Raw genomic sequence first — 72,089 nt, forward strand, 5'->3', positions numbered from 1 at the left:
GATATACACCACGGACCCCCAGGGTCTCAAGATGCTTAGATCTGGCTTGCTTTTTGTCCATAACTCATAGGGTATGGAAGCGACTGATTTTGAGGGTACACGGTTAAGTATGAAGGTCGTCGTTAACAAAGCATTATCCCAATACGAAATTGGCAAGTTTGCTTGAACCATCACAGACCAAACCATATCTAGAAGAGTTCTGTTTCTTCTTTCAGCAACTCCATTTTGTTGTAGAGTGCCAGGGATGGTCAGTTGTCTAATTATCCTTTCTTTTCAAGAGCTATTTGAATTGTTCAATAAATATTCACGACCTCGATCAGTGCGTAATGCCTTAATTTTAAAAGACATAACACAGAAACCAAGTTTCGTCGGATGTCAGGGGCGTAAAGTACATCATGGAGTATTCAGTTCTTCCCACCACGCAAAGTAAATTTGCAGGTGCCCAAACCTTTAACCTCAATCCTTGCATTGTTCCTAACGTAAAGCCACTTGCTTTAATACAACAACTGACGGTACTCGATAAAGGATCCTTGATCCCTGGTTACATGGTCTGTGGAGCCTGAGTCTATAATCCAAGAAGAAGAAACAGGTTCTGTTAGAAAAACAATACTAGAAACATGTGAATTCACATAATTCACTAATACCTTTTTGCTCTTAGTTTGTTTTGAACAGTCACGTGCGAAATTGCCCATTCTCTGGTAGGCGAAGCATTTGACCTTCTTCAGGTTTAGCTTCTTCTTCCCACCTTTATTTCCCTTCTTCTTGAATTACTTCTTCTCTTTTTGGGTTGAGGACCACCCTTCTTCCCTTTCTTTTGGAACTTCTTGCCTTTCTTGGAATCGGGCCTTAATTAGAAAGTGCTAGCATCCTTAGTTTGTCTAGAAGTCTTGTAAGCCTCTAAACGTTCATCCTCTAGCTCCAAGTGCTTAGAGACATCGCTAAAAGTAATGATGTTTTCATTATGGGTCAAATTAACTTTCATATGCTCCCAGCTAGCAGGAAGCGATATGATAACAACCTGCACTTGCTGTTCATCAGATAGGACATGTCTAGCTTCTTTAAGTTCTCTGATCATGTTGGCCATCTCTCTCAGATGTTGCTTCATAGGATTGTTTGGCTTGAGTTTGTAGGTTTCGAACTTAATCGTTAACCTCCTAAGTTTACTGGTAGAAGTACCACCAAACTTGTCCTTCAACGCTATCCACATAGCTTGTGCAGTTTTGTGCCTCTCAAACTCGCACATTATGTCATCAGCCATGGCACTCAGAAGCGTGATTCTTGCTATGATGTTTTTCTTCTTCCAAACTTGGTAAGCCTTTTGGTCTCTCCTATGTTAGGCCATATTCCCAGCTTCAGGTTTGACCATTGCAGTGGTTAATGGTTCAACAACATCTTGTTCCTCCAAGATGTATTGGACCTTTCGGTGCCATATGTCCCAGTTATCCCCGTTAAGCTTTTTCCCTTTATTAAGCTCAGCAATTATGTTCTTGGTTGCCATTTTCAGTTCTGTGTCAAATTTATCCCACATTATTCTATGTTCTCTCTAAAAGGAGAGACGTACCATAGAACATTTTAGTTACATAGCATGGCAAAGTATACAACGTCCTATACTTATATCGTCCTTGATCAGAAAGTAATGACATTGCAAGATCCATGATCAAGAGCATACGTTTATACCTCCCGTCACACAGATACAGGCAATAATCATTATGTCCTATCAAGAATTTATATAAGCACTTCAAAAATGTGGCTCTTAGAAGTCTTATCTTTTGAAAGCTCCCACTTATAAAAAGCATACATATATTATTCACAAAATAATCATTCAACAATAATTTAAGTAATTTCATTAAATGAAATAACACATTTAGTCTGTTTACAATGCATGAAACCAAAAGCTTAATACAACAAACGTTAATAAAGAGAATACAAATGTTACATCATTTGATATGAACATAAAGGTAATCAAGTATTGCTTTCCTCAGTTTTCTAAGTTTGCGTGTTTTGGTCATAAAAGATGATACTAAATCTATAGCCCAAATCCAATAAAATTTCCTTATGTGTTTTCCTTTAGGTCCTCCTCTTACCCTTATTACTCTTATGTATTCCATTATGACTTTAAGATAGAATTCAGTATTCTTCTTATCGGTTACATACTAGATGTAACTGGCGAGCACGCCATTGATGCCTTTTATGTTTATCAGTTTGGCTGCATCTCTTTCAGCTATACTCATAGCTAAAGCAGGGGTACAGGGTTAATTCACCTCTTCTCCTTCCCCAACTACGGTTTCACTGGGAAGATCTAGTAAATCGTTAAAGACCAAGTAAGGTTCAGCATGGAGGGATTCAATGGGGAATAAAGATTCCGACTCAGGTCCAAAATACATTAACTCCTCTGGGTCTTCTTGAGGAACCTCTTCAAGGTCCTCATCAGGATTTTCATCCTCAGGTTCATATTTTGGAACTCCATTATTCATGTATGAGTATTCCAATGAACCATGCTTGATATTTTCAGTGCTACTAGAAGCCTCTTGCTTCATTTTCATCTAAAACAAAATAATATAAATTATTTTGAATATTCTGGAATTTTTATCTATATAAAAATACCAAAAGATGCACTGAAACACTCACAAATAGATCTTTAATTGCCTCAAAAATTAGCCAATTATATATCAAAATGAAGAGCTTAATTTTAGGGATTTTTAGAAACAAACCGCACCTCAAACAGAGCTCCCACGCGCCTACACGCACCCCTAGAAGAATAAATTCTGTGAAAAATAAAAAAAATTTCAGCCCATTTGCGCTATTGGCGCATGTACTACATGCTCGCCATGCAGCCAGCCATTGGCGACACGCGCCGTTCCGGTGGCCTCCACATGCCATCCCCTTTCAAATGGGGTGGCCCACGTGTCTGACAGGCGTGCCACGTGGCGGTACGTGCCATATGGCGGTTTTGGGAAATTTTTTTTCTTTAGGCTTGGACCGAAAAATAATTTTTTTTAAGTGGGCTCGCTAGACTCTGGCCCAACCTGAAAAAAGACTTTTTTTTTAGGCTTGAGCAATTTTTTTGGGGCCTAGTTTCTCTTTGTTTTTTTTTACTTTTTTTTTGGAGAAGGGCCAAAACGATGCTGTTTTGGCCTTAGAGGTTGTTTTCAACCTCCAACCGGGTCGTCCTGACCCAGTTTCTGCAAGCAGGTCCGGTCTGATGGACCTGTCAGACCTGAAAACTTCTCTCCTCTATATCTCCTCTGTCTGACGTCCAAATTTCGCGTATTTTATATCATTTTCTTCGTTTTTTCATCCTCTACACAATGGGATAGGTTTTGGTACCTAAAAACTCAATTTTAAGCAGACTCAATAATGGAAAATAAAAGAACCGAAAATGAATATGATGTAAAATGTGTTTCATGGAGGCAGAGAAATAATCTATCATATCTACTTATAAATATAAGTCAGAAAACAATCATACTGGAAGTAAAAAGGAGGATTTGCATAATTGATTGAAGCAAATCGCATAATCGGATGATTACTTAGAAAAAAACACAGCAATAAAAATAAAAAGAAAAACACAGGCTCTATTGATAGATAAGGCAATGGAAAATGGCAATGATGAGAGGCTGTGGCTCACCATGAATGACGGTGGGATTTGGAGGAGGAGATCTGTGTGCATGTATTTTCGGCTTGTTACTCTTTTTAGGTTTAACTGCATTGTGCCTTTGGTTAAGCCTGTGACCCAACGAACCCAAATGCTTTGTCGCAGCCTTCATTGTTCCTAAACTGAACAAGACCTCAAATACAACTACCAACTCTGCCATAATCTTCATGGTTGACTTTGATAATGGAAACAAGGAATATAGGGTTAAATATGACAATGTCAACTTCATCATCGATATATTTCTTGATCAAAATAGTACCAGTTCGATTGGGAGCTCCACCATTGCAGGCTTCTACCAGGGGCACAACAAGAATGCGAAGAAGTGGAGCTCTATTGAAGCACATGCCGGAGCACTTAACCGGACGGTGAAAATGGACGGGAAAGCATAGTTCTGGGTGAATTTTATGACATCGGTGAAGTACAAGATCATGTTCTTTTACACAGCACAACACAGATTATGGGGAGGGGCTAACGTTGTCATCGCTGGCTTGGAAGATGAGAAAGATGATATCAGACTCGGACACTCCCTCCTGATAATTATGTCCGGTGCAACCCAGCTGGTAGCTGGTTGCTATCTCATGCTTCTGGTTCTGGGTCTTTTTGTCCATTTTGTACCTTTAGGTTTTTTCTCTAGCATTGTTTTTTTCCTTCTTTGTAAGGAAAAAAAAACTATGATTCTGTTTTTGTTTCAGAGAAAGTAATCATGCTTGTTAGGATATTTGACGCAGGTTTGGATTTGGATTTTGGGTTGGTTTGCAAGATTTTCTTTCAAAATGTAATTATTGTGGGAGAAGGGCCTCTCCACTTTCCATCCTCTCTATTTTCTTTCACTTCCCATCTCAATCATTAAATTGTATTTTAAATGGTTCATGTTTTATACTCCTCTAGTCCTTAATATAAGATCCATTTAACTGATTTGATTAGATTAAGAAAGTTAGATAAGTTAGTTAATTATAAGAAATATGACATGTTTTTTTTCCCTGAAATTCCATAATCATCTTTCTTAATATCCTCCCTCCTTCACCTACTTTATTATGGTAAAGAGAGTATCTATAAGGGTAATTTAGGAAAAACTGACAAAAATGAGAAATATGTCTTATATTTAAGATCAAAACTAACTTAACAATTAGGTCTTATATTAATGACTGGAGGAGTATTTTATAAAATTATGAAAAAGAAAAATATTACGTTTAAATACCAATATTAACGATTAACATGAGAAGTGAATAGAAATAGAGGAAAAGAAAGAGTGGAGAGACCCTTTTCCCAATTATTGTTCGGGCCTCTCCAAATTATATTTATATATTTTAATTGTACTTGTTATATTTCTTCCCGATTTTTTTATGAAAAATAATGACTTTTTTTTTTTAGCAAAACAGATAAGTTTTATTAATACCATAAAAAAAGTACAAACACCAATAGCCACTCGAGGCCCAAAAGAGGAAAAACACTCAGAAATAAACCTAGAGATACAACCTAACACACCAACTTACCGAAAAAGAAACAAACAATAGAAACAAGCCAACTACAAACAAAACAAAAGAAAGCAACTAGCCTATACTAGTCCTGTCACCAACATCTGAAGCTGAACCAACATGAGCCATCTGTAAATCAAGGAGTAAGACAGCAACCAGAGAGGATGGTGGCTTAAAAAGCCATCCCACAAGTACCATACCCCTCATTGCCTCAGTTACGCACTGGTTACCCTTCCTATTCACTAAAGCCAACTCCCAATTGCAACTGTGAGACAAGTAATCCCAACACTTATGAAGGATGTTTGCACAATTCCATTCTCCTCCTACAAGATCCTTTCTGCTCATCAAACTATACAGCTCCTTATCTGTCTCAAAAACTACCTTCCTCCTGTCCTTCCTTGAGACAACTTCAAGAGCTAATAGAAGAGCCAAACTTTCTGCCATGAAGGGAGATGCAGCAGAAACTTTCTTCCCCAGACCTCCTACAAAACAATCAGAATCCTTTCTACATACAACACCTACTGCAGCAAGTTTTAAACTACTCTTAAAACCAGCATCAATATTAACTTTTACTACCCCTTCAGCTGGCTTTCTCCAAGATTTACTTATTTCAACCTTCATACTAGAAGACTCTCTCCTTGCCTTTCTTGTAGTAGCTTCTTCAAATTCTCTAACAAGCCTCATTGCAGCTGCCACACAGCTGCAAGCATCCATTTCATGCCCTTCAAAGACATAGTTACACCTGCCTTTCCAAATGCCCCAACATATACCAGCAAACAAAGCCATGTCCTATTCAATGATAGCATCTGAGTTAATTAGCCAGTTTTCCAGCCACTTGTCAATTTTGAAATTGCCAATTCTGTCAAATCTTAAAGCCAATGGGGGGTCATACCAACAACACTTTGTCCAAGGACAAAGAAACAGCAGATGCTCAATAGTCTCAATATCATACTTGTAAACAGGAGAAATAGGATCAGCAGCATATTTTCTATGAAAAAGAGCTTCCTTAGGGGCTACAGCACCACTGACAGCTCTCCAAATAAAACGAAGGACTTTAGGGGACATTTTAATATTCCAGATTCTACTCCATAAATTCTTTGAAGGGAAATAGGAATTACCAGGCTTATCTACATTCTTCACCATTTTCTTCTGTAAAGCAACCTTATAACCGATCTTAACAGCATAATCACCATTCCTATTCTTTAACCAGATCAATTTGTCCCTTATATCTATCAGAGGGATTCTGTCTTTTTTAATACAAGACTTGTCTTCTTCAGATAAAAAATTCCCTGCCCCTTCTAACCACCATTCACCATTCCTTATTATGTTACAAACTCTCAGGTTCTTCATTTCCTTATCTAAACTTCTATCATTCAAATTTAAATAAACCATCTCAGGAAGCCATTTATCTTAAAAAATCTTGATATTCTCCCCTCTTTCAACCTCTAACACAAGTCATTTACTAAAAGGTCTCGGGCCTCCAAAATGCTGGACCACTCCCATGAAGCCCTGCTTCCTTTTTTGGCCTGCAAGAAACTATTTTTAGGAAAATACAGACCTTTCATAATCCTTACCCAATGATCATCAGGATTCTGAATTAGTCTCCATGCAGATTTTGCCAACAGTGCAATATTGAAGGCTTCCAACTCATGAAAACCCATACCACCTTCTCCTTTTGCCTTACTTAACCAATCCCAAGATTTCCAATGCACCCTGCCCTCCTGGTTTTTCTATCCCCACCTACACCATGGCATCCAATTCAACACAAGTCTTCTTTGGAAATTTAAAATAGGGCATAAGGAAGACTAGGATTGCATTTGCCACTGCTTTGATCAAGACCTCCCTTCCCCCAATAGTGAGAAGTTTCTACTTCCACCCTTGAAGTTTCTGACTTATCTTGCATCTAACAAAAGATAAGGCTTCACACTTTGACCTTCCCCAAAGCATTGCCATGCCAAGGTACTTCCCCGAATTATCACTTGCCTCAATCCCCAGTACCTCATACACATCCCGTTTTTGGTCTGCGCTGGCATTTTTTGAGAAGAAAATACAGGATTTATCAAAATTGATAGATTGACTGGAAGCATCACAGTAGCAGTTCAGTATGCTCTTTAGCAACTCACAGTTCCTTTTATTTGCATTGATGAAAAATAACGCATCATTAGCAAAGAAACAATAAGATAATGTGGGGAAAGTTTTAGCTAGTTTGATGCCTTTTAGCTTTCCTCTATTGACAAACCACTGAGTCATCGAAGAGAGCACTTCTGTTGCCAAAATGAATAGGTAGGGAGACAAAGGATCTCCCTGTCTATTTCCTCTCTCCATGCTAAGATCTAAAACTTTTTTGCCTACAACCATTACACTTAGGTTTGCTGAAGAGACACATTCCATTGCCCATGCAATCCATTTCTCTCCATTACCCATGACTTTTTATTTGGAGTATTAAAAAAAAGATACTTCCCCGTCAATGTAGGAGCTGGAAAATGAATTATTTTAATCTTAAATATAATATTTCATTCATTTTTATCTTCAAAATATAAAAGTTTTTTCAAATATCCCTATTAAGTACACATAGCAGAAAACTCAACTAATTTCCTACAATAATTAATTTAACTAATGTTTTTTAATATCAACAATTTAGTTATCTAGCTTTTATATTAAAAATCAAAGATAAAATCTGAGATCAATTATTAAAAGCAAGCAACTAATTATTGAATTAGAGTATTTTGTTGAAATTTTTTTTATTTTTAACATATTTATTAATCCAATTAACTTAAGGTTTTTTTTTATCAGTAAGAATTAGTTATGTGTTTGTTTTTATAAACAAAAAGGAGTGAAGGATTATCTATTTAGAATTTTGAAATACTAAAAGCACTCAATAATACACTGAGTTATCTCAAGGCTTCGTTTGCTTTCGCTCATGCCTAGCCTGGGGACCCGGAGAGGGGGGGCTGTTTCCTCCGTTGAAACCGTTAGGTTGGCTGAGCTGAGGATCGCAATTTTCAATGCCCAAAATACCCTTTTGGAGAGGAAAAAGATAAGATAGAAATGAAAATTTCTTTTGGGTCTAATTTGTTACATACAATTGAATATCATAAATTCAATTTAGTCAAAATGCTCTCTCTCTTTGTAAACAAGATGCTTTTTACGCCTCCTTTTATGCTGCACAAAATAGAGGCGTAAATAGCCTTTTGCTGGTTCACTCACCACGCCTCACTTGTACTGGATTCATTTTTCTTGATATCCATACTTGAGAGAGCAAGTAATCCATATGAATTATGAGACTATTTGGGCTACGTCTAAAGATTGGGTCCAATAATTTGTCGGCGACCACCTGCCACTGCACACCCATATGGATCACCGATTGGATTAATTCGATGGCTACAAGAGAACTGAAAGAATATAGAAGAGGATGTGTGTATGTAATAATTTCTTATACACTTTAGTGGACAATATTTAAACAAAACATGAAACAAGGAAGAGAACTACATTTCCACGGCTACAAGGTGCAATTTCCATTATTCAAAGCCTGGTCCAAGAAAATGCTTCCCAAATCACAAGCACATTACCCAGTCATAACAAAACTCAAAATAAAGGTACAGGACACAACAATCAAAATCCAGCATTACACGAAGCTGTAAATTTACAGAACTACTTGGAGGATCGAAAATACGGTTTGAGCCAATGCGAGAACGAGGAGCAGAAATGCAGCAACAGTAGCAGCAATTTGCCAAGGTGTATGACAATAATCACGTCTCAGGTTTGCCTTCCACTGGTGCCAACGACTTTTACAATACCTATTCAAATCTTTGCAAGTCTTGAAATAGTGAGTACTGATGGTTGAATGGACGACATTGTCTGAAAGACCATTAAATAATGTGGCAACCTTTTTCGTATCACCTAAATAGTTCCTAACTACTTTCTTGCGAACGAGGAGATCCACATCCTTTTCTGTGTTTATTAGCCAATCCAACAAAAGAGCATAATCAGTAATGTAAGCATTTCTAGAATAATGACATTGTTCTAATGCTATCATGTTACGAAACAAAAGTTCAGTATTATCATCCACCACAACATGGGGAATTTCAAGAATTTCTCCTGAAAATTTCACGTCCAATAAGCATTCGCTCTCACAATCCTTCAACGTTACGCCTGCTTCTTCCAGTGCATTCGCATTGTATAAAAGAATATGGCTTCCATCCTTTGGGACTCGCATCCATTCATCCTCACCCTCTGGGCTTGGCTTCCTTTCAGGCGTCTTTCTTTTCTTGTAAAACAATCTAAGGAGATCCGTAAAATGCTTTATACCAACAGTAGAATGAGGGTCTAATTCTTGTCCATTGTGATACCCAAAATAGTTATGAGTGAGCTGAAGAAATGAAGGGAGGCTACCACGACGATCACGGGGGAAAGCTTCATTGAACAGCTTTTCAATAACAAAGAATGGAAGTTGATTCTCAAGTAAAAGTAGATCTAGAAGTATAGAATCCGCTAACCATGGCTGTGACAATTTAGCATCGTTGCGTACCTCACCCAAATGGGACATGATGAAGAGTTCAATGATGAAGACAGCATCCATTAAAGTCAGTTCCACAAGTTCTTCTTCAGTAATGGTTTCTGAATAAGAAGCACGGACTTGTGGCTCTAACTTTTGTACAAATTCAACCAATTCGCAACAACTTGAGTTGGTTCTTTGAATAAATCTTTTGAACAATATATGTTTTTGCCTTTTCATGTCTTGCAGCCCCTCATTGCGATAATGAAAGGGGCCAATGGAAACAACTTTTGGAGTGTAAGCATCTTTTTTAAGATCACGGAGCTTAATAGGCACCCTGTAGATACAACAGTGTGGTGACAGATGACCATCTCCACAATCTTGAATAAGTTTTTCGATGTCTTCAGTTATCACCAGTCGTGAAGCACTCATTTGTGGAGTACTAGTGTCAATCTAAACAAAATAAGGAAGAAAGAGTGTAATAATTGAGGAATGAAACAGAAGCAACCTTAAAAATAGTAAGCAAAAAGAATTGAAGAGAGGTAAAGGATGCATATACCGGTTGTGAAGCACCACTCATTATTGGTGCAGCAGTCGTCGATGTCCACATGAGATGTCGATCAATCTTTTCAGGGATGATAATCTAAACAAAATAAGGCAAAAAGAGTGTAATAATTGAGGAATGAAACAGAAACAACCATAAAAGTAAGGAAAAAGAAACTGAAGACTGGTGGAGGAAGCATACGCTTTGTTGAGCACTCTCAGAACAGACCGTAGAGTCCATTTCACTCACGACAATAGATATCGCCGAGTGAATGTCAGAATCTTGGGCAGTCATTTGTCGAGCACAAGTGCGAATCTAAACAAAATAAGGCTAAAAGAGTGTAATAATCGAGGAATGAAACAGAAGCAACCTTAAAAACAGTAAGCAAAAAGAAATTGAACAGAATGCATACGGTTTGTGGAGGACTCCCGAAGACCTCCGAGTCTTTTGTTTCAGAATCTGTTACTTCTGCCATCTAAACTTATTAGTCAAGAAAAGACAGGAGAATGAAAGTAGATCTGCTATGCTCTGTGTTGAGCATAGATATATAGATGGGACGCGCGGCGCTGTGTCTCAGCAATCGGCTCTCATAATTACTTGGCTTCACTCTAACAATTATTTTCCCCCCTAATTGATTGGGCAGCTGCATTGATGAATGATTTCTCCCTCCAAACCTTGCTAATTTGTCTTTACTGCGAGCCCTTTTATTAGTTCCATTCCCAAAGGTAAGACAGTTGTTGCAGTGTTTTGATTGTTAAAAATATATGCCGCTATCTAAATCATTAAATGTTTTCTTTTTAAATGCTTCCCAAACTTCCCAACATAAATGAGTTAATATGCCAATATGCCCTGAAAGTTTTCGCATAGGAGTATTGGGTATCTGAAATTTTTTTTTTTTTGGGACTCAATGTTGTCTAAAAGCTTCCAAATCATAGCAATGTCGCCTTGATCGTTTTCTGGGTTAAGTTTTCACTATTAATTGACCAAACATAATGAGTTGGTAAGTCTACGTTTCATCCACATTATTTTCTTTCCTGAGTTAAGGTGCAACTTTGCCTCATAAATTTTTACTCAGGAGCACTGACCTCCGAGTATCTAAAAGTTTCCAAATTATAGCAATGTTGCCCAGCTGTCATCCATGTTAAATTGCTTGACTTGAACATTATGCAAGATATTGCTTAAAATATTGTAACTTGTAAGGGATTGAAGATCAATACCTCTGACGTAAAAACATTGGGAATATTGAATAAGACCCATACATTAGGTTATAATCCGTTATCATCCTCTCCGTTCTGATCTGTAGTTTACTAATTTTTGCTAAACTTGATTGAAGAAACCGTTGTTGTAAAGAAGAAACAATAGGATTTTCCCAGAGAGGAGGATGAAGTGAATTTCGCAGTCTAAAAGGGATAGAATTTTTGTTCAGTGTAACGAAGAGAAGGCTTCAATGAATGAATCAGTGTTTATCAGTTTTCTTAGAGCAAATTCTATCACTGCACATGCAAAACACTACCTATAAAAATATTGGTCAGAATATAATTTATACAACTCTTGCATTATTTACATCCTTTTATTATTAAATGTCAACTTCATATCCATTTTCTAACCAAGAAAAATTTCTTATCAATTCCTGATGAATACAATTAAAGAGGGCGGTAAATTCAATAGAAGTACTTGAACTAACGTCTTTATTTGTCATTAAATTGAAAATTTTAAAATTATTAATTTGTCTTTATAATCTAATTATCTACACTCTCTTTTCCTCCCCCTCTCCACTTTGAAGAACTTGGACTAATTCAGAATGCTATTGTTTAAATAAATAATTTAGAAAATATTGTATTAAAACGTATAAAGTTTATAGAAAAATAAACATGCACATATATTTTTTTCTATACAATAAACATGCATATATTATAATAATTAATTTATCCTTCGCCACAATAAAGTTCTATTTGATTAATTTTTTTTGAACGTATGCGTTTAAAATATTATTTTACTCAACTCGCGCATTTAAATTTGTAAAAAATTTAAAATATGAGTAAAACTAAATTACTTCCAAATTCTACATACTCTCCTCTACTCAATGACTATTTCTCTATTTAAAACTTGAAGTTATCATCGAAGTTTCACCCTCCAATCTCAATATGTTTATTCTCAAAATTAATTGTTTAGAACAATTATCCAAACAATCATTGTGTTGGTATCCCTGATTATTATGAATAATAATGTATTACTACAAATTTTATATTAGATATCTACAGGTTGATTTGAAAAGTTAAATGCACCCAATGTTTGATCTACAAATTAAATCCTACCTCGGTCACGTAATATAAGAATTGGATTAATAATTTATGAATATTCAAAAAAAATTAATTAAATTTATTATTTGTAATAAATGAGTATTGTCTTCCATCAAATACTTTTGTTAATCATAAGCATTAAAATGAAAACTTCTTAACATATACAATTACCATAAGGACTACTTAAAAAAATAAATAAATATGAACAAGTAAAATAAAATAAAGGAAAAAAGACAATAAGATACCCTCAAAAATGCTAAAGGACAAATTTAGAGTGGGTGAATTTTAAAATTTCAAATTTGACCCCTTGTACTATTTTAGATTTTAAAATATTATGAAATAACAATATTGTCTTTATTCTTGATGACTACTTTCATATAGCTATTGACTATTCTAGTTTAACTACTGATTAGTTTTGTTTTTAAAGTTCTGGGAAATACTTTTATATAGCCATTGACTACGCAAGAATAGTAAATAATTAAACAAAAAGCAGTCATTAGATCTCCAGTAACACTTAATGCAATTTCTGGATTTTTGAAATAAAAGTAGGCAATAGCAAAACTAAAATAGTCAATAGCTAAACAAGAGTAGTCTCCAAAATTTTAAAAATAAAAATAGTCAATCACAATAGTAGAGTAGTGAGTAGCTAAACAAGAGTAGTCATTGAAGTTCTAAAAACAAATATAGTTAATAACTAAAAAAGAATAGTCAATACATAAAAAAGAATAATAACTAAAGTTTCGACTATAGGTCATCGAGGTTTTGGTGACATGTCACCAGAGCTCCGGTGGATGGCCATCGACAGGGTCATGGAGGTCGAAGCTCAGGCAGCTAGAAACCAACTAAAGGTATTGTGGTGACAATATTTTTTTTAAAAAAATAGTAAAAGGCATTAAAAATTTCAAAATAATAAAAGGGGTCTGAATTGAGATTTTGAGATTCACGTACATTGATTGTCATTAAACAATTTTTAGGATATTTTATTATTTTTTGAAATTAAAACTTTATATTTAAAATTAAATTAAAATTTAAATTGGCTTCTGTATTTATGACAAGAAAGTAGGTTGAAATAGGTTGGGAGACTAATAATAGGTGTCTTCAATTCTCTTAAGTCATCTTATGATCTCATCCCTTCAGTCAGGAAATTTATCTTTAACCCTTTCGTTTACTGAGGGTTCGTTTGGATCAACGATTAGAAAAGTAGCTTTTGAAAAAGTAAAGCTAAGTAAAAGCTAAATTGGATAAGTTGAATTTTATTTAGATTGGAGTTCAACAAAGCTAGTTTACAAAAGTAAGATTGGTAAAAGGTTGTTTGGATTATGGTTGAGTAAAAATAAGTTTGGTTGTAAAATGACCAAAATGAGTATGAGTTTTAATAAATAATGAAGCATGATTAAAAAAATGATTTCACATAATACAATGAAATTAAAATAATTTAATACGCAAAAGTCATAAAAAGTTATTTTAAATATAAAGTGAAACATGAAAAAATAAAAATATATTTTTAGGATCATATTTAAAAATAAAAGTATATTTCTAACTTATTTATTACTTTCAACTAATTTTAACTGATTTTTTGTTATCTATAAATTAGTTATTTGAGGCTTATAATAAGAACCAAAGGAAATAATAAATTTCTTAACTTTTTCCCTCTCCATGTTTCAAAAATCAAAAGCTATTAATTTTAATTTATAGCTTATTGCAGCTTTTCGTGCAAAAGTCAGATTGTCCAATCGCTCAACCAAACAGCATCAACATTTGCAATCGAGCTTTTCTAGTTTATAAGCTGCTTATTGGCCCTGAAACACTGAGCCAAACAGGCTCTGAATGTGTGAGAACCCCTGCGCAAACAACCACCCAACTTTATGAATACACAACAGTTCTACCTACCCCTCTCATATTAAATTTGAGACTACAATAATCTGACTTTTCTTGCATTTTACTTTAATTTAATTATATTAATTTCTTTTCTAATTTGAAAACATATACTTAACTCTAAATTCTCAATTTCACTAAGAATATTTAAAAAAAGACGCATCTTTAATTAAAATTTATATTAAGATACTTTTTATTTACTAATTTACCCTTCATAACACTAAATTCATAAATTTTGACTAAAAAGTTTTGACGAATTTAAAATTTTTTATTTTTCCTTAATTTTATTTCTTATTTTTTCAAGTAGTTACGACAGATGTATGACATAAAGATAAAGATGCCTTTAATTATTAAAATAGCACAGACACTGATTTAATTTTTCATTTAATGCAGACATAAAAACCTTAAATAAAAATTTGATTAATTCTTTAAATAAATATATAATACATTAAATAAGTTATAAACGTTTCTAACAAAATTGTTATTTCAAAATTTTAAATCATAAATTTAAATGATTTCTATAGTCTCTCAAACTTAGACAATTTATATTATACGATAAAAAATATTTATTTAATATATTTTCTAGCCATTTAAAAAAATTTAAATAAATACATTTCATTATGCAGTGAAAAATTAAAATTATAAAATTTTTTAATATAATCAAAATTAATAAATTTTATTGCATATTAAAAATTTGAAAATAAATGCATTAAAATTTTTTTTATCAAAAATTATTTTTTTGGACAAATATAAATGTTTAAATAACATTTACATTAAGGAGGGGTATTTTGGTCAAAATAGAGTTCTAAAGTCAAATTTAACAATTACCTAGCGGTTGGATGGACAGAAATGAAATCTCAAGTATACAAGGAAGGTTTGTGTAACATGCATTTTAATTTCAAGGGGGTTTATATATATTTTCAGAATAGAAGAGAGGTTTTTGTAATTTAGATAAACTAGACGGGCAGTTAGAGTATTTTACTCTAAATCTAAATCACTTGTAACTAATTCATTATGCCTCAAGGATAAGAAGTTGACTAAAATTTTCTTATAAATCTAGGAATGATAGTTAAATTATTAAATGTATCATAAAATAATAAAATTGTCCTATTTAGTTTTACTCTTAAAGACCGTTGTCATAATAAAGTATTTTTTCAATAAATTTTATTATCTCTTACCTTTCTCTCCTCTTTCACATACATTTAAAACTTTCTCTGGTAATTAATAGGGCTATAAGTGTAAAAATGTCGTTAATTATCCTGACAACTTATGTTTTAGCTATAATTTCTTGCTAGATGAGTTTGACTACAAAATGCAACAGAGTGAATAATTTCTGCAATCAATGACAAGGGAAAAATTGGGAGTTGTATAGTTGCATTCTAAGAAGCAGGTTTGCATCACTACTCTAATGCTTTTTATGATACTTCATTAGATTTTTAATACTCCGTTACACCTCTATGGATTAACATTTTAAAACGAACTAAATTTTAAGGAATAAAATTATGAGTTTAAAATTTCAGAAACTAAAGCTAAAATGAGGTTAGATTTCTAAAACCAAAAGTGATATTATCCCTATATAATTTAGAAACATAGAGAAATTGCTCCTTTTTTTGGGGATGACATTCATGTTCAAGAAGATAACACACAAAAATAAAATCAAATATCATATCCAGTGTGTTATCTTCTTGAAAAAAATGCTGAAAAAATTACCGTTAAATTTCATAATTTGAAATTAGTATTGGTTACTTATATTAGTAAAAAAAATGACTACACTCAAAAAATAAATAACACAAATTTTTATTGTAATTTCTGATTTGAAATTTTAAAATTTAATAATTATTTTTTTGAGATTTTCTCTATCTTTTTTTTTTGTCATCAATTTACCAAAAATAAATCAAAATATTAATTAACTATCTCATATTGGTATCATACAATTTGTAAATCTTGTTCCATACTACTTGGATCAGGACAAAAAATTATTCATGTGGAGAATATTTATAACAACATTATACTGATGAAAACTTAATTAGCTGAATATGATAAAGTAATGGAAAACCACAGAGTTTATGATGAATTTTTCCAAGATTGTCATGGGATTTTATATTCATCTTAGGTTCCTTGACGAGCTTCTTTAGCTTTTAATTTAAAGCAATCTGAGTTAATTCTTTAAACAAGTAATCAAAAGTCTCATACAAAGATATTCCCAAATCCTCACCAGTATATTATTCCCCCGAGAATATTCTCATCAGACAGGTTTCTTCCCTTTAACTCGGATGATATCTCTATATCTAATGAGAGCATTATTAGAATATTCAAGGTTTGGTGTAAGAGTATTCCTCTTTTTTTTGGGGGGTTTAAATTTAAATAATCTAAATTTATATGTGAACATTTTATGTTTAATTTTTTTCATTTTATATTTTACTTGAAAACATTTTGAAAACAGCAATTTTAAGTTTAGAAAATATCTTTTTTTTTCTTTTGGTGAAACTTTCTCCAGTCTTCAATTTAAAATTTAATCCCACTTAACAAAAAGAAGTCATTTTCTATACATTCATTGCTCAGCTCATCAAAATTCAAAGTTGTTGAAGGAAAGGAACACGACCTAATGCACTTCATTATAATAGGTTCCTCATTGGCAGTCATTCCTTTCAATGTAGATGGAAGTCCTCGTCAATCTGAGCCAGCTGCATCCAAAACAAATCATTTTCACAATTTTCAAGAGGTGGGGGCCATGATTAGCTTAGTATCACTAATTGCTACGAATTATAATGTAATCTTATTATAAATTTTATGTGATATATATAGGCAGATTTTAAAAGCTCAATGGACCCAATAATTAAATCTACAAATTAATTAGGTTGATATCAAAAGGCATCTACGTACCCATTTACATGTAAATATGTAGGGAAACTGGCAACAGATGCACGTTCTTGTTCAGAACTCATTTCACTGTAATACAATTTAGATAATTTAAAATTTGATATGACTTGTTCAAGTTTAAAATTTTTATAATCTGAAATACTTTTCAATCATAAATTTATTTTTAACATAACCTTTATTTGAATTTTGTATCCATTAAAAATAATTCAAAAAATATATAAAGTTTAAATTAATTATGGACCCGAAAATTAATGTGGTTGGTTTAGATTAAGATGAGCATTTCGTGACTATTTTTTTGATAACGATGGACTGTGCTCATTGATAGGGTGTCTTTATTTCATTGGCTAATAATAATGTCTTGTTTTATACATGACCACGTCTCTTCTGCCAGCATTTTTGTCTTTAGTCTTCTGGTTATATTTCGCAACACATTGTTTTTTTTTTTTTTTTTGCCCTTTCAACATTAGACCAAATTAACGCGCATATATGTAATATTCATATATTTAAAAGTTGTACAATTCATGAGAATAGTATAATTTGTTTTGTGAATTTTACATGTTATATGAATTATTTTATTTTTTAAATATAACAATTATAAATTATTAAATATATTGACGATAAAAAAAGTTTTAATGTATCTATTTTTGCATTCTTTTAAATAAAAAATGAGCTCCAATGTGCAGAATCCACCCTTGACTTGTTACAAGGATTGCTCACCTTCTGGTAAAAAAAAAAAAAAAAGGATTGCTCACCCAATCGCAGCATCTTATTTATGAACATTAAATTGTGATTCTCTAGATATAATATATTTATCGTCCTATAATTTAAAATTTATTTTTCATAAGAAAAATTATATTAACTTTAATATATAAATGATTCAAGAAATAAAATAAAACGTATTAAGAATATCGGAAAAACATTTTTCCTCATAAAATTACAAATCGTTAAATACTTTCATAGTAAAAGAATGTTTAGTAAAATACAATAATCTTTCATATGATGTACTAAAATTATAGAGACTTCCCATTTGTTTTGAAAACATTCATTTTAATCTAATTTTTAACATCATTAGGAATAAATGTAAAATATTAAAGTTTGTTCTACGCTTTACACAACTTTAAACTACTTGAAAATAGGGGGGAAAAATGATTCCATAAAATATTGAATCTCAAAATTTTCATTTTTTTTGATCAAGTGATAAGGATGAATTGAGGAGAAGAAAATGATTGAGAGAAAGGATGCAGGGAACGAAAATCCATATCCGCTCCTCACTGATGGCATTCCATTCAATGTGGATCAAAGTCTTTGTCAATCCGAGCCAACTTCATCGACAAACCATTTCACAACTTTGAAGAAATGTTGGTTTCCTTGTTTTCTATGAATAATAATGTGCACCCTCTGGTTCTTATTATAGAATATCATCCAAACAGAATTTTTAATCCTAAATATAAATAATTAACTAGGGGTATTCATGGGATAGGACGGGACGGGATGGGACGAGACCGGGATGGCTTGGTCCTAGGCCTGTCCCGATAATCAAGACAGGACATAACTGGGACGAGATTGGGATGTCCTATATCTTTTTTTTTATTTTTTTATATTTGAAAACTAACTATATAGAAAGTGTAAAAACTTATAATACAAACTATATGAGGAAAATAGATAAAAATGAGGAAACAATGACAAATAAAAAATGTATTTTGCAATCATGAGAGACAAAAAAAAATCTCAAATATTAACTACAAAGAATATTATGTAATCCATACAAAAACAACTTATAAACAAATAAAGAATAATATGGATAAATATCATTGTCAAAATACTATTATAGTGATAAATAAAATAAATATATAACAACTAAAAATAAAGATAATATACTGGGACGGGACCGAGACAGGAGCTTCCCGTCCCATTTCGAAACAATTTTGTTCCGTTATGCTTTCATCCCGTCCTTAAAGCTTTCGGGACAAGATTGTCCCATCCCAAAATGACTGGAATAAGGACGGGATACTGGGACAGGACACGGTTGAATACTCCTATAATTAACTAACTCATTAATTGTAAATTTAGATAATTTTACCCTTGTTAATAATTAAGGTCTAGTATTAAAATGTTTATTGAACTTTGTTTATCTATCTACATCATATCATTTAAGCTAGGGATAATTTTGGAAAAAATTATTAATTTAGGACAAATTTAATACTTTAACCATTATTTTTAATATGTGAGAATTAGTTAAGAATGCTCTGTAATTAAGAACCGGAGGAAGTATTTCTTTGGATAAATTTTATGTGATATTTATTGGTTGATTTGATAAGCGAAATGGACCCAATACTTGATCCACAATTTAAATAGGTATTCGATACTGGAAATAGGTGCCATCAATTCGTTGGATAATTCTTTTACATCATCTTATCATGTCATCTCTTGCCTCAGCATTTTTGTCTTTGAACTTACGCTTATTGAACGCGCATGGGTCACCTGTGTCATGTCTCATGGGAGTATATAAACCTAACACTCCAATGTAAATTTAATTAATTTTTAGTATTAACCTCATAAATTAGGGAAAATTGGGAATAAATCCCTCATTGAAAATTTAATTGGCAAATAGGACCTAAAGATTTTTTGCAACTTGATTTCTTCTGTGTGCACCTTATCTTCCCTTGTGTGCAATGATCTTTCTTTATGCGATGTGCAACTTAATTTCCCTTTGTGCAAATGAAATTCTCTTAAGCGCAAGTCATCTTCCCTATGTGCAAACTAATTCCTTATATCCAAATAATATTTTGTGCAAACTATTATCATCCTTTGTGTGCAACTAATCTTCCCTTATGCAATCAATCATCCTAGGTCCCATTTGCCAATTAAATTTTCAATGAGGGGTTTATCCTTAATTTTCCCCATAAATTACATTAAGCTCTAACATTACAATATTTTTCATGTTTTCGTAAGATTTAGATAATCAAGTTAGGTTGTTTACAAAATTGATACTCCGTCCATTCCTTGGCACTTATTGTAAGAAACAATTGTGAACTGTGTCATGTTCTTTTTTATAAGAGACCCTCACAGGCTGCCTCAAATTTTATTTGTTGATTTTTCATTTTACCCTAGTTTAATTACTCATATTATTGCATTTAATTCCCACACATTATCTCTCTTTCATATAAATAAGGGTATTTTTAACAAAAAGATTACGCTTTTTACACATTTATTGTCCTAAACTAACTTTAACTAGTATTTTGAATCACAGACTAATTGTCTCTTGCAACAAAGAACGGAGGAAGTAATTTAGAAACATAGCGAATAAAATTTAAAATAAATCAATACATCATATCATATATAATTTAGAAACATGGAGATAAAATTGCTTGCTTGTTTGGCCATGATGACATTCAACCCCCCCCCAATTTGAAGAACGTGGACTAATTAAGTATGGTATTATTTAAATAAATCATTTAAAAATATTTTATTAAAGTTTATAAAGTTTATAGATATATTATAATGACTTATTTATCTTTCACTATAATAAAGCTCTATTTGATTAATTTTTTTCCACATATTTCTTTGAAATATTATTTTACTCAACTCAGGTGCTTAAACTTGTAAAAAATTACTAAACAATAACTTTTCATAAATAAAAAAATTTAAAATATGAGTAAAACTGGATGAGTTCCAAATTCTACATATTCTTTGATGATGATAATGCACGATGACGATGAAAAAGAGTAGAAAGAGAATAGGTGCAAAGCATTCCGGTCTATTTAATGTTTTTGATTATTTCTAGTCCACTCAAATATTGCCAGCATAGGAAACATTAAATCATTACTAACTACGGGAATGTTCCTTTTTTTAATATAACAATATTAATTTTGATCATAAGTGAAAATTAAAACTGAAAGGCTAGTAATTTGGATTCAAATTATAATTAATTATGAGCCAAAACCACATGAATTTTGAAAAAAAAAATTCAAACACCCTATTCAAGTTTACCACTAAAAAAAATTGACTTTCAACGCTATCACTAATTCTATGGGAGACGAGAAAACTAAATCACTGCTAAAAGTAGGCATTTGGGGATGATGACAATAGTCACCCGTTGTATCAATGATACTCAAATGATAATATTTATTATTATCTACTACAATAAATATATTTATCATTAAAATAATACAAACTTACAACTCAAATGATATTTTTCATTATTATTTATCATTCAACCTGTACAAATTTACAAGCAAAATCGCTATTGTTTATTATTAGGGGCTCTTTAGTAATAAAAATTTTCTAACTTTGATCCTTCTGAAACGTTTTCCCTTTTTTCTTTCTGTTTTTCTTCCCTGAACTTTTTTGTCTCTACAGAACTATGGGCTTGTTATTCACGCTGATAAAATCTTACACACCAAACAAGCTAAATAAAAGCATGTTGTTTAGATTTTTTAACATATTTTTACCATCGACAAATTTTTTATCATACTAAAGGCACATTTTCAACCTATTATCTTCTCTTTTCTATTCCTATTCTCATTTTATTTCCGGATCTTACTCCGTCAAGATCCTTCTAATGAACTGAATAAGATCTCTTTGATTATCATTCATTCTTCTTTTTGTTGGTTAAATTTGAATAATCTAAATTTATAATTGAACAGTTTCTATTTAATATTTTGAATAACATAAGCTAGCTACCCATTTGTTTTTACTAACTTACATAAGCCTGTATATTTTAAATTAAATTATATGTTACACAAGCTTTCCTTGTATATTTTAGAAACATGAAGAAATTAAAATGAGGCCAAATTTTTAGGATCAAAAGCTATATTAATCCTATATAATTTAGAAACAAGGAGAAATTGCTTTGTTTGTTTTTTTTTGGGATGACATACAAGTTCTTGAATTTGGAAATCAACTCTCATATCCAGTGCGTGTTCGCATGTAATTATAGCAGTTGTAAATCTTGTTCAATACTACTTGAATGAGGACAGAAAATTATTCATGTGAAGAATATTTATAACAACATTACATTGATGAGAAATTAATTAGCTGAATATGATAAGTAATGGAAAACCATAGAGTTTGTGATTAATTCTTTCAAGATTTGTCATGGGATTTTATATTCATCTTAGGTTCCTTTACGAGCTTCTGCAGCTTGTAACATAAAGCAATCTGAGTTAATTCTCTAAACGGGCAACCAAAAGTCTCATACAAAGAGATTTTTGAATCCTCATTAGTATATTATTTACCCGAGAATATTCTCAGACAGATTTCTTCCCTTTAACCTGGACTATCTATGTTATATCTAATGAGAGCATTATCAGAATATTCAAGGTTTGGTCATTGGTGTTAGAGTATCCATTCCTCTTCCTCTTTTTTTTGGGTTAAATTTAAATAATCTAAATTTGTATTTGAACATTTTATGTCTAATTTTCTTTTATATTTTACTCAAAAACATTTTGAAAACAGCAATTTTAAGTTTCGAAAATATCTTTTTTCTTTTGGTGAAACTTTCTTCAGCCTTCAATTCAAAACTTAATCCCACTTTACTAAAAGAAATCATTTTCTGTACATTCATTGCTCAGCTCATGAAAATTTAAAGTTGTTGAAAGAAAGGAACACTTAATTATAATTCGTTCCTCATTGGTAGTCATTCCTTTCAATGTAGATGGAAGTCCTCGTCAATCTGAGCCAGCTGCATCCAAAACAAGTATTTTTCACAATTTTCAAGAGGCAGGGGCCATGCTTAGGTTAGTAGCACTAATTGCTATGAATAATAATGTCATCTTATTATAAATTTTATGTGATACAAATATATGGGTTCATTTTAAAAGCTAAATGGACCTAATATTTAAATTAAGTAGGTTGGTATCGAAAGGCATCTACCCATTTACATGTGAATATATAGGGAGACTGGGAATAGAGGCACGTTCTCATTCAGTACTCATTTCATTGTAATACAATTTAGATAATTCAAAATTTGATATGACTTGTTCAAATTTAAAATTTTTATAATCTGAAATTCTTTTCAATAATAAATTTATTTTTGACATAATCTTTCTTTTGAATTTGTATCTATTAAAAAATAATTCAAATATATATATTTTAAATTAATTCTGGACCATCGAAAATTAATGTGGTTGGTTTAGATTAAGATGAGCATTCCGTGACTATTTTTTTTGATAACGATGGAATGTGCTCACTGATAGGGTGTCTTTATTATTTCATTGGCTAATAATAGTGTCTTATCTTATGACCACATTTCTTCTGCCCGTATTTTTCGTCTTTAGTCTTCTGGTTATATTTCGCCACACTGTTTTTTTCTTTGCCCTTTCAGCATTAGACCAAACTAATACGCACATATGTAATATTCATATATTTAAAAGTTGTCCAATTCATGATAATAGTATAATTTGTTTTGTGAATTTTATATATTATATGGATTTTTTTAATATAACAATTATAAATTATTAAATATATTGACCATAAAAATGTTTAACATATCTATTTTTACATTCTTTTAAATAAAAAATGAGCTTCATGTGCGGAATCCACCGTTGACTTGTTACAAGGATTGCTCACCCAACCGCAGCATCTTACTTATGAACATTAAATTGTGATTCTCTATATACAATATATTTATCGTCCTATAATTTAAAATTTATTTTTCATGAAAAAAATTATATTAATTTTAATATACAAAATGATTCAAAAAATAAAATAAAACGTATTAAGAATATCTGAAAAACGTTTTTCCTCATAAAATTATAAATTCATAGTAAAAGAATGTTTAGCAAAATACAGTAATCTTTCATATGATGTACTGAAATTATAGAGACTTCCCATTTGTTTTGAAAACATTCATTTTAATCTAATTTTTAACATCATTAGGAATAAATGTAAAATATTCAAGTTTGTTCTAGGCATGACACAACTGTTCTAGAGACTAAGGCCAGACGAGTTAAAAATCATAATTGTGCTCTTGATTAGATTAAGTGAAATAAATGTTGTAAAAGAGGCTACATGATGTGATCAGAAACAAGGATCAAAATTGAAATAAAATAAACCTAACTTTGAGATAAATAAGGGCCTAGGGTTATTTTTCACTAATATACTTCATAAAACTTGATTAATAACTTCTTAAATAGTGGTTAACAATAAGTTAAGTTAGTCTAGGATTCACAAATATTGACTAAGCATTCTCAAATCAGAACCAACTTTTGCAATCTTAATAAACTTCACAATCTTAGAACTTGGATGCCTATTATGCCTCTCAACAAATTGTTTCAGGAATGGTAAGAAGTCCTCTACAACTGGGGCTCAAGAAATTCATTTCTACTTTGAATATCCATATATTGTGCACTTGGTAATATTGATTACTCTAACAGCTCTCTAGTGTCATGTTTTACGGATAATAGAACACAGTGGCCACCAACCGTATTGATTTTTTCAGCAGCCATAACATCCAAGGCCTAGTAATGCAGATTTGGCTAATGTTTGGTGTGTTTTCTGTATTCTGTATTTTTTTTTTGGAGACTCAACAGTTGAATTTGGGTTGATCCGTGTTGTAGGGACAATTGAACTCAATCACTCATATCCATGATGCCCACTACATAACTCCACAAGGGATGAATGGGATGGAATGTTATTCTAGCATATTTTATGAGGATCAGGATTGGGATTACTTTTAATTTAACCTTTTTTAATACTGAGAACTGAAGAAAGGAGAAAATATTTATTTGAAATTCTCCAATGGCTTATCTTTTTTCAATACCTCATCAACCTTCTATTCTAAGTACGCACAATTCATTATTATTCTATGACATTACCTGGTAATATCCCTTGCATTGTGTCTTACAACTCTTGAATGTACGCAAAACTAGGGTATTGCTGGTTATTCTTGCTGTGCATCATTATCCTCGTCGGCAGGTATTTTAGTGATGACATCCTGCTACTGATTTTTATGTTTGTAGGCGGAGTTACGTTTTAGACAACAAACTAACCCAAATTGTTTTGATGTTCAAGATGGCTTGAAGAATGTAGGTAATAGAGTTAGCTCCGAAATTGTTGCTACTGTTGCTGCTGTGTACCTTTTCTATCCCCAGACTATTCATAATAGTTGTTTCTACATTGCAGGAACAGTCCCCTGAAGGATCCTCACATTTACTTGAGATTGGAGCCAAACAACTATATTCAACGAACCTTCTGCAATAGTTAGGCTAACTGATGGTGAGGTGTAGATGGTCATTTATATTTAGCGTCATATATTTTATCGAAGTCAATACTAACCCCTTTATCTGATGAGCATAGGTTCATCCCATTCTGGTATCGTAGGGCCTGATAAAAGGTACCAGCCCGTATTTTACTCTACTTTTGACAGAAAGAGAAATGTTACTAACTAGATAGTTATAGAAGATGAACTATAATATCTCCAAATGGAACCACATAAATAAAGATGAATAAGAACTGGATTCATGGAGCAAGATTTCAAATTGAAATGGAGTTAAGCACCTCAAAGCCTATTCATTGAAATTTAAATCATCAAAGGTCCTCCAATAATAATCAGTAACATTTGTAGGTGACATGGTCCCGAATAATAGCTTTTCGCATAAACAACTTTTTGTGGTTTTTTTGAGTACATGGAGTGTGGCAGTGATGCAATATTCACTCATCCTTTGAGAAGGTAAAATTAACAACACAGTCCATGGTTTCATTTCATTTACATATTGGATGAACCTAAAATGTCCAAGATATGTGAATATGTATCTTCTCTATGGATATAGAAGGCTTAATTTATGCTCTGTTTGGGGACAGAAATGAAATGAAAGGAAGAAATGATGAAAAAAGTGGTTTCGAGGATGAAAAGTAATTATCATACCCCTCCCTTGAGAAGTGAAGAAATAGAAGAAACTATTGAGTCATTAATTAGAGAGACGTGAAAGGCATTGTGAATAAAGGAAACTAATTTCTTTTCTTTCATTATAACAAAAGAGCCTAAACAACTTGGATCTAGACTTTTCATCAGAGACCACTCTCTTGTTCTCTCTTCTCAATCCCTCCATCCATCATTCTCTTCCAAAACTAGTGTTCATACCACACCTTCTGCATCTATTCGATAGGTGCATTCTTGGTCTCTGGCAGGAAACAGTACACAAACACACTCGTCACCAGCACCCAACCCCCAAAGAAGAAGAAAATCCCAAGCTTGAAGTGGCAAAGCATTGTTAGAAATGTTTGAGCAACAATGAAAGTGAAGAGGAAGCTCACTGCCATCGTGATGCTTTGCCTGACAGATCGAATCTCCAATGGAAAAATCTCACTCTGTACTAACCACCCCAATGGGCCCCATTACCATCCAAATCCAGCAACGTATATGCATATCATCACCAAAACCAAGTAAGCATACCCTTTGCTCAATCCTCCATTATCTTTCAGATAAGCTGCCGTTATCCCTCCTACTATACTTTAAGATGCTAACACCTGAATGCCTCTTATTGCAAACAAGGTTCTCCGGCCAAATTTGTCAGCAACAAGTATTGATATGAAGGTCAAGCCAGTGCCTACAATCCAGTCATGGCAGCAGACAAGAGTGAAGCACCTATACCTAACCCTAGTGTTCTGAAAAGCAAAGGGGCCTAGAAGGCTTTGACATTGATCCCTGTCACTTGCTAGAAAAATGGTATTGCTATTGCCATTACAAGTTGAGGTCTGTATTTTCATTTCAGTATAAGCTTGAATGAGTGATCAGTGTTTTTTGATGTTGAACTTGCTTTGATGAGACTATCAAGCTCAGTTTGAACATCATCGGTTCCTCGAATTCGTTGAAGTATTAACTCTGCCTTTCCACGATCTTTACTGTGTTGGATTAGGCTATTGGGAGTTTCTGGGAGGAAAAGTGCACCTAGTTTGAGGATCAAGGCTGGCACTCCTACCATGGCTAGTGAGATGCGCCAACCCCATCCCCCTTTAATCTTCTCCGTGCCATAGTTGATAAAATTAGCACACAAAGCTCCGATTCCAACGCTAAGTTGGAACCTGTTGTTGATTGCACCTCTTAGTGTTGGTGGCACCATTTCTGAGAGATTCAGAGGAACTGACTGCAGAACAAACATTACAAGAATTTCTTAGCATAGGAAAATGGTCGGAGTTAGGTGATAGCCAAGTCTACTAAATCCTGAGAAAGCATGAGAACTACAAATGACTCTTCACTGTGGTGGAGGATTGGGCAACTATGTTGTTTAAACTAAGCTGTTGAGGTCTTGTGGATGTGTAATTATCTTCTAGCAAGCATTGAGTTTGCTGCTACTTGAATTTTCTAAGTTAACATGATACGTCAAAAGAAACAGTTTAATCTTTGAGTAGGAACAAGAAGAAATCAATCACAAGGTATGGCTTGGTAGAGGGAAATGAGGATGCAGAAACTCTTAATGTAAACACGTGTCCCTCATATGCCCCAGAAAATAAAAAGGAGAGAAAATTTTATTTTATCTCCTTGAATTAAACCTGAGTATTAAATTGGGTAAATGTAAAAGTAATTTCTTGTTACATTTACTCTCTTATGGGAGTGCTCCTGCCATTGTCATAATTTTTTTTGTTTTTTTAGGAGTCTTTATCTTCCTCTTTAAAGGGCAGCATAGTAGATTTTCTTCAAAAGAAGCAGAAAAATCAAATTCAAGTTTAAATGAATTTAAAATGCAACAATACTCATCCCTTAACGACATTTCTAATTAAATAAGTAACAATAAAAGCCTACTTCATCAATCTTCACAATTTCACAATAAAACCTTGCCTGGTTTGCAAAGCCCACTCCAACTCCAAGCAAAAGGCGACCAGGAATGAGCATATAGACATTAAAAGCCGCACCACCAAAGGCTGCACTAGAAAGAAACACAGCACTACCTGTAATAATGGAAGGCTTTCTTCCAAAAGTTTTGGTGATATACGAAGCTATGCAGGTAGTAAGCAGCCCAGCCACATAGAGTGATGAAGTGAATGTTGTCAGTAGTTGATTGTCAAATATGCAGTAATTGCTCACTTCTGTATCCTCCTTCATCTTCTTGTATATCTCTAGGAAGAACTTCACCAAAAATGGCTCCATTGAAGTCACCCCACCTTGATATTCATTCCTTCTAGTTCATCAAAGCAGCCATATATTGTGACAATGGTAACAGATTCATGTGAGTTTTGTAAATCCTAATTTTCATATCTCTAATATTTAAAAAAACATTTTTATAGAATAGGTAGAGGTTATATATATAAATATATATATGCAATTAAAATAATTCTAATTTTAGGCGTGTGTGTGTGTATGGGAAAATGAATAAAATACAGATTCATGTGAGTTTTGTAACATCCTAATTTTCACATCTCTAATATTTAAACACATTTTTATAGAATAGGTAGAGGTTATATATATATAAATATATATGCAATTAAAATAATTCTAATTTTAGGTATGTGTATGTGTGTGTGTGTGTATGAGAAAATGAATAAAATAATAATGTTCAAAAGTCTCACATTGACTAAATGATAGGAAGATGGATAAAATAACAATTTTTAAAAGTTCCACATCGACTAAATAATGGAAAAAGAGAGCTTTAGGAGCTTATATACAGGTGGTAGTAGGAAAGAGTTAAAGATGAATTAAATAATTTTGCACAAAACCGAGATAGTCTTAGTAATGTGCTGTTTACGAGTTTGTGAACTGTTGAATCAGGCTGCAATTTGGTCAGCTGGTCCTAGACTTCATACTCATCAATTTCAATGTTTGGATCGTCAATTTGATCTCTGAGTTACAAGCTATTAGGTACGTTTTTTATTTATTTGTTTTAGATTTGGTAGATACAATACTAGATAGTAAATTAGCATTTTAGAACTTGTTCACCATAGGACTAACCCAAAATTTAGAGTAGACTTATGACATATAAGACATTAAATTCAACAGTTGGATTAATAATTAGAATTAACTCATTTTGAGGTTGTCAGTCTGCAACACTTAACTTTTATATATACTAATAGGATCATTTTAACGTATGTGAATAACTAACGTTAGGTTTCCGACTTGGGAAAAGACAGGGATTTTTTTTTTCCAATATTGGAATTCGTCGATCAAATTTCAAACCTTTTAGAGTAATTGAAGAGTGAAATTATAAATTAGGAAGTTAGAGAATTATCAAATGAAGTAAGAAATGTTTAATAGAGACTTAGCTGATGCTTGATAGCTAGAAGATTAAATATTGGTTTTGGATATCCTAAAGTTACTCAAGAAACAAGAAGGAAATTTGTGTTCTTAGGGTTTGCAAATGGTGAAGAGGAATTGTAATTGACTAAAGAATGTTTATAGAATCAAGTTATTATTGTTGAAAGGATTCAGAGGATTTGTGAGCTCTCTTAAATATGTATACACGTGTGCTGTCAAGTTAAATAAAGTTAAGCTAGGAATTTGCTTAAGGAAAAGCAAGCTTGTTAAGAAAGAGGTTGAGCTTCTTGATTTGAATCCAAATAATTGAGGCTAACGGTTAATGTTGGAAGGTAGTCAAGTGTTTAAATGAATTATGAATGGTTTAGAGGGGATTCAAATGATTGAGTTATTTGACTAAATTTCTAACAAGGGAGATTGAATGTGTATTTATAAATAAGTACGTGTAAGTCAAAGTCATTTGGACTTTTTACTTGACTGAAACTCAAGTTAGTGGACTTGAAAGCACATGCATGTGAGACATGACTTTGTCCTTAAAATATAATAGATAAGAATTGTATGGATTTGGAAATTACAGTATGAAGTTAATTAAGCCAAGCCAATTTTAGAAGCAAGTTAGAAGTACAAAAATAATAATTTATACTCTAGCATAGGCGCCTAAGTGTTAGGTGTTTGGCATGGGAAGTGCTACAAAGTATATATTTGTGTTTGTGTACACACTTTCGATTAGTAAGCTTGTAAGGCAAGGGGATAAGAGTAATTAAAGGCTAATAGAGATTGAAAAAGGATTGGGATTTAAAGAGAGATTTCTAATTTATGAATTTTAGTTGGATCAAGCATTAACCTACCCTTACTAAAATAATAGGTTTTGATATCTGCAAAAGCCCACCGAAGAAGCTAAGAGAAAGTAAACAAGTAAGGTTACGTTTGATTTTGAAGCAGAAGGTTCAGGTAGTAGTTCTTTCCTACCTTACACTTGTGTATGATTACTGCATGTCTGTTTATGCCATATTGCTGTTTAAAGCATGAGAACATGTAATCCTTATTTCCTTGCATGGATTTTTAGCCGTGATCATGTGTAGCTGATAGACATGGGGCAGTGATTGCCAATTATTTGCGCATTATTTATTCAGCTTGTCTATCTGTCATTGCGCATAAATGCTTAATTGCATTAGCTTGCAAGGTTATCTTCCACTTTGGCTTGTTTTGTATGCTTTATATAATCTGCACATTTGTTTGATGAAAATTACTACTACGGGGATTCTTTAGAATCTCACCCTCCCATTCATGATGAACAGCGAAGGCTAGTAACTCGAAGGATAAGGAGGATGTTTAAGAAGAAGGTGAGCTGATTGAAGAGTAGAGATACCTGTTATAATTCTGTAAATTGTATAGCAAAATATTTGGGCAAGTAACTTTACTTGCTTTATGTAAATATTATTTTGTATCCAGCATAATGAGGAGAGCACTGCCGGGTGCAAGCATGTACTATTAACCAAGATGGTTACTATATTTTCAACATAATAGAGATTGCATAGAATGAAATCATTTTAGGTGATAATAGATTAAGTTGAAAGTAGGGTTGATATTGGATCACTCATCAGTTATCTGAAGGTTTGAAATATTTGATCAACGGATTCCAATATAAAAAATAAAAAATTCCCTGTCTTTTCCTAGGACGGAAACCTGGCGTTAGTGATTCACAGATGTTAAAATGATCCTATTAGTATATAAAAGTGAGGTGTTGCACAGTCTAAATTTTTCGAAGATAGAACATAAGCTACAAATTGAGGATTCTCTATCTAGGTTTATGAATTTGGTGATTTAAATGATATGATTTGACAATTAAAGATAATATAAGTTAAGGGAACCTAGTAATTGAATCTAAATCCTCATATATATATATATGTTCTTACCCTAAACCTTGGAAAAAGCTTTTTGAGCTAGAATTTTGAGTAACAGTTGAAGGTCTTAGAGAGAGAATTAAATGCTAGAAATTTGTGAGTGGATTACTCTAATATTATAGAGATAATGTTTTAATTTCATTTGTAGATATAAACACTACTATGGCATTTTCAAGTACGAGTTTCGTTTGTATTTGACTGTTAACTAGGAGTCTAGGTAACTAAATTTCTATCTGTTATTGCATTAGTATGAGATTGGTGAGTGATTTTATAACCAAGTTTCATATACATATATTATGTTTTGTATGAACTGTCTTGTGGGATACTATTTTGAAAAGGATTGAAATCATTTGTATTTTTAGAAATTAATAATTATCACTATGAGGTGTTATTCTGGAATTCGATTGATTATGCATATAAATATATTATTTTGAACCCTGTGCATCTAGTTTGGGTGGAGGAAGGAGATGATTGGAGTTATTGAGATTTATATACTTACCATGTGGTATCAGCCTCCATACGGAGCTCTATGGTTGACCACTATTATTGTCTCACTAGTTCTTCAAGGGATTGTGACACCTCACTGGTTCTTTGAGGGGAGACCCATGATCCACCGAGTGCTCTGTGGTCTTTGGTCAGTCCATATCACTCATGTGGTGCGCTTGTCAAAATAGCCAGTTAAATGGAAAGAACTTGGCCCATAGGTCCAGTCAGTGAAAGTAAAGAGGATATAAGAATGGATTTGGGTTCATGGATTGTATATGACACAGTATCTTCATTTGATATTTATATCTTTTAAATAAAATAAAAAGTATGTTATCTCTTTTGAAATTTATCAACTGCATGAGATTGGCAAAAATATTCGACTTATATGGTTATTGTAGGTTTAACTATTAAATAAATGTCTATTGACTGTTATTAACTCTGTGTATCCCACCTGACATCTCGCTGGCCCATGCTAGTGTGTGTGATAGGTAGGGATTTGATTACTAAGACGTTCTCTCATCCCTATTGTTTAACATTTTTCAGGTGAAAGCTTTAGATGAGGGTGGTCAAGGAAGGCTGAGGAGGAGTAAAGCTACATTAGCGACTTGTAGTATCTTCTCGATTTATGGGCTATGTTGTATCCTGTATATTATGACTTAGGATAAATTGTTTTCAATTGATTCATGCATTATTATATCTTATGTCTTTCGAGTTGTACTATTGTGGTATGTGTGCTGGTAGTTGGCCAGAGGCCTAGGATTGCATGTGATTTATTTATGAATTTATTATAAAATATGAATTAAGATTTAATTCTTAATATTTTGATTTATGAGTTATATTATATGTTGTTTTATAATCATATTAGATGAGATTGATCCTTTCTTATATAGTTTGTGTTTGAATGAATTAGGAAAAGTTCTTTTATCCGTAATAGGATGTATGATTAGGTGCTGCTCTTTTCTATCATGGATAACAATATTATATAATTAGTTAATGTAGATGATTGTGATATAATTTGAGTTTATATTTGGCATGGTTTGGTCATAAAAAGTTATTTCTTACAGTTACTATGAAAAAGCTAAGTTTATCGGTTTATTTAGGAAGGTTGTTTCAAGTTTGACTTACTCAACCAGGGACTCACTAAGGTTAAGACAATTTCAGTGATACCTCACGTTAGCACGAAGACTTGAACCAACACTTGCGGAGGGTATGGGTTAAGTCTTTATTGGATTAACTTTTTTTTATATGCCCATGAAGGATTCAATACTATTAGGTTAGATATAAACAATATTATGTCCACTTAGGGTTAGCCCTCATAACTTGATTTTTTACACACGAGTCAAATATTGGATCTTGTTTGAGGAGAACCGAACCCTTTTCCTTCAAAGTCACTATTAGTCTTATCGACCAACCTTTGTTGAAGAGATTTAAGGTTTCTATTTATAGCAAGAAACTCACCTGATATGCCAATGTCATAGCCGAAGATGACACCTCCCACGGCAGCCATCATGCAAGACAAGACAACGAACAAGGTTATCTTGCCATTGTTGTGTTCACTTCCGTTTGATACAGCAAAGCTCAGAGCCATCAGACTTTTTCCCTTGAGCTTAACACAGTAAGTAGAAAGTGAGGAAGATAGAGCAGCAGGCTACTATCACAGAACAGCAGGATTAGTCTTTGCTGGATCTGACGATAAGGTCATCACCATTTGGGTTGGGAATTAAACAGTTCCTGACAGTATCCTGGTGGTTTGAACTTTCAATACAAGCAACGTTGTGTTTCGTTGACCTGAATGCTATTTTGTCTTTTTTTTCCTTCTAAACGTAATTGGCTTACTTTTCAATACAAGATTTGATTGATTGATAAGAGTTCTGTTTGATGACTCAAATTCTACTACTGTGCTGCCAAATCTCTTCGATTCACTGAAATATATATATATATATATATATATATTTCCTTGTTTATGGGATAAATTAAGGAAACGCGCATCGTATTATTTAATGATCAAGATATGTTTGAGTATTACTTTTGAAAATTAATTGACGATTTTTAAAAATTTATGCTATTTATGGATAACAGGATGGGTCTGTACGTGCATCTTTCATTCATAATTTTTTGGAACAAATTACTCACTCTGCTCCTTTTTATGCTAGTTTTTTAACTACTAAAAAAATTTGTTAAAATATGTTAAACTCGTTAAATGTGTAAACTTTTTTCATGATATATATATATATAGTCTAAAACTGTCAATTATTTTATGAATTCATTTTCCCCATAGTTATCCTTATTTCCAAAGCAAAGTATATTTTTCGAAAAAGAAGATAATTGATATTTGAGAAAATTCGCGCATGACCTTTTATTTAGCCCCAAAAAAACTTGCTGATGAGACCTTTTAAAAAAAGGATAGGAATGGTAATGAATTTTGGATTCCGTATTAATTATTTTACATCGATAAGAGATTACATTTCAATAATACTTCTTCCTGTATTTAATATAAGAATTAATTTGACTTTTAATTTGTTTTTAAATATAAAACCCTAATTCGCTTTGTTTCTTATATTTATCTTTTTTTTTAAAAATAAAATAGTCTTTATATTAGTTGCACATATTAAAAGTTTCATCAAATCGTAATTCTACCTATACACTTGATTAGTAAGGATATTTTAGGAAAGATAATACTAATTTATTGCAAATAGCTAACTTAAATAATTTTCTTAACATACTCAAATTAATCAATTAGTTTTTATATTAAAAACCAAAGGTGGTATCAAATAGTGGCAGGCATTATTATGCGTATTAATTCTCCTTTATGAATAACCTTTACGAGGTGAATTATAGAAGGCCTCATCTAACAATGCAGATTGATGCGAGTTATATCATGTTTTTGCTAATGCCTCGTTTGAAGTCATTGCATGGAAAGGAGAAAAACATGTTGCGTAAAAGCAAGGGCTAAGGGCAAATTGTACATATAGTATAAAGTACATGTGAATGCGCATTTACTTGGGTGTAAAAGTGCTTATAAAGATTCCTAAAGAGTGCAAAAATGTTGTGGTCATTTGCTTATGTGTATTAACTTTTAGAACATAAACAAATTAATGCGGGGCTCACCACTAAAAAGCAATGAATGTTTGTTTAAGTAAACGACTGTGAAATTTTTGCATTTTCTTAAAATGTTCACGGATAATTTTGCACCTTAGTAAACATTAAAACAACGATAGTTAAATTATCAAAATAGTCTCTCTTTTTCCTTTCTGAAATCAAAGTAGTATAAAGATAAGGTAGTAACTTTCAAGGTTTATTTCTATTTAAAAGCATTGGTTGAAAAATTATAAGTAGTTGTGAATAAGGGTGATTTTGAAAAAAGAATACTAGTTATAATACTCTACCTTCTATACAAAGTGACCAACATATAACACATTCAATTTGTTCTGGAAGGTAACTAATTAATATTACTAGAGGGAGTATTTTAATTTCTATTGTACAGCATGAAACCTACTTCGTCAAAGTTAGTTGGAAGACAAAACACTACAGCTTAAATAAGGGTGATAATTGTAAGCCTACAAGTTGCTGTAACGAAATATAAGCTTGGGATTTCCCTTATTATTATACCTTGGAGCCTATGGATGTACTTAATAAAAATTAGATAATAATGGCCATTGTTTAATTAGATGATAGAACACTCAAATTAAATTGATAAAAGTTTCTACATTTGCCGACCTATTAAAGAAGGTCATTGAAAAAATATATATACGGTACATTTTCTCTCATCTATTTTCTTTGTTGTGTTTATAGGGATAAAATAGGAAAAAATTATTAATTACCCTATAAGTGATTTATATTTAAAAACAAACTTTTCTCCTGCAACAGAGCGGTAAACTCTAGAAAGAAATTTGGGCCTGTTTGTTGCTGTTTTTATTTTTTATTTTTTGTTTCCAAAAAAGTTTTATAAGATTGTTTATGAAAAAAAATATGTTTAGATAATTGTTCTACAAAAGTATATTTGAAAATAAACATATTGAGATTAGATGATGAAACTTCAATGAGAACTCAGGTTGTTAAATGGAGAAAAAGACATTGAGTATAGAAAAAAGAATTTCACAATAACCCCAAATAAAAAATAAAAAATAAAAAAACAAAAAAGCTAAAAATTATTTTAGTTTTTGAAAATACTGCCTGCGGTGCTTAGTATTTTACTAATTAAAAATGACAGGCATGATGAAATAATAATTCGTAAAATGTGAAACCCCCCGGGGAACCAGAGCTATATACCCATCTGTTGTTGTCCCCTTGGAAAAGAAAACAAAATGTCTAGGGATCGTTAGAGACATGTGATTCTAGGAAAAATTACACAGCTCTCATAAAAGATAATTAATTCTAAACAGGTTTCTTACAATTTCCAAATCTTTCCTAAGTTCCTAGGGGTTTCAAAGCAAAAAAATTAAAATTATGAAATTACATACTTGCCCTCACTGATTGAAAATGTTGTGGTTGGCTGCTGTATAGGTTGTGACTGTATGTTGTGCATGTTGTCATTCGGTTGAGTATGAGTTGTAATTGGCATCTGTGGATGTTGTGAATAGCTCAAATGTAGGTTGTGATTAGCTACTGTGTACTTAATAAATGTACTAAATAAAAATTAGGTAATAATGGCCATTGTTTAATTAGATGATAGAACACTCAAATTAAATTGATAAAAGTTTCTACATTTGCCGACCTATTAAAGAAGGTCATTGAAAAAATATATATACGGTACATTTTCTCTCATCTATTTTCTTTGTTGTGTTTATAGGGATAAAATAGGAAAAAATTATTAATTACCCTATAAGTGATTTATATTTAAAAACAAACTTTTCTCCTGCAACAGAGCGGTAAACTCTAGAAAGAAATTTGGGCCTGTTTGTTGCTGTTTTTATTTTTTATTTTTTGTTTCCAAAAAAGTTTTATAAGATTGTTTATGAAAAAAAGTATGTTTAGATAATTGTTCTACAAAAGTATATTTGAAAATAAATATATTGAGATTATATGATGAAACTTCAATGAGAACTCAGGTTGTTAAATGGAGAAAAAGACATTGAGTATAGAAGAAAGGATTTCACAATAACCCCAAATAAAAAATAAAAAATAGAAAAAACAAAAAAGCTAAAAATTATTTTAGTTTTTGAAAACGCTACCTGCCGTGCTTAGTATTTTACTAATTAAAAATGACAGGCATGATGAAATAATAATTCGTAAAATGTGAACCCCCCCCCAAAGCAACCAGAGCTATATACCTATCCGTTGTTGTCCCCTTGGAAAAGAAAACAAAATGTCTAGGGATCGTTAGAAACATGTGATTGTAGGAAAAATTACACACAGCTCTCATAAAAGATAATTAATTCTAAAAACGTTTCTTACAATTTCCAATCTTTCCTAAGTTCCTAGGGGCTTCAGAGCAAAAAATTAAAATTATGAAATTACCTACTTGCCTTCACTGATTGAAAATGTTGTGGTTGGCTGCTATGTAGGTTGTGACTGTATGTTGTGCATGTTGTCATTCGGTTGAGTATGAGTTGTGATTGGCATATGTGGATGTTGTGAATAGCTCAAAGGTAGGTTGTGATTAGCTACTGTGTACTTAATAAATGTACTAAATAAAAATTAGATAATAATGGCCATTGTTTAATTAGATGATAGAACGCTCAAATTAAATTGATAAAAGTTTCTACATTTGCCGACCTATTAAAGGTCATTGAAAAAATATATATATTGTACATTTTCTCTCATCTATTTTCTTTGTTGTATTTATAGGGATAAAATTAGAAAAAAATTATTAATTACCCTATAAGTGATTTATATTTAAAAACAAATTTTTTCTCCTGCAACAGTGCGGTAAACTCTAGAAAGAAATTTGGGCCTGTTTGTTGCTGTTTTTATTTTTTATTTTTTGTTTCCAAAAAAGTTTTATAAGATTGTTTATGAAAAAAAATATGTTTAGATAATTGTTCTACAAAAGTATATTTGAAAATAAACATATTGAGATTAGATGATGAAACTTCAATGAGAACTCAGGTTGTTAAATGGAGAAAAAGACATTGAGTATAGAAGAAAGAATTTCACAATAACCCCAAATAAAAATAATAAAAAATAGAAAAAACAAAAAAAACTAAAAATTATTTTAGTTTTTGAAAATACTGCCTGCGGTGCTTTGTATTTTACTAATTAAAAATGATAGGCATGATGAAACAATAATTTGTAAAATGTGCACCCCCTGCCGCCCCCGGGGGGAGCAACCAGAGCTATACACCCATCCGTTGTTGTCCCCTTGGAAAATAAAACAAAATGTCTAGGGGAAACATTGGAATTCGTTAGAGACGTGAATGTAGCCAATTTTAGTAGGAAAAATTATACACAGTTCTCACAGAAGATAATTAATTCTAAAAAAGTTTTTTAAAATCTCCACATCTTTTCTAAGTTCCCAGGGACTTCAGAGCAAAAAATTAAAATTATGAAATTACCTATTTGCCCTCACTAATTGAAAAGGTTGTGATTGATTGTTGTGTAGGTTGTGACTATATGTTGTGCATGTTGTCATTTGGTTGAGTATGGGTTGTGATTGGCGTCTGCGCGTGTTGTGAATAGCTCAAATGTTGGTTGTGATTAGCTACTATGTAGGTTGTGACTGTAGCTGTGCATGTTATCATTCGGTGAGGGTAAGTAGGTAATTTCATAATTTTAATTTTTTGCTCTGAGGTCCCTGGGGACTTAGGAAGTATTTGGAAATTTTGAGAGATTTTTTTAGAATTAATTATCTTCTATAGGACCTATGTGTCATTTTTCCTTTTTAGTATTACACTGCAATATATAATTATATATATCCATTTTAAACAAACTGACTAAGTGAGACAAATATTGTAATTATAAATTACTAAATTATAATTAACATATATTAAATATATTGGTTTCCCCATGAAGTTGTCACTTTTGCTGCAGGTTGTCAAATTGTCCAACGTTGTGGGTACCAGATCAAAAAACATGTTTTAAAAAATATTCTTTTAAATCAAAATTTATATTCAAATCAATTTTATTTATTAATTTTTCCTTATTCACATTAAACCTCTAATTTTGGCTAAAGTTATTTTTGAATAATATAAGAGTTTCCTGTTTTTCCTTAATTTTATTTTTTATTTTTTTAAATATTTATTTGTTTAATTTTTTTTGTCATATTGCGATAGTAGTCTAAGTAATTTAGATAACATAGGCATGAAAAATTCTTAATTAATTCAATAAATAAATTATTGACTAAAAGTCTTTAATAAGTGTTTGCAGCTAAAATGTGTTTAAAATTTTTGAATTATACATTTAAATAATTTATCTTATCTCTAAAGCTTGCATCATTTATATTATATCATAAAAAATATGGGTTTGAAATATGTAGTCGTAGCCATTCAAATAAACTTAAAAATTAAGTTTCAATAAATGCGATCTCAAAAATATATATAAATTTTATAATATAACCAAAATTATTACACTACAAAAAAACATGGTTTTAGCGACGGATGAGCGACGGAATTAGCAACAGAATTTGTTCCATCGCTAATTCCTTTGTCGCTAATTGATTAGCCACGGAATTGAAATTCCGTCGCTAATTAGCGACGGATTAGCGGCAGATTTTCCGTCGCTAATTACCAACAGAATTTTTCCACCGCTAATCTGTCACTAACTCGATTTTTTTTAAAATAAAATAAAATGCCACGTGGCACCTCTACCAATTGCCATGTCATCATTGGGGACCACCTCCACGTGTCGCTGCCACCTCACATCTACGCCACGTGTGCTGCCACCTCACCTTCACCTGTCACGTGTCACACCTCTGTCTACCCACGTGTGCCTGCCACCTCATCTCTGCCTGCCACGTGTGCGCCACATGTCACCACCGCAGAATTTCTTTCTCAAAGTGACTTCTGTAACATCCTAAGTTTAATCGGGTTTTGATAGCCTCTTTTGGGTTGATTTTGAGGATAGATTAGTGATTTAATCTTGATCTTGGTGTTTAGGTTGGATTTGAGGTTGGTTGGAGGAATAGGTGAACGTACCCCTCTCAGGGTATGTTCGCCGCGGCGAACCGGGGGTTTCAGAGGGGAGTGTCTTCTCGGGAAGGTTTGGCCGCGGCGAAGTCTTGGGGACGCCGCGGCGAAGTCTTGGGGACGCCGCGGCGAAGTCTTGGGGACGCCGCGGCGAAGTTGTTCTGGTGAGCGAGGCTTCCCTCTCGGGAAGGTTTCGCCGCAGCGAAGGTAGGGTATGCCACGGCGAAGGTTGTCTGGGCGAGCGAGAGTTTCCTCTCGGGAAGCTTTCGCCGCGGCGAAGATTGAAGTTCGCCGCGGCGAAGTCGGTTTTTCAGGCGAGTAATCCCTCTCGGGATTAGTTCGCCGCGGCGAAAGGTCGCGATTCTATATAATCGCTGGAGGGTTCAGATGTGTGAAAATTGGAAAATCTGAAGGAGGAGAGAGAAGCTCTGCTAGGGTTTCGTGGAGGAGGCTTGAGAAAGGCATTTCTAAGGATCCATTACCTCAAGTAAGTGATTTTAACCTCTAATCTTCTTTCTTTCTTGAAATTCCATGGAATTTATGAGGATTTTTGGTGGAACCCTAGGATTTTCTAGGTTGTGATGGAATTGAGGTTTTTGACCGCTTGTTTTGAGTTTAATTGATTGCATTGGGTTAGTTTAAGTATTTAATCGGTGTAGTTTTCTTAGATTTAAAGAATCTTGAATTTTGGAGTTAGGGTTTATGGAATTGGATGATTTGGGATTGAGGATGATAATGTAGAGATTGATTTTTGAGTTTTGTGAATTGGGTTATGTTAAGGAGGGTTAATTGGATGTTTAATCGGTTTAGATTTGTTGTTGGGACCTTAATTGCTCAAATGGGTTGTTGGAGGTTGAATTCCTATAGTGGGCCCTTGAGGTTTGAACTATAATTGATGCTTGGAAGGAGACTTAATGTTTTAATAGACTTTGAGGACTTTGGAGTGTTGTTTTGATAGTTATACCCCTTGAGTTGGGTAGAGTTTTGATGGGAGATAGGAATTTTGTGTCCCCAAGTGTTGTTTTGGCCACATTATTAGTTTGAATGCTAATATATGTTGGTTGTGTGTTTGTGTGCTTGTGTAGACCGGTTGTGAGTCTTGGTGGTGCGCGGGGCCACTTTGTTGATTGTTATTCCTTGCTCAGGCGAGAGGTAACCACTTTCCAATCCTTAGTACTTGCTTCTGTGGTATTGTGAGTAGATCTGTGTTTTGTGCTCCAAATAGTAATTGTGTTCGAACTATATGTTGTATATAAAAATGGAAAACCGTCTTGTGGGGTTTGGATTTATGATGAATGAATTTGTGGAATTGTGAAAGATATGCCACTGAATGAGATTAATTGTGAAATGATTATTACTCTTGATTATGATTTGAGCATGATGCATTAATTGGGAAATTTGGTGAGAGTTTGATAGTTACTACCACGTGGTAAGGCCTCCATTAATGCATGATGGTTGGCTCTTTACGTCCCCCATAGTGAGGGATAGGCCTTCGGGCTCATTACGTCCCCCAGAGTGAGGGATAGGCCTTTATGGCTCCTTACGTCCCCCATAGTGAGGGATAGGCCGGGTTCGGCTCCTGAAAATCCCCCAAAGTGAGGGATTTGGTTGATGGGATTGCATCATTGCACTTGCATAAATTGTTGTGGCTATCATTATGTATTATTTGTGAACTGCCCCACTTGACACCTCACGAGCACCTATTTAGTAGTACCTAGTATTGGAAAGGCTGGTTACTGGGACTTTGTCTCACCCCGTGGTTTACAATGTTTTCAGGAGAAGGTTCTAGGCGAGCACCTTCGGGAAGAGACGCAGAGGCTTGAGCTGGGTTAGCTTTAGGCCTCTAGCATTTGTATATGTATGAGTAGTAGTTATATTGCCACATTTAGGACCGCTTTTTGGTATCTTTGATTTCCCGGCCTTGTTGTAAACTGAATAGAATGTATCTCCCTATTTTGGTTGGCCGGAGGCCATTGCTATTGTTTTATGGAATTGTTTTACTTGGTGGAAAACCAATTGAATGGGCTGATTTTGGGTGTATGTTGTTACCCGGGCCAGAGGCTCGGAGGCCCAGTGAATATGAATGGATTATTTTAGTTGCGTGCAACGTTTTACGGGTTGACCCGAGTTTGAAAGTTAATTTCTAAAAATATGAAATTTCCTTCTACTATGGTAGCTTGTTTTAACAATCTTCCTTTTCTACCATAGTAGTGGTGTTATGATGAGATTATAATGTATTGAGGTTAGGGGTTTTACAACTTCTCCATGGCTTGAACCCAGGACCTCCTCCATGCGCACGTGCGGCTTTACCAGTTGAGCTGCAATGAACCTGTTGACTTATTATGTAAAATTAAATATATATATATATTATATTATTTTACACAAACAATTATATATACATATATATTATTAAAAACTAAAAATATACTATATGATAATTTTAATCATAACTATTTTAATGAAAAAATAATTTTTAAATATTTGTTTTACTATTTTTATAATTTTTTATTTTTTTAAAAATATTTTTAATATAATTTTAATTTCTAACGATACTAATTTTGAATTTTACATCATAAATAATTTTTCATAAACAATTTTTAAATTTATTTTTTAATTAAAATTGATAAGATATACAATTTAATTATATATATTATATTACATTATATTATATTATGTATATGTGGTTTACATATTTGAAGAAAATCATTTACAATTAGTCAAAAAATCTTGTTATTCAAAAAATAACTACTATAATAAAATCTAATAAATTATTCTATATAAAAAATTAAATGATTTAAATAGATTATGATAAACAGTATTTTCCTACTTGTATATATATCCTATGTAATTTATTTTCTTAAAATTTGCAACAGAAACAAATTCCGTCACTAATTTTTGACGGAATTGTGACGGAATTTCCGTCGCTAATTTTTTTGATGGATTAGCGACGAAATTAGCGAGGGAATTGTCTAACAGAAAAAGATTCTGTCGCTAATTCCGTCGCTAAATACGGATTAGCGACGGAATTTAGTGACCGACAGAAATTCCGTTGCTAATCCGTTAAAAAAATTAGCGACAGAATTTCCGTTGTAAATTCCGTCGCTAATTTGCGACGGAATTTGTTTCCGTCGCAAATTCTGTCACTAATCAGCTGGTTTTTGTAGTGTTAAATTTTACAACATATGATATTATAAAGTTTGAAATTACATGCATTTGATTTTTTTTGGGTAAATATAAATGTTTAAATCATTCTTATCTTAAATAGATGTATTCTGGACAAAACAAGAGTTTGAGAGTCAAACTTAGTCAGCTAATATACAAATAAAATCTCGGAGGTTTATATGATATACATTTTAATTTTAAGTAAGGTTTATATACCTTTTCAAAATAAAATGGAGGCTTATGTAATTTAGATAAAATAGAGGAGTTTTAATATATTTTTACTCATTTTATTAATTATCATAGCCATGAATTTATATGAGTTATGATTTCATTCAGCTGAAATATTTTTCTAGCTACACCCATGACATAATATATTTTAAGATACTAAATGCAATTAAAAAAAACACTTAAAGTGCAGAATGAATCACTAAAAAGTTTAAAATGCTGGACTATAATTTGTTTGTTTAAATAATATATTATACTATATCGATTGAAAACCACGTTTTTAATCAGGAAAGATGAACAGGACCTAACCACTTATGGGTTGTCTGGATTCTAACAAAAGCACTTTTAAAAAATACATTTATGTAAACCAAGATAAAATTTATATCATATATTTATTTCGTATACCGTAAAATCACTTTTAAAATTATTTATTTTCACCAGAATACTCCGTTATATCAAAACACAAGGTTGAAGTGCGTCACCGTCACTTACCAACTTATCTTCTGTTTTTCTATCCACAGAACTTGTTTCAGAGTACCCAACAAAAAAAAAGATTCAAAATAAAATAGTTTTATTTTATATATGTGTGAGAAAGAATCGGCGGGAGACTTATTGAAGAGAAAATAGTTTTGAAAAAATGGTTCTAGGTAATTTAAATATGCATCAAAAAAGACTATTGAAAACACTGGTAAAAATGATGGATTAGTTAATACCAAGCCTTCTCAAAATGAGCAAAATAAGAACGAAGAGAACTATTATATTATTGTTGTTGATGTTTTTAGGTATGAATACACATAATATAATAGAAAATAATTTCAGTATCACATTGTTCAACTTGGCTACCTGAGTGCGACAAATGTTGGCAAAAAAACGAAGAAGAAGAAGATTTGAGTGCGACGAACATCAATTTAGCGTTCACGTCTAACATTCGAGTCCCGAGAAACAATATAGGTCACGATAATTTAGTTAACATAAAGTTATCTTTCACATATATAACCATCTAAACTCATAGCCATATGCTTGCTCTTTTTAAAATATAAAATTCTTTTAAAAAACCATGAAACTTTCTTGGGAATTCCCAAACAATAGCCTAAAGGAACCTAGAAATAATTAGAATATTGGGGAACACTCTGTGATGAGTGACAGAACTAAAGGTACCTTCGCATGTTTCTGTGGTCATATCTAAACCCAATGTAAATCTACCTACCCTCTTATATTTTACTAGTTATATCCCCAAAAATTAAGTAGGGCACTAAGACCAGTTGAGTTGAGTAGAGGTCTCAGAAATATGCAGTAAAGATAAAATTATTCGCAAGGACTAAACAACAAATGAAAAGTTTTTTCTAGATCCAGAGCATAAATATTTCTAAATACTATGGGAGGGTTTCAATGGCCAAAATGAAAGGGAGAAGAGACCTAAATATAAAAGAAGCAAGTTTCAATTTAGGAAAAAGCATCCGTAGACAAATCATATAATGATTAAAAGTTAAGGGAACTTAAATAAATATTATGAAATGATGGACCTATAATTTATTTTTTGAGACCCTTGAGATGTTTGAAGAAAGCTGCGTGAATGACGAGTCATATAGGGTTAAAAGTGCAATCTCTGAAAGTTGAATCTTAATGGTAATTACGAAAAATTTACCGGAAAATTCAGGAAAATTATGAAAATTCAGGGACAATAGGAAAAAGGTTCCTAAGTGGAAGATTGAAATGGACCTCAAAGACAAGATTTAGTAAAGAATAGGAAAATTATGAAAAGTAATTATGGTTAGCAACATAATAATAATCATTATTAAAGGGGATAAATGGCAAGATTAGCAAATAACATTAGATGCAAGGTCAAAAGTGAAAGATTGAAATTCGCCTCAAAGATAATTAAGTGTTTAATAAACTTGAAAGTTTCAAGACACATTCTTGAGATCAAACAGAGTTTGGTGGAAGATTCAACATTTGTTTCTCAATATGATAGCTGCCTAGAGCAATGTCATTATCCCTATAAAAGTAGAAGGATACAAACCCCTTAGTCCTAACAATGCAATCTGTAATTCCCACACACAATATCACAAAAAAAAAAAAAAAATTGCCAAGGTACTTACAGCCATAAGATACCTAATCATAAGAACCATTCTTCTCACAACTCATTAATATTACTGTTCACAGCTAGTCGCAACTATTCATGTTTAATCCGTACAGCCAATGAAATCCATGTTTGATATAGAGCTCCCCACACCATTTTTCATTTAACTCCTTAGTATATAGTTTCTATTTCCCCTCATGTACTATCTCGAACACTACTTACGCCAAGTTTTTCTTATTTATTATGCCAAATTTTTCAATACATATATCCATATGTTCTATTTTTAAATATTATCATTAAAATATAAACTCATATTAAAAATGGGACACATAATCATGTGTGACTGAAAACTTAATATAACAGATATAAAGAACTTGACGTATTTTTAATCTTATGCTTGATTCTTTAATTTCTATATATGTCATGTAATATGTAAAGGGTTTCAGGCATACCTAAAGTGTCGAATGATCTCAAATTTAGATAGCCACTCGTGGAAGTCCGGTCACGGTAATGGAGTAAAGACTATATTTTCACAGCAAATGCACCGGTGGGTGAGAAAGAAAAGAGGACTAGAGGGAGGAGTTTGGAAAATGTTGAAAAAAAAGGATTAGACTGAACTGATGCCCCTCAAGTCAGTTTTTAACTTCATCTTCCCTTTTTTGAAAATGAAACTGCCTCCTCACGGTTATCCTTAACTGTCCCTCCCCTTTTTTTTGTAATTTGTATAAAATGGTGAAATTCACCACTTAAGACCCCAATTTCCTATTTATTTGCATCATAGTCCCAATACAAATAGGTTTGGGTCCAATCCACTAAGGGTAGACTGGCCCATTTTCCTACATCTCCCACTCACATTTGGTGGATTAGATGTCGTCGGTCCATCCTCTTTGTTTCCTCTTAATTTCATACTTAGTGCTTTGCTATGACCATGTGGGCATGACGTCCTCGCCAAGATGCCTGCATTAGAAATCCTTTTATAAGATTAGCACAAGTCACCCTCTCCTTCGTGTAGCTTGAATTTTAAAGTTATGCCTCAAATGTCCCAGATTTACCTATATACACTTTTTCATGGTAAATCTAATCCATCTCAAGTCAATGGTTTACTTAGATTACCTTTCTCGTATGTCTAGTGTCCACACTTACGACCACGGAATGTCATAAGGGACATGTCACAAATACTAGCATAGGTGTGTATATCACAGTCAATCTTCCTTTTGCCTAAATATCACTTTAATATGAATCAGTCGCTTTCTTAGCATACTACCTTAGATCGCATCAATCATGACTATAGGACACATGCCAAACTAGCAGTCACTGAAACATATCTTCGTGATATTGTCAAAGTTAAAGGACACCAGTAGGAGGATAATTCCTCCTTGGGACTCACACAGCAATGAAGCAGGGATCTTTCACTTGCTTTTCTTTTGCGCTTCTCTTAGCACATGTGGTATGAAACACATGGTATGATGTTACTCTTATATTATAAGAGCGTATGTCATTTTGAATCAGTCATTAACACCGTACAGACTTAAGTCTAGACATACTCAGTGTCTAAACCCAAATTCTTCAACTCTGCTCATTGCTATGACGTCGACATTGAAGAGTTTGTTATCTAGCTACAGGTATTATGAAAGTGGGATTCTAAACTTTGATCCAACTTTATCCATGTGGATCTCATCTTGACTTGCTATACTTTAGTCAAGGTGACATAAAGTTTGTGTTTCTTCCCTACCATATCAACATTCTTTGCTGCCTTACTAGTAAACACAAATGTCTCATCTTTGCCCACTCCACCTGAGTATCAAAGGCGGTGCTCGTGTGAGAGAGCCAGCCCTTTTTAACTTGTACGACATACTAGACATTGTATACTTTCAAACAAACACATAAAGTAATAACGAAAAAATTATAATTTCATTAATGAGGTTTACAAATTACACTTTACGCGTGCCAAGGGCTTGCACATGTTCTTCCAAAAAAATTTTCGCCTATTGGCTTTGTCAGGGGATCTGCTACCATACATTTGGTTGAAATGTATTATACAGTAACAACCTTTTGTGCTATATAATCTCTAACAAAATTATACTTGATATCAATGTGCTTAGTTTTATTGTGATACTTAGGATCTTCAGTATAGGCTATGGCTGCAGTATTGTCACAGTATACTATTACCGAACTGATACTCTTGTTTCTAAATCCAAGGTTTTCTATAAATCTCTTCAGCCATAAAGCCTCTTGTACTGCTGTGGTGCATGCCACAAACTCAACTTCCATTGAATGTAAGGCAATACACGTTTGCTTCTTGCTACTCCAACATATGGTGCCATTGTTGAGCAAGAAGGTATAACCTGAAGTTGACCTTCGTTCTTCTTCATCTTCGCCTACATCAGCATCGGAGTACCCAGCAAGGCACAGGTTGTTTCCTTCGTAGCACAGTGCATAATTAGAAGTGCCCTTTAAGCATGTCAAGATCCTCTTCACTGCTTTCTAATGCTTTTCACTGGGATTAGACTGGAATGTGCTTACCAGTCCCACTACATAATAGACTTCTGGTTTTGTACACATCATTACGTACATCAGACTACCAATAGTACTGGCATATAGAACTCTTTCCATCTTCTTTTTGTCAGACTCGGTTTTGGGACACATGTCAGAACTCAAAGCCACTCCAGTAGCAATAGGGGTACTCATGGAATTGCAGTCTTTCATGTTAAATCGCTCAAGAATCTTGTTGATGTAATTCTCTTGTGAAAGAGAGAAGATTCATTTTGAGTGATTTCTTTGGATCTTAGCTCCAAGTATATACTCTGCTTCACCCACATCTTTCATTTCAAAATTTGACGAAAGCCATTCTTTAATAGCCACCACTGAATCTAGACTATTTCTGGCCAATAGTATATCATCTACATATAAGGATAATATGACAAAATTACCCTCAAACCACTTAATGTAGACGCAGTGGTCTTCCTCTATCATTTGGAAGTCATATGAGGTTATTGCTTTGTGAAACCTCAAATACCACTGTCTGGATGATTGTTTCAATCCATATATAGACCTTTTGAGTTTACAAACTTTATTTTTCTTTTCTTTTTCAATGAAACCTAATGGTTGTTCCATATAGATTTCTTTATCCAGATCACCATTTAGGAATGCAGTTTTTACATCCATCTGATATAATTCTAGATCTAAACTATTTACTATTGCCAGAATAAGTCTAATAGAGTTGAAACGCACAACAGGTGAGAATGTATCTTCATAATCTATGCCTTCTTGTTGTGTGTACCCCTTTGCCACTAATCAAGCCTCATATTTGTCAATTGATCCATCTACTTTTCTTTTAATCTTGAGAACCCACTTGTTCCTAATAGCTTTACTCCTTTTTGAAAGATCAACTAACACCCAAACTTGGTTCTTTTGCATTGAGTCCATTTCTTCTTCCATTGCTTTCATCCATTCCTCCTTGGCAGGACTTGACAAGGCTTCTCATCCAGAACGGGGCTCGTCATCCCCTTCTGGAGTAACTAAAAAAGATTCGCCTTCTATTTGAAAGCGTCTTTTGGGAACACCTTCCCTGTTACTCCTTCTGACAGAAGCTATTTGCTTTTCTTTCTTTCTTTACTCAGGTCTAGGTGTTGACCTTTCTTGGCTTCCACTCAAATTGACATACCTAGATGATTCTGGTTTGTCAATTTGTTGTGCACTATCTTGTTCTTGTGTCTCATAAAGAGAAATAGTACAGTCAACATCTCCTCTATTGGGAAATTCAGTCTCAATGAATGTTACATCTCTTGATTCTATTTCAATCACCGTTCCATCTTCGTTTTCACCTATGAAAACGTATCCCTTTGATTGTTCAGAGTATCTTATAAAGATATATTTCTTTCCTCTGGGACCTAACTTCCCATGCTTATGAGAAGCGTCATGGATATACACCGCGGACCCCCAGGGTCTTAAGATGCTTAGATCTGGCTTGCTTTTTGTCCATAACTCGTAGGGTATGGAAGCGACTGATTTTGAGGGTACACGGTTAAGTATGAAGGTCGCCGTTAACAAAGCATTATCCCAATATGAAATTGGCAAGTTTGCTTGAACCATCATAGACCGAACCATATCTAGAAGAGTTTTGTTTCTTCTTTCAGCAACTCCATTTTGTTGTAGAGTGCCAGGGATGGTCAGTTGTCTAATTATCCCTTCTTTCCAAGAGCTGTTTGAATTGTTCAATAAATATTCACGACCTCGATCAGTGCGTAATGCCTTAATTTTAAAAGACATAACATAGAAACCAAGTTTTGCCGCATGTCAGGAGCGTAAAGTACATCATGGAGTATTCAGTTCTTCCCACCATGCAAAGTAAATTTGCAGGTGCCCAAACCTTAACCTCGATCCTTGCATTGTTCCCAATGTAAAGCCACTTGCTTTAATACAGCAACTAACGGTACTCGATAAAGGATCCTTGATCCCTGGTTACATGGTCTGTGGAGCCTGAGTCTATAATCCAAGAAGAAGAAATAGGTTCTGTTAGAAAACAATACTAGAAACATATGAATTCACATAATTCACTAATACCTTTTTGCTCTTAGTTTGTTTTGAACAGTCACATGCGAAATTGCCCATTCTCTGGCAGGCGAAGCATTTGACCTTCTTCAGGTTTAGCTTCTTCTTCCCACCTGTATTTCCCTTCTTCTTGAATTACTTCTTCTCTTTTTGGGTTGAGGACCACCCTTCTTCCCTTTCTTTTGGAACTTCTTGCCCTTCTTGGAATCGGGCCTTGATTAGAAAGTGCTAGCATCCTTAGTTTGTCCAGAGGTCTTGTAAGTCTCTAAACGTTCATCCTCTAGCTCCAAGTGCTTAGAGACATCGTTAAAAGTAATGATGTTTTCATTATGGGTCAAATTAACTTTCATATGCTCCCAGCTAGCAGGAAGCGATATGATAACAACCTGCACTTGCTGTTCATCAGATAGGACATGTCTAGCTTCTTTAAGTTCTCTGATCATGTTGGCCATCTCTCTCAGATGTTGCTTCATAGGATTGTTTGGCTTGAGTTTGTAGGTTTTGAACTTAATTGTTAACCTCCTAAGTTTACTGGTAGAAGTACCACCAAACTTGTCCTTCAACGCTATCCATATAGCTTGTGCAGTTTTCTGCCTCTCAAACTTGCACATTATGTCATCAGCCATGGCACTCAGAAGCGTGATTCTTGCTATGATGTTTTTCTTCTTCCAAACTTGGTAAGCCTCTTGGTCTCTCCTATGTTAGGCCATATTCCTAGCTTCAGGTTCGACCATTGCAGTTGTTAATGGTTCAACAACATCTTGTTCCTCCAAGATGTATTGGACCTTTCGGTGCCATATGTCCCAGTTATCCCCGTTAAGCTTTTTCCCTTTATTAAGCTCAGCAATTATGTTCTTGGTTGCCATTTTCAGTTCTATGTCAAATTTATCCCACATTATTCTATGTTCTCTCTAAAAGGAGAGACATACCATAGAACATTTTAGTTATATAGCATGGCAAAGTATACAACATCCTATACTTATATCGTCCTTGATCAGAAAGTAATGACATTGCAAGATCCATGATCAAGAGCATACGTTTGTACCTCTCGTCACACAGATACAGGCAATAATCATTATGTCCTATCAAGAATTTTATATAAGCACTTCAAAAATGTGGCTCTTAGAAGTCTTATCTTTTAAAAGCTCCCACTTACAAAAAGCATACATATATTATTCACAAAATAATCATTCAACAATAATTTAAGTAATTTCATTAAATGAAATAACACATTTAGTCTGTTTACAATGCATGAAACCAAAAGCTTAATACAACAAACGTTAATAAAGAGAATACAAATGTTACATCATTTGATATGAACATAAAGGTAATCAAGTATTGCTTTCCTCAGTTTCCTAAGTTTGCGTGTTTTGGTCATAAAAGATGATACTAAATCTATAGCCCAAATCCAGTAAAATTTCCTTATGTGTTTTCCTTTAGGTCCTCCTCTTACCCTTATTACTCTTATGTATTCCATTATAACTTTAAGATAGAATTCAGTATTCTTCTTATCGGTTACATACTGGATGTAACTGGCGAGCATGCCATTGATGCCTTTTATGTTTATCAGTTTGGCCGCATCTCTTTCAGCTATACTCATAGCGAAAGTAGGGGTACAGGGTTAATTCACCTCTTCTCCTTCCTCAACTACGGTTTCACTGGAAAGATCTAGTAAATCGTTAAAGACCAAGTGAGGTTCAGCATGGAGGGGTTCAATGGGGAATAAAGATTCTGACTCAGGTCCAAAATCTATTAACTCCTCTGGGTCTTCTTGAGGAACCTTTTCAAGGTTCTCATCAGGATCCTCATCCTCAGGTTCATATTCTGGAACTCCATTATTCATGTATGAGTATTCCAATGAACCATGCTTGATATTTTCAGTGCTACTAGAAGCCTCTTGCTTCATTTTCACCTAAAACAAAATAATATAAATTATTTGAATATTCTGGAATTTTTATCTATATAAAAATACCAAAAGATGCATTGAAACACTCACAAATATATCTTTAATTACCTCAAAAATTAGCAAATTATATATCAAAATGAAGAGCTTAATTTTAGGGATTTTTAGAAATAAACCGCACCTCAAATAGAGCTCCCACGCGCCTACACGCACCACTAGAAGAATAAATTTTGTGAAGAATAAAAAAAATTTTCAGCCCACTTGCGCTCTTGGCGCATGTACTACACGCCCACCATGCAGCCAGCCATTGGCGACACGCGTCGTTCCGATGGCCTCCACATGCCACCCCCTTTCAAATGGGGTGACCTACGTGTCTAACAGGCGTGCCACGTGGCAGTACGTGCCATATGGCAGTTTTGGGAAAATTTTTTTCTTTAGGCTTGGACCAAAAAATAATTTTTTTTAAGTGGGCTCGCTAGACTCTGGCCCAACCTGAAAAAAGACTTTTTTTTTAGGCTTGAGCAATTTTTTTTGGGCCTAGTTTCTCTCTATTTTTTTTTTACTTTTTTTTTTGGAGAAGGGCCAAAATGACGCCGTTTTGGCCTTGAAGGTTGTTTTCAACCTCCAACCGGGTCGTCCTGACCCAGTTTCTGCAAGCAAGTCGAGTCTGATGGACCTGTCAGACCTGAAAACTTCTCTCCTCCATATCTCCTCTGTCTGACGTCCAAATTTCGCGTATTTTATATCATTTTCTTCGTTTTATCATCCTCTACACAATGGGATAGGTTTTGGTACCTAAAAACTCAATTTTAAGTATACTCAATAATGGAAAATAAAAGAACTGAAAATGAATATGATGTAAAATGTGTTTCATGGAGGCAGAGAAATAATCTATCATATCTACTTATAAATATAAGTCAGAAAACAATCATACTGGAAGTAAAAAGGAGGATTTGCATAATTGATTGAAGCAAATCGCATAATCGGATGATTACTCAGAAAAAAACACAGCAATAAAAAGAAAAAGACAGGCTCTATTGATAGATAAGGTAGTGGAAAATAGCAATGATTGGAGGCTGTAGCTCACCATGAATGACGGTGGGATTTGGAGGAGGAGATCTGTGTGCATGTATTTTCGGCTTGTTACTCTTTTTAGGTTTAACTGCATTGTGCCTTTGGTTAAGCTTGCGACCCAACGAACCCAAATGCTCTGTCGCAGCCTTCATTATTCCTAAACTGAACAAGACCTCAAATACAACTACCAACTCTGCCATAATCTTCATGGTTGACTTTGATAATGGAAACAAGGAATATGGGGTTCAATATGACAATGTCAACTTCATCATCGATATATTTCTTGATCAAAATAGTACCAGTTCGATTGGGAGCTCCACCATTGCAGGCTTCTACCAGGGGCACAACAAGAATGCGAAGAAGTGGAGCTCTATTGAAGCACATGCCGGAGCACTTAACCAGACAGTGAAAATGGACGGGAAAGCATAGTTCTGGGTGAATTTTACGACATCGGTGAAGTACAAGATCATGTTCTTTTTCACACCACGACACAGATTATGGGGAGGGGCTAACGTTGTCGTCGCTGGCTTGGAAGATGAGAAAGATGATATCAGACTTGGACACTCCCTCCTGATAATTATGTCCGGTGCAACCCAGCTGGTGGCTGGTTGCTATCTCATGCTTCTGGTTCTGGGTCTTTTTGTCCATTTTGTACCTTTAGGTTTTTTTCTCTAGCATTGTTTTTTTTCCTTCTTTGTAAGGAAAAAAAACTATGATTCTGTTTTTGTTTCAGAGAAAGTAATCATGCTTGTTAGGATATTTGACGCAGGTTTGGATTTGGATTTTGGGTTGGTTTGCAAGATTTTCTTTCAAAATGTAATTATTGTGGGAGAAGGGCCTCTCCACTTTCCATCCTCTCTATTTTCTTTCACTTCCCATCTCAATCATTAAATTGTATTTTAAATGGTTCATGTTTTATACTCCTTTGGTCCTTAATATAAGATCTATTTAACTGATTTGATTAGATTAAGAAAGTTAGGTAAGTTAGTTAATTATAAGAAATATGACATGTTTTTTTTTCTGAAATTCCATAATCATCTTTCTTAATATCCTCCCTCCCTCACCTACTTTATTATGGTAAAGAGAGTATCTATAAGGGTAATTTAGGAAAAACTGACAAAAATGAGAAATATGTCTTATATTTAAGATCAAAACTAACTTAACAATTAGGTCCTATATTAATGACCGGAGGAATATTTTATAAAATTATGAAAAAGAAAAATATTACGTTTAAATACCAATATTAACGATTAACATGAGAAGTGAATAGAAATAGGGGAAAAGAAAGAGTGGAGAGACCCTTTTCCCAATTATTGTTCGGGCCTCTCCAAATTATATTTATATATTTTAATTGTAGTTGTTATATTTCTTCTCGGTTTTTTTATGAAAAATAACTCCACTTTCCATCCTCTCTATTTTCTTTCACTTCCCATCTCAATCATTAAATTGTATTTTAAATGGTTCATGTTTTATACTCCTTTGGTCCTTAATATAAGATCTATTTAACTGATTTGATTAGATTAAGAAAGTTAGGTAAGTTAGTTAATTATAAGAAATATGACATGTTTTTTTTTCTGAAATTCCATAATCATCTTTCTTAATATCCTCCCTCCCTCACCTACTTTATTATGGTAAAGAGAGTATCTATAAGGGTAATTTAGGAAAAACTGACAAAATGAGAAATATGTCTTATATTTAAGATCAAAACTAACTTAACAATTAGGTCCTATATTAATGACCGGAGGAATATTTTATAAAATTATGAAAAAGAAAAATATTACGTTTAAATACCAATATTAACGATTAACATGAGAAGTGAATAGAAATAGGGGAAAAGAAAGAGTGGAGAGACCCTTTTCCCAATTATTGTTCGGGCCTCTCCAAATTATATTTATATATTTTAATTGTAGTTGTTATATTTCTTCTCGGTTTTTTTATGAAAAATAATGACTTTTTTTTTTTTAGCAAAACAGATAAGTTTTATTAATACCATAAAAAAAGTACAAACACCAATAGCCACTCAAGGCCCAAAAGAGAAAAAACACTCAGAAATAAACCTAGAGATACAACCTAACACACCAACTTACCGAAAAAGAAACAAACAATAGAAACAAGCCAACTACAAATAGAACATAATAGAAAGCAACAGACAAAACAACTAGCCTATACCAGTCCTGTCACCAACATCTGAAGCTGAGCCAACATGAGCCATTTGTAAATCAAGGAGTAAGACAGCAACCAGAGAGAATGGTGGCTTAGAAAGCCATCCCACAAGTACCATACCCCTTATTGCCTCAGTTGCGCACTAGTTACCCTTCCTATTCACTAAAGCCAACTCCCAATTGCAACTTTGAGACAAGTAATCCCAACACTTATGAAGGATGTTTGCACAATTCCATTCTCCTCCTACAAGATCCTTTCTGCTCATCAAACTATACAGCTCCTTACAATCTGTCTCAAAAACTACCTTCCTCCAGTCCTTCCTTGAGACAACTTCAAGAGCTAATAGAAGAGCCAAACTTTCTGCCATGAAGGGAGATGCAGCAGAAACTTTCTTCCCCAGACCTCCTACAAAAAAATTAGAATCCTTTCTACATACAACACCTACTGCAGCAAGTTTTAAACTACTCTTAAAACCAGCATCAATATTAACTTTTACTACCCCTTCAGCTGGCTTTCTCCAAGATTGACTTATTTCAACCTTTATACTAGAAGACTCTCTCCTTGCCTTTCTTGTAGTAGCTTCTTCAAATTCTCTAACAAGCCTCATTGCAGCTACCACACAGCTGCAAGCATCCATTTCATGGCCTTCAAAGACATAGTTACACCTGCCTTTCCAAATGCCCCAACATATACCAACAAACAAAGCCACATCCTATTCAACGATAGCATCTGAGTTAATTAGCTAGTTTTCCAGCCACTTATCAATTCTGAAATTGCCAATTCTGTCAAATCTTAAAGCCAATGGGGGGTCATACCAACAACACTTTGTCCAAGGACAAAGAAACAGCAGATGCTCAATAGTCTTAATATCATACTTGTAAACAGGAGAAATAGGATCAGCAACACATTTTCTATGAAAAAGAGCTTCCTTAGTGGCTACAGCACCACTGACAGCTCTCCAAATAAAACGAAGGACTTTAGGGGACATTTTAATATTCCAGATTCTACTCCATAAATTCTTTGAAGGGAAATAGGAATTACCAGGCTTATCTACATTCTTCACCATTTTCTTCTGTAAAGCAACCTTATAACCGTCTTAAAAGCATAATCACCATTCCTGTTCTTTAACCAGATCAATTTGTCCCTTATATCTATCAGAGGGATTCTGTCTTTTTTAATACAAGACTTGTCTTCTTCAGATAAAAAATTCCCTGCCCCTTCTAACCACCATTCACCATTCCTTATTATGTCACAAACTCTCAGGTTCTTCATTTCCTTATTTAAACTTCTATCATTCAAATTTAAATCAACCATCTCAGGAAGCCATTTATCTTCAAAAATCTTGATATTCTCCCCTCTTCCAACCTCCAACACAAGTCATTTACTAAAAGGTCTCGGGCCTCCAGAATGCTGGACCACTCCCATGAAGCCCTGCTTCCTTTTTTGGCCTGCAAGAAACTATTTTTAGGAAAATACAGACCTTTCATAATCCTTACCCAATGATCATCAGGATTCTGAATTAGTCTCCATGCAGATTTTGCCAACAGTGCAATATTGAAGGCTTCCAACTCATGAAAACCCATACCACCTTCTCCTTTTGCCTTACTTAACCAATCCCAAGATTTCCAATGCACCCTGCCCTCCTGGTTTTTCTATCCCCACCTACACCATGGCATCCAATTCAACACAAGTCTTCTTTAGAAATTTAAAATAGGGCATAAGAAAGACTAGGATTGCATTTGCCACTGCTTTGATCAAGACCTCCCTTCCCCCAATAGTGAGAAGTTTCTGCTTCCACCCTTGAAGTTTCAAACTTATCTTGCATCTAACAAAAGATAAGGCTTCACACTTTGACCTTCCCCAAAGCATTGCCATGCCAAGGTACTTCCCCGGATTATCACTTGCCTCAATCCCCAGTACCTCATACACATCCCGTTTTTGGTCTGCACTGGCATTTTTTGAGAAGCAAATACAAGATTTATCAAAATTGATAGATTGACTGGAAGCATCACAGTAGCAGTTCAGTATGCTCTTTAGCAACTCACAGTTCCTTTTATTTGCATTGATGAAAAATAACGCATCATTAGCAAAGAAACAATGAGATAATGTGGGGAAAGTTTTAGCTAGTTTGATGCCTTTTAGCCTTCCTCTATTGACAAACCACTGAGTCATCGAAGAGAGCACTTCTGTTGCCAAAATGAATAGGTAGGGAGACAAAGGATCTCCATGTCTAATTCCTCTCTCCATGCTAAGATCTAAAACTTTTTTGCCTGCAACCATTACACTTAGGTTTGCTGAAGAGACACATTCCATTGCCCATGCAATCCATTTCTCTCCATTACCCATGACTTTTTATTTGGAGTATTAAAAAAAAGATACTTCCCCGTCAATGTAGGAGCTGGAAAATGAATTATTTTAATCTTAAATATAATATTTCATTCATTTTTATCTTCAAAATATAAAAGTTTTTTCAAATATCCCTATTAAGTACACATAGCAGAAAACTCAACTAATTTCCTACAATAATTAATTTAACTAATTTTTTTAATATCAACAATTTAGTTATCTAGCTTTTATATTAAAAATCAAAGATAAAATCTGAGATCAATTATTAAAAGCAAGCAACTAATTATTGAATTAGAGTATTTTGTTGAAATTTTTTTTATTTTTAACATATTTATTAATCCAATTAACTTAAGGTTTTTTTTTATCAGTAAGAATTAGTTATGTGTTTGTTTTTTTAAACAAAAAGGAGTGAAGGATTATCTATTTAGAATTTTGAAATACTAAAAGCACTCAATAATACACTGAGTTATCTCAAGGCTTCGTTTGGTTTCGCTCATGCCTAGCCTGGGGACCAGGAGAGGGGGGGCTGTTTCCTCCGTTGAAACCGTTAGGTTGGCTGAGCTGAGGATCGCAATTTTCAATGCCCAAAATACCCTTTTGGAGAGGAAAAAGATAAGATAGAAATGAAAATTTCTTTTGGGTCTAATTTGTTACATACAATTGAATATCATAAATTCAATTTAGTCAAAATGCTCTCTCTCTTTGTAAACAAGATGCTTTTTACGCCTCCTTTTATGCTGCACAAAATAGAGGCGTAAATAGCCTTTTGCTGGTTCACTCACCACGCCTCACTTGTACTGGATTCATTTTTCTTGATATCCATACTTGAGAGAGCAAGTAATCCATATGAATTATGAGACTATTTGGGCTACGTCTAAAGATTGGGTCCAATAATTTGTCGGCGACCACCTGCCACTGCACACCCATATGGATCACCGATTGGATTAATTCGATGGATACAAGAGAACTGAAAGAATATAGAAGAGGATGTGTGTATGTAATAATTTCTTATACACTTTAGTGGACAATATTTAAACAAAACATGAAACAAGGAAGAGAACTACATTTCCACGGCTACAAGGTGCAATTTCCATTATTCAAAGCCTGGTCCAAGAAAATGCTTCCCAAATCACAAGCACATTACCCAGTCATAACAAAACTCAAAATAAAGGTACAGGACACAACAATCAAAATCCAGCATTACACGAAGCTGTAAATTTACAGAACTACTTGGAGGATCGAAAATACGGTTTGAGCCAATGCGAGAACGAGGAGCAGAAATGCAGCAACAGTAGCAGCAATTTGCCAAGGTGTATGACAATAATCACGTCTCAGGTTTGCCTTCCACTGGTGCCAACGACTTTTACAATACCTATTCAAATCTTTGCAAGTCTTGAAATAGTGAGTACTGATGGTTGAATGGACGACATTGTCTGAAAGACCATTAAATAATGTGGCAACCTTTTTCGTATCACCTAAATAGTTCCTAACTACTTTCTTGCGAACGAGGAGATCCACATCCTTTTCTGTGTTTATTAGCCAATCCAACAAAAGAGCATAATCAGTAATGTAAGCATTTCTAGAATAATGACATTGTTCTAATGCTATCATGTTACGAAACAAAAGTTCAGTATTATCATCCACCACAACATGGGGAATTTCAAGAATTTCTCCTGAAAATTTCACGTCCAATAAGTATTCGCTCTCACAATCCTTCAACGTTACGCCTGCTTCTTCCAGTGCATTCGCATTGTGTAAAAGAATATGGCTTCCATCCTTTGGGACTCGCATCCATTCATCCTTACCCTCTGGGCTTGGCTTCCTTTCAGGCGTCTTTCTTTTCTTGTAAAACAATCTAAGGAGATCCGTAAAATGCTTTATACCAACAGTAGAATGAGGGTCTAATTCTTGTCCATTGTGATACCCAAAATAGTTATGAGTGAGCTGAAGAAATGAAGGGAGGCTACCACGACGATCACGGGGGAAAGCTTCATTGAACAGCTTTTCAATAACAAAGAATGGAAGTTGATTCTCAAGTAAAAGTAGATCTAGAAGTATAGAATCCGCTAACCATGGCTGTGACAATTTAGCATCGTTGCGTACCTCACCCAAATGGGACATGATGAAGAGTTCAATGATGAAGACAGCATCCATTAAAGTCAGTTCCACAAGTTCTTCTTCAGTAATGGTTTCTGAATAAGAAGCACGGACTTGTGGCTCTAACTTTTGTACAAATTCAACCAATTCGCAACAACTTGAGTTGGTTCTTTGAATAAATCTTTTGAACAATATATGTTTTTGCCTTTTCATGTCTTGCAGCCCCTCATTGCGATAATGAAAGGGGCCAATGGAAACAACTTTTGGAGTGTAAGCATCTTTTTTAAGATCACGGAGCTTAATAGGCACCCTGTAGATACAACAGTGTGGTGACAGATGACCATCTCCACAATCTTGAATAAGTTTTTCGATGTCTTCAGTTATCACCAGTCGTGAAGCACTCATTTGTGGAGTACTAGTGTCAATCTAAACAAAATAAGGAAGAAAGAGTGTAATAATTGAGGAATGAAACAGAAGCAACCTTAAAAATAGTAAGCAAAAAGAATTGAAGAGAGGTAAAGGATGCATATACCGGTTGTGAAGCACCACTCATTATTGGTGCAGCAGTCGTCGATGTCCACATGAGATGTCGATCACTCTTTTCAGGGATGATAATCTAAACAAAATAAGGCAAAAAGAGTGTAATAATTGAGGAATGAAACAGAAACAACCATAAAAGTAAGGAAAAGAAACTGAAGACTGGTGGAGGAAGCATACGCTTTGTTGAGCACTCTCAGAACAGACCGTAGAGTCCATTTCACTCACGACAATAGATATCGCCGAGTGAATGTCAGAATCTTGGGCAGTCATTTGTCGAGCACAAGTGCGAATCTAAACAAAATAAGGCTAAAAGAGTGTAATAATCGAGGAATGAAACAGAAGCAACCTTAAAAACAGTAAGCAAAAAGAAATTGAACAGAATGCATACGGTTTGTGGAGGACTCCCGAAGACCTCCGAGTCTTTTGTTTCAGAATCTGTTACTTCTGCCATCTAAACTTATTAGTCAAGAAAAGACAGGAGAATGAAAGTAGATCTGCTATGCTCTGTGTTGAGCATAGATATATAGATGGGACGCGCGGCGCTGTGTCTCAGCAATCGGCTCTCATAATTACTTGGCTTCACTCTAACAATTATTTTCCCCCCTAATTGATTGGGCAGCTGCATTGATGAATGATTTCTCCCTCCAAACCTTGCTAATTTGTCTTTACTGCGAGCCCTTTTATTAGTTCCATTCCCAAAGGTAAGACAGTTGTTGCAGTGTTTTGATTGTTAAAAATATATGCCGCTATCTAAATCATTAAATGTTTTCTTTTTAAATGCTTCCCAAACTTCCCAACATAAATGAGTTAATATGCCAATATGCCCTGAAAGTTTTCGCATAGGAGTATTGGGTATCTGAAATTTTTTTTTTTTGGGACTCAATGTTGTCTAAAAGCTTCCAAATCATAGCAATGTCGCCTTGATCGTTTTCTGGGTTAAGTTTTCACTATTAATTGACCAAACATAATGAGTTGGTAAGTCTTCGTTTCATCCACATTATTTTCTTTCCTGAGTTAAGGTGCAACTTTGCCTCATAAATTTTTACTCAGGAGCACTGACCTCCGAGTATCTAAAAGTTTCCAAATTATAGCAATGTTGCCCAGCTGTCATCCATGTTAAATTGCCTGACTTGAACATTATGCAAGATATTGCTAAAAATATTGTAACTTGGAAGGGATTGAAGATCAATACCTCTGACGTAAAAACATTGGGAATATTGAATAAGACCCATACATTAGGTTATAATCCGTTATCATCCTCTCCGTTCTGATCTGTAGTTTACTAATTTTTGCTAAACTTGATTGAAGAAACCGTTGTTGTAGAGAAGAAACAATAGGATTTTCCCAGAGAGGAGGATGAAGTGAATTTCGCAGTCTAAAAGGGATAGAATTTTTGTTCAGTGTAACGACAAGAAGGCTTCAATGAATGAATCAGTGTTTATCAGTTTTCTTATAGCAAATTCTATCACTGCACATGCAAAACACTACCTATAAAAATATTGGTCAGAATATAATTTATACAACTCTTGCATTATTTACATCCTTTTATTATTAAATGTCAACTTCATATCCATTTTCTAACCAAGAAAAATTTCTTATCACTTCCTGATGAATACAATTAAAGAGGGCGGTAAATTCAATAGAAGTACTTGAACTAACGTCTTTATTTGTCATTAAATTGAAAATTTTAAATTTATTAATTTGTCTTTATAATCTAATTATCTACACTCTCTTTTCCTCCCCCTCTCCACTTTGAAGAACTTGGACTAATTCAGAATGCTATTGTTTAAATAAATAATTTAGAAAATATTGTATTAAAACGTATAAAGTTTATAGAAAAATAAACATGCACATATATTTTTTTCTATACAATAAACATGCATATATTATAATAATTAATTTATCCTTCGCCACAATAAAGTTCTATTTGATTAATTTTTTTTGAACGTATGTGTTTAAAATATTATTTTACTCAACTCGCGCATTTAAATTTGTACAAAATTTAAAATATGAGTAAAACTAAATGACTTCCAAATTCTACATACTCTCCTCTACTCAATGACTATTTCTCTATTTAAGAAACGTTAAGTTATCATCGAAGTTTCACCCTCCAATCTCAATATGTTTATTCTCAAAATTAATTGTTTAGAACAATTATCCAAATGTTGGTATCCCTAATTATTATGAATAATAATGTATTACTACAAATTTTATATTAGATATCTACAGGTTGATTTGAAAAGTTAAATGCACCCAATGTTTGATCTACAAATTAAATCCTACCTCGGTCACGTAATATAAGAATTGGATTAATAATTTATGAATATTCAAAAAAAATTAATTAAATTTATTATTTGTAATAAATGAGTATTGTCTTCCATCAAATACTTTTGTTAATCATAAGCATTAAAATGAAAACTTTTTAACATATACAATTACCATAAGGACTACTTAAAAAATAAATAAATATGAACAAGTAAATAAAATAAAGGAAAAAAGACAATAAGATACCCTCAAAAATGCTAAAGGACAAATTTAGAGTGCGTGAATTTTAAAATTTCAAATCTGACCCCTTGTACTATTTTAGATTTTAAAATATTATGAAATAACAATATTGTCTTTATTTTTGATGACTACTTTCATATAGCTATTGACTATTCTAGTTTAACTACTGATTAGTTTTGTTTTTAAAGTTCTGGAAATACTTTTATATAGCCATTGACTACGCAAGAATAGTAAATAATTAAACAAAAAGCAGTCATTAGATCTCCAGTAACACTTAATGCAATTTCTAGATTTTTGAAATAAAAGTAGGCAATAGCAAAACTAAAATAGTCAATAGCTAAACAAGAGTAGTCTCCAAAATTTTAAAAATAAAAATAGTCAATCACAATAGTAGAGTAGTCAGTAGCTAAACAAGAGTAGTCATTGAAGTTCTAAAAACAAATATAGTTAATAACTAAAAAAGAATAGTCAATACATAAAAAAGAATAATAACTAAAGTTTCGACTATAGGTCACCGGGGTTTTGGTGACATGTCACCAAAACTCCGGTGGATGGCCATCGACAGGGTCATGGAGGTCAAAGCTCAGGCAGCTAGAAACCAACTAAAGGTATTGTGGTGACAATATTTTTAAAAAAAAAAAAATAGTAAAAGGCATTAAAAATTTCAAAATAATAAAAGGGGTCTGAATTGAGATTTTGAGATTCACGTACATTGATTGTCATTAAACAATTTTTAGGATATTTTATTATTTTTTGAAATTAAAACTTTATATTTAAAATTAAATTAAAATTTAAATTGGCTTCTGTATTTATGACAAGAAAGTAGGTTGAAATAGGTTGGGAGACTAATAATAGGTGTCTTCAATTCTCTTAAGTCATCTTATGATCTCATCCTTTCAGTCAGTAAATTTATCTTTAACCCTTTCGTTTACTGAGGGTTCGTTTGGATCAATGATTAGAAAAATAGCTTTTGAAAAAGTAAAGCTAAGTAAAAGCTAAATTGGATAAGTTGAATTTTATTTAGATTGGAGTTCAAAAAAGCTAGTTTACAAGAGTAAGATTGGTAAAAGGTTGTTTGGATTATGGTTGAGTAAAAATAAGTTTGGCTGGAAAATGACCAAAATGAGTATGAGTTTTAATAAATAATGAAGCATGATTAAAAAAATGATTTCACATAATACAATGAAATTAAAATAATTTAATATGCAAAAGTCATAAAAAATTATTTTAAATATAAAGTGAAACATGAAAAAATAAAAATATATTTCTAGGATCATATTTAAAAATAAAAGTATATTTCTAACTTATTTATTATTTTCAACTAATTTTAACTGATTTTTTGTTATCTACAAATTAGTTATTTGAGGCTTATAATAAGAACCAAAGGAAATAATACATTTCTTAACTTTTTCCCTCTCTATGTTTCAAAAGCTATAAGTCATAAACTGTTAATTTTAACTTATAGCTTATTGCAGCTTTTCGTGCAAAAGTCAGATTGTTCAATCGCTCAACCAAACAGCATCAACATTTGCAATCGAGCTTTTCTTGTTTATAAGCTGCTTATTGGCCCTGAAACACTGAGCCAAACAGGCTCTGAATGTGTGAGAACCCCCTGCGCAAACAACCACCCAACTTTATGAATACACAACAGTTCTACCTACCCCTCTCATATTAAATTTGAGACTACAATAATCTGACTTTTCTTGCATTTTACTTTAATTTAATTATATTAATTTCTTTTCTAATTTGAAAACATATACTTAACTCTAAATTCTCAATTTCACTAAGAATATTTAAAAAAAGACGCATCTTTAATTAAAATTTATATTAAGATACTTTTTATTTACTAATTTACCCTTCATAACACTAAATTCATAAATTTTGACTAAAAAGTTTTGACGAATTTAAAATTTTTTATTTTTCCTTAATTTTATTTCTTATTTTTACAAGTAGTTACGACAGATGTATGACATAAAGATAAAGATGCCTTTAATTATTAAAATAGGACAGACACTGATTGATTTTAATTTTTCATTTAATACAGACATAAAAACCTTAAATAAAATTTGATTAATTCTTTAAATAAATATATAATACATTAAATAAGTTATAAACGTTTCTAACAAAATTGTTATTTCAAAATTTTAAATCATAAATTTAAATGATTTCTATAGTCTCTCAAACTTAGACAATTTATATTATACGATAAAAAATATTTATTTAATATATTTTCTAGCCATTCAAAAAAATTTAAATAAATGCATTTCATTATGCAGTGAAAAATTAAAATTATAAAAATTTTAATATAATCAAAATTAATAAATTTTATTGCATATTAAAAATTTGAAAATAAATGCATTAAAATTGTTTTTTATCAAAAATTATTTTTTTGGACAAATATAAATGTTTAAATAACTTTTACATTAAGGAGGGGTATTTTGGTCAAAATAGAGTTCTAAAGTCAAATTTAACAATTACCTAGCGGTTGGATGGACAGAAATGAAATCTCAAGTATACAAGGAAGGTTTGTGTAACATGCATTTTAATTTTAAGGGGGTTTATATACATTTTCAGAATAGAAGAGAGATTTTTGTAATTTAGATAAACTAGACGGGCAGTTAGAGTATTTTACTCTAAATCTAAATCACGTGTAACTAATTCATTATGCCTCGAGGATAAGAAGTTGACTAAAATTTTCTTATAAATCTAGGAATGATAGTTAAATTATTAAATGTATCATAAAATAATAAAATTGTCCTATTTAGTTTTACTCTTAATGACCGTTGTCGAAAAATGATAAAGTATTTTTTCAATAAATTTTATTATCTCTTACCTTTCTCTCCTCTTTCACATACATTTAAAACTTTCTCTGGTAATTAATAGGGCTATAAGTGTAAAAATGTCGTTAATTATCCTGACAACTTATATTTTAGCTATAATTTCTTGCTAGATGAGTTTGACTACAAAATGCAACAGAGTGAATAATTTCTGCAATCAATGACAAGGGAAAAATTGGGAGTTGTATAGTTGCATTCTAAGAAGCAGGTTTGCAACACTACTCTAATGCTTTTTATGATACTTCATTAGATTTTTAATACTGTTACACCTCTGGGGATTAACATTTTAAAACGAACTAAATTTTAAGGAATAAAATTATGAGTTTAAAATTTCAGAAACTAAAGCTAAAATGAGGTTAGATTTCTAAAACCAAAAGTGATATTATCCCTATATAATTTAGAAACACAGACAAATTGCTCCTTTTCTCGGGGATGACATTCATGTTCAAGAAGATAACACAAAAATAAAAATCAAATGTCATATCCAGTGTGTTATCTTCTTGAAAAAAAATGCTGAAAAAATTACCGTTAAATTTTATAATGTGAAATTACTATTGGTTACTTATATTAGTAAAAAAAATGACTACACTCAAAAAATAAATAACGACACATTTTTATTGTAATTTCTGATTTAAAATTTTAAAATTTAATAATTATTTTTTTGAGATTTTCTCTATCTTTTTTTTGGTCATCAATTTACCAAAAATAAATAAAAATATTAATTAACTATCTCATATTGGTATCATACAATTTGTAAATCTTGTTCCATACTACTTGGATCAGGACAAAAAATTATTCATGTGGAGAATATTTATAACAACATTATACTGATGAAAACTTAATTAGCTGAATATGATAAGTAATGGAAAACCACAGAGTTTATGATGAATTTTTTCAAGATTGTCATGGGATTTTATATTCATCTTAGGTTCCTTGACGAGCTTCTTTAGCTTTTAATTTAAAGCAATCTGAGTTAATTCTTTAAGCAAGTAATCAAAAGTCTCATACAAAGATATTCCCAAATCCTCACTAGTATATTATTCCCCCGAGAATATTCTCATCAGACAGGTTTCTTCCCTTTAACTCGGATGATATCTCTATATCTAATGAGAGCATTATTAGAATATTCAAGGTTTGGTGTTAGAGTATTCCTCTTTTTTTTGGGGGTTTAAATTTAAATAATCTAAATTTATATGTGAACATTTTATGTTTAATTTTTTTCATTTTATATTTTACTTGAAAACATTTTGAAAACAGCAATTTTAAGTTTAGAAAATATCTTTTTTTTCTTTTGGTGAAACTTTCTCCAGCCTTCAATTTAAAATTTAATCCCACTTAACAAAAAGAAGTCATTTTCTATACATTCATTGCTCAGCTCATCAAAATTCAAAGTTGTTGAAGGAAAGGAACACGACCTAATGCACTTCATTATAATAGGTTCTTCATTGGCAGTCATTCCTTTCAATGTAGATGGAATTCCTCGTCAATCTGAGCCAGCTGCATCCAAAACAAATCATTTTCACAATTTTCAAGAGGTGGGGGCCATGATTAGCTTAGTATCACTAATTGCTACGAATTATAATGTAATCTTATTATAAATTTTATGTGATATATATAGGCAGATTTTAAAAGCTAAATGGACCCAATAATTAAATCCACAAATTAATTAGGTTGATATCAAAAGGCATCTACGTACCCATTTACATGTAAATATGTAGGGAAACTGGCAATAGATGCACGTTCTTATTCAGAACTCATTTCACTGTAATACAATTTAGATAATTTAAAATTTGATATGACTTGTTCAAATTTAAAATTTTTATAATCTGAAATACTTTTCAATCATAAATTTATTTTTAACATAATCTTTATTTGAATTTTGTATCTATTAAAAATAATTCAAAAAATATATAAAGTTTAAATTAATTATGGACCATCGAAAATTAATGTGGTTGGTTTAGATTAAGATGAGTATTTCGTGACTATTTTTTTGATAACGATGGACTGTGCTCATTGATAGGGTGTCTTTATTTCATTGGCTAATAATAATGTCTATTTTTATGCATGACCACGTCTCTTCTGCCAGCATTTTTGTCTTTAGTCTTCTGGTTATATTTCGCAACACAGGGTTTTTTTTGCCCTTTCAACATTCGACCAAATTAACGCGCATATATGTAATATTCATATATTTAAAAGTTGTAAAATTCATGAGAATAGTATAAATTTTTTTGTGAATTTTATATGTTATATGAATTATTTTATTTTTTAAATATAACAATTATAAATTATTAAATATATTGACGATAAAAAAAGGTTTAATGTATCTATTTTTGCATTCTTTTAAATAAAAAATGAGCTCCAATGTGCAGAATCCACCCTTGACTTGTTACAAGGATTGCTCACCTTCTGGTAAAAAAAAAAAAAAAAGGATTGCTCACCCAATCGCAGCATCTTATTTATGAACATTAAATTGTGATTCTCTAGATTTAATATATTTATCGTCCTGTAATTTAAAATTTATTTTTCATGAGAAAAATTATATTAACTTTAATATATAAATGATTCAAGAAATAAAATAAAACGTATTAAGAATATCGGAAAAACATTTTTCCTCATAAAATTACAAATCGTTAAATACTTTCATAGTAAAAGAATGTTTAGTAAAATACAATAATCTTTCATATGATGTACTAAAATTATAGAGACTTCCCATTTGTTTTGAAAACATTCATTTTAATCTAATTTTTAACATCATTAGGAATAAATGTAAAATATTAAAGTTTGTTCTACGCTTTACACAACTTTAAACTGCTTGAAAATAGGAAAAAAAAATAATGATTCCATAAAATATTGAATCTCAAAATTTTCATTTTTTTTGATCAAGTGATAAGGATGAATTGAGGAGAAGAAAATGATTGAGAGAAAGGATGCAGGGAACGAAAATCCATATCCGCTCCTCACTGATGGCATTCCATTCAATGTGGATCAAAGTCTTTGTCAATCCGAGCCAACTTCATCGACAAACCATTTCTCAACTTTGAAGAAATGTTGGTTTCCTTGTTTTCTATGAATAATAATGTGCACCCTCTGGTTCTTATTATAGAATATCATCCAAACAGAATTTTTAATCCTAAATATAAATAATTAACTAGGGGTATTTATGGGATAGGACGGGACGGGATGGGATGAGACCGGGATGGCTTGGTCCTAGTCCTGTCCCGATAATCAAGACAGGACATAACTGGGATGAGATTGGGACATCCTATATCTTTTTTTTATTTTTTATTTATTTGAAAACTAACTATACAGAAAGTGTAAAAACTTATAATACAAACTATATGAGGAAAATAGATAAAAATGAGGAAACAATGACAAATAAAAAATTTTGCAATCATGAGAGACAAAAAAAACATCTCAAATATTTACTACAAAGAATATTATGTAATCCATACAAAAACAACTTATAAACAAATAAAGAATAATATGGATAAATATCATTGTCAAAATACTATTATAGTGATAAATAAAATAAATATATAACAACTAAAAATAAAGATAATATATTGGGACGGGACCGAGACAGGAGCTTCCCGTGCCATTTCGAAACAATTTTGTTCCATTATGCTTTCGTCCCGTCCTTAAAACTTTCAGGAATATATTTTGTTCGAAACAATTTTGTCCCATCCCAAAATGACTGGAATAAGGACGGGATACTGGGACAGGACACGGTTGAATACTCCTATAATTAACTAACTCATTAATTGTAAATTTAGATAATTTTACCCTTGTTAATAATTAAGGTCTAGTATTAAAATGTTTATTGAACTTTGTTTATCTATCTACATCATATCATTTAAGCTAGGGATAATTTTGTAAAAAATTATTAATTTAGGACAAATTTAATACTTTAACCATTATTTTTAATATGTGAGAAGTAGTTAAGAATGCTCTGTAATAAGAACCGGAGGAAGTATTTCTTTGGATAAATTTTATGTGATATTTATTGGTTGATTTGATAAGCGCAATGGACCCAATACTTGATCCACAATTTAAATAGGTATTCGATACTGGTAATAGGTGCCATCAATTCGTTGGATAATTCTTATACATCATCTTATCATGTCATCTCTTGCCTAAGCATTTTTGTCTGTGAACTTACGCTTATTGAACGCGCATGGGTCACCTGTGTCATGTCTCATAGGAGTATATCAACCTAACACTCCAATGTAAATTTAATTAATTTTTAGTATTAACCTCATAAATTAGGAAAAATTGGGAATAAATCCCTCATTGAAAATTTAATTGGCAAATGGGACCTAAAGATTTTGTGCAACTTGATTTCATCTGTGTGCACCTTATCTTCCCTTGTTTGCAATGATATTTCTTTATGCGATGTGCAACTTAATTTCCCTTTGTACAAATGAAATTCTCTTAAGCGCAAGTCATCTTCCCTATGCGCAAACTAATTCCTTATATCCAAATAATATTTTGTGCAAACTATTATCATCCTTTGTGTGCAACTAATCTTCCTTTGTGCAATCAATCATCCTAGGTCCCATTTGCCAATTAAATTTTCAATGAGGGATTTATCCTTAATTTTCCCTATAAATTACATTAAGCTCTAACATTATAATATTTTTCATGTTTTCGTAAGATTTAGATAATCAAGTTAGGTTGTTTACAAAATTGATACTCCGTCCATTCCTTGGCACTTATTGTAAGAAACAATTGTGAACTATGTCATGTTCTTTTTTATAAGAGACCCTCAGAGGCTGCCTCAAATTTTATTTGTTGATTTTTCATTTTACCCTAATTTAATTACTCATATTATTGCATTTAATTCCCACACATTATCTCTCTTTCATATAAATAAGGGTATTTTTAACAAAACAATTACGCTTTTTACACATTTATTTTCCTAAACTAATTTTAACTAGTATTTTGAATCACAGACTAATTGTCTCTTGCAACAAAGAACGGAGGAAGTAATTTAGAAACATAGCGAATAAAATTTAAAATAAATCAATACATCATATCATATATAATTTAGAAACATGGAGATAAAATCGCTTGCTTGTTTGGCCATGATGACATTCAACCCCCCCCCCAATTCGAAGAACTTGGACTAATTAAGTATGGTATTATTTAAATAAATCATTTAAAAATATTGTATTAAAGTTTATAAAGTTTATAGATATATTATAATGACTTATTTATCTTTCGCTATAATAAAGCTCTATTTGATTAATTTTTTTCCACATATTTCTTTGAAATATTATTTTACTCAACTCAGGTGCTTAAACTTGTAAAAAATTACTAAACAATAACTTTTCATAAATAAAAAAATTTAAAATATGAGTAAAACTGGATGAGTTCCAAATTCTACATATTCTTTGATGATGATAATGCATGATGACGATGAAAAAGAGTAGAAAGAGCATAGGTGCAAAGCATTCCGGTCTATTTAATGTTTTTGATTATTTCTAGTCCACTCAAATATTGCCAGCATAGGAAACATTAAATCATTACTAACTACGGGAATGTTCCTTTTTTTAACATAACAATATTAATTTTGATCATAAGTGAAAATTAAAATTGAAAGGCTAGTAATTTGGATTCAAATTATAATTAATTATGAGCCAAAACCACATGAATTTTGAAAAAAAAGTATTCAAACACTCTATTCAAGTTTACCATTTAAAAAAATTGACTTTCAACGCTATCGCTAATTCTATGGGAGACGAGAAAACTAAATCACTGCTCAAAGTAGGCATTTGGGGATGATGACAATAGTCACCCGTTGTATCAATGATACTCAAATGATAATATTTATTATTATCTACTACAATAAATATATTTATCATTAAAATAATACAAACTTACAACTCAAATGATACTTTTCATTATTATTTATCATTCAACCTGTACAAATTTACAAGCAAAATCGCTATTGTTTATTATTAGGGGCTCTTTAGTAATAAAATTTTTCTAACTTTGATCCTTCTGAAACGTTTTCCCTTTTTTCTTTCTGTTTTTCTTCCCTGAACTTTTTTGTCTCTACAGAACTATGGGCTTGTTATTCACGCTGATAAAATCTTACACACCAAACAAGCTAAATAAAAGCATGTTGTTTAGATTTTTTAACATATTTTTTTACCATCGACAAATTTTTTATCATACTAAAGGCACATTTTAAACCTATTATCTTCTCTTTTCTATTCCTATTCTCATTTTATTTCCTGATCTTACTCCGTCAAGATCCTTCTAATGAACTGAATACGATCTCTTTGATTATCATTCATTCTTCTTCTTTTTGTTGGTTAAATTTGAATAATCTAAATTTATAATTGAACAGTTTCTATTTAATATTTTGAATAACATAAGCTAGCTACCCATTTGTTTTTACTAACTTACATAAGCCTGTATATTTTAAATTAAATTATATGTTACACAAGCTTTCCTTGTATATTTTAGAAACATGAAGAAATTAAAATGAGGCCAAATTTTTAGGATCAAAAGCTATATTAATCCTATATAATTTAGAAACAAGGAGAAATTGCTTTGTTTTTTTTTTTTTGGGATGACATACAAGTTCTTGAATTTGGAAATCAACTCTCATATCCAGTGCGTGTTCGCGTGTAATTATAGCAGTTGTAAATCTTGTTCAATACTACTTGAATGAGGACAGAAAATTATTCATGTGAAGAATATTTATAACAACATTACATTGATGAGAAATTAATTA

General features: G+C 32.6%; 4 protein-coding genes and 1 pseudogene across 4 annotated transcripts in view; all 5 read right to left on the bottom strand.

The window, feature by feature from the left end:
* Positions 1 to 1,258, bottom strand: part of LOC114760547 (uncharacterized) — an 11,606-nt gene extending 10,348 nt beyond the window's left edge. The window contains exon 1 of the mRNA XM_028949810.1: positions 1,165 to 1,258. Within this exon, the coding sequence (XP_028805643.1) occupies positions 1,165 to 1,258 (94 nt within the window). The remainder of the gene's footprint in view (positions 1 to 1,164) is intronic.
* Positions 1,259 to 5,202: 3,944 nt separating this feature from the next.
* On the bottom strand, positions 5,203 to 5,913 carry LOC114760554 (uncharacterized). The gene has a single exon (XM_028949817.1). It carries the CDS (start codon positions 5,911 to 5,913, stop codon positions 5,203 to 5,205), a length of 711 nt encoding a protein of 236 aa, XP_028805650.1.
* A 2,857-nt stretch (positions 5,914 to 8,770) lies between these two features.
* Positions 8,771 to 10,641, bottom strand: LOC114760558 (UPF0481 protein At3g47200-like). The gene is made up of 4 exons (XM_028949825.1): positions 10,579 to 10,641; positions 10,368 to 10,481; positions 10,182 to 10,265; positions 8,771 to 10,075 (listed from the first exon to the last, which is right to left on the bottom strand). The coding sequence occupies exons 1-4, from the start codon at positions 10,639 to 10,641 to the stop codon at positions 8,771 to 8,773; spliced, it is 1,566 nt and encodes a 521-aa protein (XP_028805658.1).
* Positions 10,642 to 26,230: 15,589 nt separating this feature from the next.
* Positions 26,231 to 33,386, bottom strand: LOC114760568 (hexose carrier protein HEX6-like; annotated as a pseudogene).
* Positions 33,387 to 58,583: 25,197 nt separating this feature from the next.
* Positions 58,584 to 60,453, bottom strand: LOC114760578 (UPF0481 protein At3g47200-like). The gene is made up of 4 exons (XM_028949842.1): positions 60,391 to 60,453; positions 60,180 to 60,293; positions 59,995 to 60,078; positions 58,584 to 59,888 (listed from the first exon to the last, which is right to left on the bottom strand). The coding sequence occupies exons 1-4, from the start codon at positions 60,451 to 60,453 to the stop codon at positions 58,584 to 58,586; spliced, it is 1,566 nt and encodes a 521-aa protein (XP_028805675.1).
* Positions 60,454 to 72,089: the final 11,636 nt, after the last annotated feature.

This window comes from Neltuma alba, unplaced genomic scaffold (assembly GCF_004799145.2).
Source record: "Neltuma alba isolate B1F8T4 unplaced genomic scaffold, ASM479914v2 tig00001639_pilon, whole genome shotgun sequence".
NCBI lineage: Eukaryota > Viridiplantae > Streptophyta > Magnoliopsida > Fabales > Fabaceae > Neltuma > Neltuma alba.

What these genes read in the sequence shown, in the direction of transcription:
- LOC114760554 (XM_028949817.1), bottom strand. Translation starts at nt 5,913, where the DNA reads ATGGCTTTGTTTGCTGGTATATGTTGGGGCATTTGGAAAGGCAGGTGT.
- LOC114760558 (XM_028949825.1), bottom strand. Translation starts at nt 10,641, where the DNA reads ATGGCAGAAGTAACAGATTCTGAAACAAAAGACTCGGAGGTCTTCGGG. An exon ending in CTGAGAGTGCTCAACAAAGC is followed by an intron (nt 10,266 to 10,367) that starts GTATGCTTCCTC and finishes TATTTTGTTTAG; the next exon opens with ATTATCATCCCTGAAAAGAT. An exon ending in TGAGTGGTGCTTCACAACCG is followed by an intron (nt 10,076 to 10,181) that starts GTATATGCATCC and finishes TATTTTGTTTAG; the next exon opens with ATTGACACTAGTACTCCACA.
- LOC114760578 (XM_028949842.1), bottom strand. Translation starts at nt 60,453, where the DNA reads ATGGCAGAAGTAACAGATTCTGAAACAAAAGACTCGGAGGTCTTCGGG. An exon ending in CTGAGAGTGCTCAACAAAGC is followed by an intron (nt 60,079 to 60,179) that starts GTATGCTTCCTC and finishes TATTTTGTTTAG; the next exon opens with ATTATCATCCCTGAAAAGAG. An exon ending in TGAGTGGTGCTTCACAACCG is followed by an intron (nt 59,889 to 59,994) that starts GTATATGCATCC and finishes TATTTTGTTTAG; the next exon opens with ATTGACACTAGTACTCCACA.